Raw genomic sequence first — 72,089 nt, 5'->3', positions numbered from 1 at the left:
TAGATTTGGGCAACAAAATGACTTGGTTAGGGTTAGGAAAATATCATGGTTTTAATTGAAATATAACCCTTTCACAACATCTTTGAAGCTTTTCCCATATTGTCTGGGTTGCCAGGATGATGGGTTCTATCCCATCTGATGTATGATTGGCTGGCTGAAAAGAGACATTAGTTGGAAAGCAATGTAAGAAATGGCAAATCTATGTGGATTAGAAATGTAATTGTGATGTATCACCTGCAGATGTTTCCCTCAAAATGCAACTGAGAAAGCAGTTTAGTTAGCTTAATCTGCATGGATAAATACAGCCCCAAGTATGTGGAAAAAATATTTTTCTGTGATTTGGGTGAACCGGCCCTTTAATAACTGTTCTCACACCAGCTTCAGCGGTGAGAGTTTGTTCAACTGTGTGGTTTGTTTACTCTGAAACTCAATAAGAATACATCCTGCTGTGCAAGTGTAGGATATTTTTGGCAGCAGAGATGGGAAAAGGCCCACAGTGCTTCTTTGATGACTGGCCTTTTGCTATATGCTTTTCTATAATCCGTCAAGCTGTGAATCAGGTGGATCTGGGAGGACAGCGCTCAAAACAAAAACACAAATGAAACCTAAATTCCAAGCATAGCTTCGTCATGTGAGCATGAGTCACCACAATGGGTGCGCAGACACTGAAAGCTACAGTTAAATCCCTGCACGCCATTGTAGGCATCAAAGCTTCCTGCACGACTTGCAGAGAAAAGGAACACGCTGCAGAAATATCAGCCTTTAAGCTGCAGTGTAGGAAGTGTGCTTAATTCGGAATAATGTCTGTGTCATCAGCCTGAATAATGGCACGGGGCTCCAGATGACTGAGGCCTAGTCAGGTACCGTCACTGGCAGGAAATCTTTTCTACACATAGTTTGTGACAAAACTGAGTTAAAATGAACATACAGATACTTTTGCACAATCAAGGTGCACAACTGACTAATATTTTTTGTATTGCAGTTAAACTAAAGTATGAATTCTCCTTATTTTGTGTGTAAAAAACACTCTGTCTCCAAAAAAAACTACATTTTGAGAAACATATTTTCTGCCAGATTCTGTGTTTGTAATGTATCACAAATACATTTCAGTTCAACATATCTTCCCCTTTCATGTTACTGCTTTATTGTTCCTTTTCAGCCACTTAATCACATATATTAGATGGGCCGACACTCGACACCTCGCTAACTCAGAAAAGGAAGAAGCGGCTTGTGAGAAGGCCGTGTTTAAACCCAAACCACAATATTTTCCCAAACCAGACCTCGTAGTGTTGATGCCTAGTTAACACTGTGAAAGAGTCAACAAAAGCGGGATATTATCCTAAACTTAATCACGCAGTTTGGGTGTCTAAATCCAACCAAACAGAGTGAAAACTGAGTAAACGGGATGCAAAGTCTGCTCTCTTAGATGAAAGTCCTGTTGCCGACTTCAAACCGAAAGTCTTTCCTGCATTACAGTTTGGGAGAAAATATGTTTGTCATAACAAAACTGCAATTCAAAAGGTAATCAAGAGTGCATTTTGGTTAAATAGGAACATTGTTTTTGGGAGACTATGCAGAGAACAAGATTAAACTCTATTTGGACATTTTTAGTTGGCCTTGCTGGCTAATATTAGCGCTGATTCCCAAAAGAAAGTGCATTTCAGCGATGGTATTTCAGCACCTGCTGGGCCACTGGCTGCCGTCTCTTTCATGCATCCAGTTGTGGTGAAGGCAAATGAGCAGATTGTCAAACCTCACAGCAACATGTTGCCCTTTAACCTCGGCCCTCCATGTGCTGCCCGCTGATTTGGATCATGACATGAAGGCTTGCAGCAGCTTGTCCTCTCCATCTGGTCAACTGCCATAGTGACTGTAGGAGCTAAAGTCACGTCACAAACTATCTTAATTACAGTAAATCTTTAAACTTTGACAAGCACGACATAAGCAAGCTGAATGTTATTTTAGTTCACGCTTTAGTTTCTGGGTTATTTTGGGAACACAGCTCATTATTGGGCTGCTTTTTGCCAGCTTTTTTTTTTTTTTTTAAATCTTGAGTGTCCTTGAACACACCAACAAGGAGAGTTTTTTTTCTCTTAAAGAGCTGCTGCTTCCAACTTAAAAAAAAAAAAAATAGGACAACAAAAAGTCGACTGTGATGGATTACCTAGTGTGAAGAGAGTTCACGCACTGCAGCTTGATTTTCAAGAACTATTAAACGTATGATGTGGAAATGGTGTGCAGTTTGTGAGTAACTTGTGTCATTTGCTTTCCTGCAGCGTTTCATTCACCTGTGATGTCTTTTGTGAAGCCTTATTGAACAAACCTAGATTCAGTTTTGATATCTTTTGTGGAATTTGTAAAACAAGGAGAGGTTTACCACCTTCTTTGTTTCAAGAAAGAGAAAATCCTCTAGAATTAAGGAAATGACACAGTCTCAACACATAGTTTTTGCAAAATGCTTTACCACTTCCATGTCGACCACAGTCTGAGCGTGTATTTCCTAAGTTTGTATCTACTTCAATTATCTTTCATGACTGAACTTCTGTGAGGCCACTCTGTGTTTACACAGATAGAGGGGAGAGCTACACTCAACCATCCAGACTCATCTGCTCCATTTTCAGCCAACACATTCAGGTCAGGAGAAGTCTGCTCTCCAAACTTGGCCTTCAGATATCAGATCAACCTCGATGCTGCACCTGAGGGACAGATAGGAGAAATTCAGACAGCTCTAATTATAGTATTTTATCTCTGTGTGGAATGTGGATGAACAAACCAGGACATGTGTCACAACGTATACATTTGGTGACCAAGAAAAGGGTGAGGAGGAGAGGCTGAGACGGGAAATGAAGGAGGGACTAAACTTGGCAGAGATTAATGTGGAAAGCCTCCATTTATCTCTGATCCTTTGATTCACGTGTCCACTTGAATACAGAGATGGAGAGAGGAAAGAAGGAGCCAATGATTTGCCTTAGTTTGGGACATGAAAGCAAAAAAAAAAATGTCCAGCTCCATTTTTTTAAAAGCGTTTCTTGTCATCGTGATTTCAATCTGTTTTTGTCAAAATCTTCCACATCTGCAGGTGGTATTTTGCTGCTGGCTTCTCTGCCTGCCATATGCCTATGTTTGTGTCTCCTTGAAATTGTCCTCAACAGAATAAAAAAAAAAAAACAACAGCACCGGAGGTTTGTTCCAGCACTTGAAATGGCCAAATGGCACACAAAGTATGTGACTTTGACACCGAAGACTGCTGCTGGCATCCTGTCTCTCACCAACTGTTACGTGTTGCTGTGCTAATCATGACCTCAAGCATTTTCTGACCTTAACCAAGGAGGTTTTCTTTCACCCTTGATCAGGCTCTGCCTCTGATCCAAATCAAGTCTTGGTAGCTGAAACGAACCTCATCCAAAGATCCCAAACACATTCATATAAATCATTAGCATTATATAGATCGTTGTTGGAGGATATCTTGCATGTCTTCTCGTCTCTCTTTATGTAACATTTCATATGTATGTAAAAGACTGTTGCTGGTCTCATCCATCCTCTATACAAAGTGTGTGTGTTTGTTTTTTGTTTTTTTAATAATACTGTTGATAGTCTTGGTTCTGTATGCATCCAGAGTTCATCTGCAGTGAGTGTAATGCCTAAACAGTCTTATGCCAAGCTTCGACGACAAGACTGTAGCAGTCATTTCCCCGTTCCAGGCAAACTTTTTTGCTCTCTGAGACAAAAATCACAGATTGCGGCCAACACTCGGCTCGTGCCCATCACAGATGCTTGTTAGGTTCGCGCAGCCAAAGACGTGTCTTCAACTGCTCCGGGCGTCGTCCTAGAGTCCCTGATATTTTCTGGCACGATTAAAACCGTCAATACGAAATCCAAGGTGCCCTTCCAGTTCGAGCAGGCAGTGAGTGACAGCTAATGAGGTAACCGGAGGGTGGTGTGTTGTTGGACATCATGACTCTGGTTTTGTTTGTTTCACTTTCTTGCATGTGTTTTCTTGAATTTTCACTTCTTGCGTGAGTAATGATTTATATCTGGGTTGGGGGGAAAAAAACTCTTGTAATGAGTGGATCTAAAATCAAGAGGGGGCATTAAATCCTGGAAGTCAGGTGAAAGTTTGTTTTGGAACAGCAACAGATCGACTTATGACTCTCATCACAGTAAAACAAAGTGATAAGACGACTGCCAGTTTTTACAGGGTAGTCTCTGTGAATGTATTGCTTCACAGGGAGTATGAACAGAAGGCACAATTACAGAAACTCATAAGTCTTTCAACCTAGAAATGTTCATGTAATAATAGCTAGTATTTGCCATGGAGCAGCAGAAACAAGTTTCTGTTGTCATAGGATGATTTATTCCCATTTAAGTTTTTGTGTTGAGCTAGTTTACAGCAGTTATGGAAAAACACTATCATTCTTTTGGAGTGTTTCTGGCCTATTTGTAAATGCAGGTTTTGGTCTTTACCAGCTAGAAGTTCTACTGTTTTGCACTGAGCAGGAAGTGTACAGTGAATTTATACTTCCGATCCACAATGCTGGGGGAGCTGCAGATGGGTGGGCTGTTTAAGGAACCTCCCTTGGAAACCTCAGGGTAGAAACAGGTCCACACTGCTGGGTAGGTACTTCTCAGCGGCCGTGAAAAACCTCTGGACGCGGTTTGATGCTGGTTGCTTAAACTTTGGGAAGACAACATTCTTTTCTGTCCTCTTGATGTTCTACACCTTAAAAAATGCCGTTAACAATGTAGAATGTGGCTCACAAAAAAAAAAAGCAAGGCAGCAACCAGCTCAGTTCCCTCCACTGTTCGGTGAATCTGAATCGACGTCATGATCAAAGCTGAAATCTTTGCATCTTGTGAGTCCAGGTGATCCTACAAAGGCTGAAAGAGTCAAGGGCGGGGCTGAAGAATTAATCAGTTTCAAATCGCAAAGACTGCAACGTGTGACTATTAGATAATAAGACTAATGCTCTATTTCAGTTTCATTTAATTCAAGCAGATTAAAACTTTCAGAAGGTGTTTATGTCCATGAATGGATGTTCACTGCGTGGTTCAGGCTGGACGCTGTGGTTTGACTGCTTTTTTGTCAGTAGCCACAGCTCACACATTTTGCAGCATGTTCAACCCAAAGTTTAAACTCTTGTGTCAATGGTTTTACAAATTCATGCTGTTTTCCTTGTGTAATGTTTGAGCCCTAGTCTAGGGGTAACTTCCTGTAAACCTTGCACCTGCCTGGAGTTTCTGCAGGAGAAAAAACATATTTTGTTATGATAAGAGCAATGATCATAGCTTCTGTAAGACTTGGTGGGGGGAGAAAAAAAAACTATCCTATACTTGGAATGGTTTTTAGTTTCATGAATTTTACATCCTGAACGAAACAGCATCAAATTTTGACAAAGTGTGTCGACTGGAAGCAACAGCTGCAGATATGAAAGAGTGAAAGCTGTGGTATCTTTCTCTATGCACTCGCTTTTTTTTTCACTCCATGTATAGCCCCGCACACAAGCACTAGGCCAATTGTACAGCTCAGCTTGTATATTCATAGTAAGATCTTACAGGGAGCATTATTGTATCTCCTTTCAGCTACCTCTGTGCATTATTAGTATTCAGCCGACGCCTCTCTCTGGGAAGACCAAAGTGAAAGGATTATGTTTGAGCTTATTAGATTGAATCAGACAGGTTGCGTTTCACAGCTGTCTTTGAAGACAAAAAGCATCCTCGAAGATACCCCGGCACAGATAAGGCAGTTTTTACCTTTTAAATTCTCAATAACCTTTCATATCTTATCTCCTTCCAAAACACATGTATGAGTTTCTTTTTTTTTTCTTTTTTTTTTTTTTCCCGAGCAGCTCAGCCTCTGTTCTCTTACCTCTCTCCACATTTCACACTTTTCAAGCGCTTTTCCCACCCACTGCTCTCAGCCAAACTGACTTCCCATCCATAAGAAAGTATTTTTGTTGTGTTCCTCTTCTCTCTGCAGCTCTGTGGGTGTATGGATCTCTTGTGGCAATGGTTTATAGGGCTGCTCTCGTCTCCTAAATGATATGAGGGCTGCCTTCTACAGGAGAGGCAGATAAGAGCTTAATGCATTACCCAGCCGAGCAGCGTCCAGCGCCGGCCTCATAAATCACATCATGGTTGTACTTGAGTGTTGACTTGAGTGTTTGTATGTACTGGAGGTGGTGGTGTTACTGTGTGCGTGTGCGCATGTGTGTGTGTGTGTGTGCTTGTGTGTGTGTGTGCATTGGGGGATGGGGCGAAGGTGTGCTCACAACACACTTGCATTCATATGCTTCATGATATATCACAAACACATGATGCTGAATTGATTTTTCCCGCCACAGCTTCCTTCGTCGCAGTGGTTATATTTGTGTGATTCATTTTTACCAAACAAAGACTGAAAGACAATGTCAGAAAGTGTCTGAGGAATTAAAACCATAAAAGAAAAAAAAAAAACACCTCCAATGTTAATGAGTGCAATTGAAGTCACCATCTTTCATCGCCGGCTGCTACTGAGAAACCATTTGTGTGGCCAACACGAACACAGAATCCATAGGAGACAGAGGCAAACATTGTTGACGGGGCTGGAAGCGTGGCCTGAATGGAAATGAGCTGGCTGGCACAGAGGGACCTGACAAGCATCATCTCTGTCTTTGACTAAAGATTTGTAAAGCAAAATGCCAGCCTGAGTGCAGAATACATAATACAGTAGCAGTTTACAGTACGGTAGGTTCATGTTCAGGCTGATTGTAGCCCAGCTCGAAAACATTCTCTTTTAATATGAAAATGTCAGAAAATAATTGCTGAAAACATGTGAGAAGACTGTGTAGTACCGTTTAACATTTTTCATCATTTCTTTGTTAAGGATTTTCTGAGCAGGTCAGAAATAATAGCGTGATAATGTACTGGAGCCATACTTTACATGACTTCTCCCCCTACCATTATAACATTATAAAAACTAGACCGCATTAGCGTCAGTGGCTTTCCTATGCAATCACAGCTTACAGCTTGTTAGATACCGAGCCCAGTGTCCTCACTGAAATATCTGGAGAACAAGCCACATTGATGGAGAGCTAAGAATCAACACTCTCCTCTTTAGTGACCACTGGTTAGTTTTACAAACTTTTATCACAGACAAGTGGGATTCACAGATAATCCACTGGTGAACTGGACTGACTCTTTCCCTCCCAGTCTTCGTCCTACCATCCCCTCCCACTGACACCTGATGCCTTGGTGGCGGTGCATGCCAACCAATCAGTGTAAGTTTCCTTGTGTGCTCAGTTTATTGTAGCAGGCAGCTCAGTCCACAGCCACAAAGTCATAAAAATATTCCCTATCCACGGTGCATGAATCCTCTGTAATCTTTTTGGTTCTGTTAAAACTAACTCAGGTTCATTCGTGCAGTTAATAAGGTTCATTTGGGAAAGCTGTCAGCAAACATGCCCTCAGTGTTTCAGAACAACTAATACTGCTGTTGTTTTTTCATGTTTTGGAAACCCAATTTTATATATATTGGTCAATTTTCAGTGGAGTGGTTAATCATGCATTTCTTCTGTGGCGTGATGAACTGAGAACATGTTTTTAAACTGCTTTACACAGACTTCTGTGAGGCCAGTCAAAACAAAAGAAAACGCAGCATCCTCTGGCAAGTTGGTGGAACCTCACTTAACTTTTGCTGGCAGCAGCAAATAGCAAATTCCTGTTGGGCTACTTTATAGACTGTATTTTTGCTGTTAACTTCACAATTGCTAATGGAATGAAAAGATAAGTGCTGTTGCTCTGAAATGTATAAATCACCAAACATGTGATCTGTTACTCACGCTGGACTTCTTGGATCAAATTTCATGTCTCACTGGTATTTAAAGTAACACATATCTACTGGTGCAGCCTGTCACCCCTAAAAATGGTCAGCAGTGTTTGGCAGTGACCATGCAACACCTCAGGTTGAAATTCTAATCAAACTAATCCCAGGACTAGTTTGTTACCTTGACATTTGGGCTGCCAGCGTATTTGCTGCTTTAATGGGAGTTTGCTTCCGGGTTAATATGAGTTTGGTCTCTGTGTTGTGTGGGCCGGCTGGTCCAGAATGTGTTGGCTTGGTACAAGGGCCTGAGGAGGAGGGAAGTGATTAGCCTCTATCAGTAGAGGAGAAATGTTATTCCTGGTAAGTGTCAAAGTTGCTTTATTAATATGTTTTGTTAGGACAACAACCCTGATGTTGGGTCTCCTACCTCTTGGGCTGCCTGTTTGTTAAAACTCATTTTTTGTTTGTACTATTACATGTGCCAAACAGAAAAGATGCTTGTGGATGATTGTTGCTTTGATGCACCTTTGATGTAACAAGATAAATAACAAATTACAGTTTTGAAGTAACTTGCCAATCACTAGTGGTTAATAATAGCTTACTTTCTCTGTTTTTAATCCAAAATATACCTTTTATCTTTTGGTCTTTATTGCAAATATATAATTAAAATCACCACTAACTGTCTGTATCAGCTGAAATGAAACACTTTGTCATGGTAAATCTTTTAGCTATGTCCCCAGGCCTAATTACTCACAGTAATTAAAACTGCACCCTTAATGCCTTATTACAAAGTTTGTGTTTCCACACAGTCTGCATGTCTGTTAGAGGTAAATGTCTTTAGCTACATCCCCGCCTGCAAACAGACTCATGTTGTCCAATTTAATGAATGTGTTGTTCCTACTTTGGCCGGCTGCGTCTCCTCCCTCAGTGTTCTGGTCCTGTTTAATGCAGCTGCCTTAAGAACCCTTGTGAAACCTGCTCTAAAGTTGCTGTAATTAACCTTAACAACCCTTAGCACATTTTGGATTTGTGGACGGGAATGCACTGTTGCGGTCCAGGCGTGTAGTTTCTGTATGTAGCCATACAAATCTGACTCACAGCCTTGTGATGGAAGCAAAACAGTGACTCAATTTACTTTCCACATCCTGTCTTGTTGTCTCTGGCGGTTGTTTTGTCGGGTGAGCTAATGATTTGTGGACATGTCTTCCTATCTGTACTGTCCAATAAGAGTCAGCGACCCCGGTGATCCATTGAGGCATTATTGTTGATGATTTTGCTTCGTTGTCTCTGTCAGACGACTCTGTGCTGGAGTCCAGTATGACTGGATCGCCTCACCACTTCATCATGTTGGATTAAGTCAAATGTCTCCACCCTGGCTGCATGCCAAAAGAGGTCAGCCTGGGCGGCCTGCCTATGAAAACACAACAGTCTGTCCTCCTCTCTTGGTTTCTCTAACAAGAAAGAGTGCTGCAGCGAGAGGAGAGTGTGTTTAACTCATGTGTGGAGTTTCCAGAGATAAGTATCTCTGACAGAGGCCCCACTCAATTCAAGTAGTATTGGTTAACCACTTCCATGTATGTGTGCGTAAGCTTGAGTGCATGTGTGCATGCTCGGGTTCATATGTGTGTGAGTGTCTGTGAATTATGACCTACTAGAGTCTGTCCAAATAGCTATAACCATGTCAGTCTGGGTTAAATCCATCTGCAATCCCTATCGCCGGCTCCACCCTGTCTTTAAGGAGTGATCTCACCTTCCAGACAGCTCATTGTTCTTACAGTCCCTTACTCAGTCTCAGTCCAGCCCACAGCCGACGCACAGCACTGTAAATTTAGCAGAAAGTGGATTCCACGTGGTTACAGTCACACTAATAATTTGATGATAAAGATGACAGCAGAGCATTTCAGACAGTAGCCGTGTTTTCATGTAAGTGCCGAGCAAATTTAAAGCCAACTTTTCAAATGTCACATAAAATAATTAAAAAAGAGAGAAAATGCTAATTAGGTTGGTTTCAATTAACTGCTTTGGAGCAAATAAACTGGGCTGCTTAGTGTTTTCAGGAGGTGGTTGTATAAACTACCTCATACAGCAGAAGAAGCTGGAAGCAAAACCTCCAAGAAGAAGAAGGAAAAACTAAAAACTTTGCCGTCTACATGAGAAACGTAGTCTTCAGGAGTTGTTTTCATTTGGGCAAGTTGTAATTATTCTTTCATGTCAGCTGGTATTAGGCATGTTTCCTGCTGTCCTGAGATGAAGACAACATAAGAAGCGGATACAGCTGATCAATCACGTAAATTAAGCGTTCACTACGCCAGAACTTGTTCAAAAGACGCGTTTCCATCTCCCATGAAGTGCATTAACCCTTTTTTTAGTCAGCCAAAAACCACCTCAAGCAAGGATAAAAAAACGTTGGGGATGTTTTCTTTTTTTTTCCCAACGCAGTAGTTTCCATTAATGTTTCTAATGCAACACTTCACATAGATATGGAGGCACAGCTGGCGTTACGTCAGTATCAAGACCTTAATCTGATTATTTTTTCTGTGTTAAACCAAATAACAGATAAATTACTACGTAATCATTTTAATATTTTAAAAGGAGAAACAAATACGCTGTTTTGTTGCAATTAAATTAAAGAATAAAATGGTGAAAGTTTAAAAAATACTTTGTCCTTTTAGTTTGTCACTATTAATGAAATGCTTTCTGTAAGCTGGCACACACAAAGAAATGATGTAAGTTCAAGTTTACTGTGGAAATCAAATTGCAGTGAATCATGCTTTTGTTATCACCCTTAACCTAGAATATTATCCAGCTCTGCCGATCATCTGCCAACAGGAACCGGTTTATGCTTTATCTGCAAGCAAGAATGGCATTCTTCAACTGAAAAGATCTTCATCTTGATCTTTTTATAGCGAAATGAAATCAGCAAACGATGCGAGCATCTGATATCTCATTGTCATCTGCCTGCCTGACTTCGCGCAGTTGCTCGTGAGTCATAAGAAACGCAGCATAAACTCCATTTACCTCCAAAAAGCATTCAGTCTTCACCTTTTTTCACAATGCTTTGTTTCCTCATGCCGCTGCCCCTTTAATGCCAATCAGTGCATGAGGAGGAGGGCAAAGTTTCCTCCACACAACAAACAATCCATTCAAACCTACAAGTGTAAAGTAAACACAGCTTGCAATCTTCAACCCAAGATAAGTTCCTTCCACAGTGGTAAACATGCTGCCGAGGGTGTCATGAATCGGTGTGACGGGTAAACATGCGCACAGTTGCCTGGCTGCTTCACGATAACGTTTGTGTGCAGAAAAAAATAAAACTTCTTATCTGTCCATATTTCCATTACAGGCAGGTGCATCTGAGCACTTTGAGATTGCAGAGAAAGTGAACTTTAAACAAAAAAGTGATATAATGGGAAAAAAAATGAGAATCCATGTTCCAGTGAGGATTCAACGTTGTTTGCACACATGTACAGACACTCCCAACTGTCTGTCACACCTCCGCACACACAGAGCAACGTCTATTATCTTCTGCATCCATTAAGTGGTTTTAAGCTCTGCACGCTTGTCACGCGGTCAATTTCTAATAAATTCTCAGCGTGAGAAATGGAGGCAATAAAGTGGAGAAGAGGACACTGTGCTGTGTGTCTGAGGCGTAATGAAAGCAGGGGTATGTATAATGTCTATTCCCCTGGCCATGACCAAAGTCCTGACTCTGTATCATTTTTATGGCATGATCCTTCTTGGATGCCACCGCTCGGCCGAAGCAGAATTCAGCTCAGCACCACCCGAGCTGAGGGATTACACAGGTTCACTTTCTCTCCCTCTCACCTCAGACTTCCTTTTTTTGCTCTCTGTTTCCATGCACCACTTCTCTCTTTTCACACCATGCCTCCCCTCTCACCTTGTCATCTTCCCCTTTTCTCTTTCTCTCTACTTTGATTCAGCTCATGTAATCCATTCATTTCTGTCGCTCTCTCACAGGGCTTTGACGGAGGGGGCAGGGATGGCGTGGTGAGAATAAATTTCCATTAACCCTCTTAGGAAGCACCATCACATGTGACCAGACACACAACCTTGACAAACAGTAATGTCAGATATGTGCCTCTACACGTTATATTTAACAAACATGTTGATTAAAAGCACCGTAGTCTCTATTCACTCATTCTAATGATCTACTCCAATGAAAATCAAGTTATTTGTCTTGTTAATATGTTCATATGGTGTTTTTGAAGGAAGACATGTGATAAGGGAAATTGACTGTCCTTTTCCGTACCTTTGTCTCAGCTCTTACCCCACATTAAAAGTCTGGGATAAATCACTGCACCACACTATTATTCTGCTATAGAAAACAACACCGTGACGTGTTTATATTTCTATGAACCAATCACAGTTGTCATTTCTGGGCAATGTGAAGGTTGCAGCTTCGTTTTTCCTAAAATATGGAAAATAGTGATACATGAAATTGTTTTTAGTGGAAGGTTTGCAGGACAGGTCGCCAGTCCATCGCAGGGTCACACCCAGAGACAGACAACCAAGCACACTCACATTCACATTCGGACAATTTAGAATCACCAATTAACCTCAACATGTTTTTGGACTTGTGGGAGGAAGCCGGACAACCCGGAGAGAACCCACACTGCACGGGGAGAACATGCAAACTCCACGCAGAAAGATCCTGGTGCCCCCACCAGGACGTGAACCAGCGACCTTCTTGCTGGGAGACAACAGTGCTAACAAACAAACAAAGAAAAAACGAGGAGGGCTGCTTTAGGTCACTGCCTGGTTGTTGTTGTTTCCCGTAATGAGAAGGTGGTAACCTACAGGTAGCTGAAGGAGAGGACAAAGCCACCTGAAACTAACGGCCAATGGCAGGCTTATACCCACAGTCTACATTCCTTGAGTCAGGCTGACTTACTGCTACTGAGCTAATTAAGGCCAGTTCATGCTTTCCACATGTCCACACACATGTCTGTGCGACATAAATTCCATCATCTGGCCAAGTTTGCGAGCGTCTGTGCTTACCCCTTTGCAGTGTCCACATGCAGCACAAAATCTGTGACCACATCCACGGTAGGCACTCAAATGAAAGCAATGGCATCATCCAAACCTTTATAATTCATCACTAAAAGAGCTGTAAGTGAAGCAGTTGCTGCCAGATTTTGGATTTGCTTTGATTTGCACATGCTTTCTATAAATTGTGCCCCAACACAGTGGGAAGTTCTACATCCTCCAGAAGTCCTGTGCTATGCTCAGCCAATGTGACTGGGACGGGAAAGCAACAACCTTTTGCTGCAGGCTACTCCATAGCACTTGCCATGCTTCTAGAATAATAATTGGCATGGTGCTACAATCCAGTGAAGGATTAATGTGAGAAGCTATGCCACCCATCACTACCCTGTAGTATGTATATTGTATGATAATGTATAATTCACGGAGCACGCTCATGTTACCGGGTAAATGTATACTCAACACATGCAGAAATCCAGAGACTAACAAACATACTGTGATTGGTCAACGCTGGTGTGTGGTTTTATAGAACAGTCAGTTAACAAGATATTGGCTTGCTCCTGTTTAATTTCCATCTATTTTATCTAATGCATGATATAGAATTATACCTTCACTTCAAACAATGTGATGGAAAGTAATTTGTTCAGTGAAAGTAATTTCCACAATGATTTTCTTTCACTCTTTGATAATGGAATGAGCATTCCTTGTCCAGCTCAGTCATTATCTCCTCTTTGTCATCTTGCCTCCCGGTAATGCTCATTCTAGATATCTTCCTTTACCATTAAATCCACTGCTCTGAATGTGTTTTATTTTGTACATGGCGACTGAAGTAGTAATCTTCTCCTGCGTGGTTTTTGAATCACATGTTCTTTCTCTTTTTTTCTCTCTCTCTTCATTCACAATCTTGGGATGTGTTAACACCGAGAAATCACACCTCATATTTGAGCTGAGAGCTTTTCTTTTTTTTTTCCTGCTGCCAATAAACACGCTCTGACTGATAATATCTTGTGAAACCTGGACGCGTAGAGATGCACAGTATTGAAAATGGATAGCTCATATCTCATAACTGATGTTGCATTTGCAGTGTTGCATTAATCCCTTGAATTGATATTTAAATTTTTACATAAGACTGATGTCTGGCTGTCAAGGACACAGCATTCTTTTTGAATGAAGTCGCCGCTGATGATATACAGACCCACTTGATGTTAGATTTACCCTTCTCAGCTTTAGTTCAAACTCTGGGGAGCATTGCATAGGGTAATAAAATGTTGATTGCCCTTTAAGCTTTGTCTAGAGAAGAGTCTGAGCGTAAGCCCGTGTGATTTTCTGTCAGGTGGATGTGGTTGATATATGAAGTGTCACCAGTAGGCCTCAGCTCCTCCAATCAATTTCCTAAAGCCCCGAGCACTGCGGAGGCCTACTAAATCACCTGGCTGCTCTGTCCTCCAACAAAAGAATTGAGTGGGCAGTGCATTCACGCCCTATGTCTTCCTGCACAGACAGCAAAATAACCAAAAAGAACCCCATAATCAGTTATTACTCGCATTCATGGCACTTAAAGATCGACTCCTCCAAACTTCAAGAGCTTGTTGCTGGAAGCATAATGAGGAGGGGAACCCCTGGTTCACTGAAGGGATTGAAACTTGGAAAGGGCTGCTCTCATTATGTCAAGCTATACAGTGCTGGAGCGCTGCTGTTTTAGTCACTCTAGGGCCAATTGCAACAAAGAGCTGACCCACATAGCCTTGGAAGTTATATGAATCATGCAGGTTGATCAAACAGTGAGAAACATCTGGACTCCTTGTTCCTGAGAGCAGTTTCACTCTGGGAGGTGAGGCTCATCTGGGTTTTCTTTTTTTTTTAAACATTTAAACCGATCAAAATGAGTCCTATGACACACTCTGTAAACCGCTGTATTTATGTGATCTTTAGCACCAGAACTATATCCTTCTTTTCATCTGACTTGACTTCATTTGCCTGACTGTATCTAGATTTTCTTGATAAAGTGTCAGTGAGCTCATGTTCCACCATTTATCATTCAGCAAAACAAAAACTCAAAGCCTTGGGAAAAAAAATAAAAAATCCAAAAACTGCTTTGAAAAAATATCAAAGCCAGAAATATGATCAAGCTGCGTGGTAGTCAAACACAGTTTTATACGTTTATTCTGAGAACAACTGAGTCACAGCGATGTATGCTTTTCCCTTCATGCCGGTTTATTCACGCATATTTTTTATCTATATTTGGAAAGAAATGTAATTGCTGTATGGATTATGTTCTAGTGAAGAAATGTACCTTCTTTTTTTCCAATCCAAATTCAAGCAAGACATCAGTGGTTGGGTTAGTTAAGACAGTTGGGGTCTGCCAATGTGGCCTGATTTGTGACCCGCAAATTACTTTATTCTTCTTTTACATCACAGCAAAACAAAATATGATTCAAAAATTGCTTAAATGCATGACTTTCCAATTTGTTCTTCCACTGAGAGTTAATATGTTGCCTCACAGATCGCTGTATTTCAGAGACAGGACATGAAACTGGTCAGGCTTCATCTTCTTCAACAATGTTTTGAATCCCATGTCTCATGTTCATACCATGAACTCTACTGTGGCATCTGTTACGTCTTTCTTTTCTCCGTCATCAGTTTATGGGACTGCTGTGTGGTTCTAAGTGTGGTTGGGAGTTAGTCGGTTATTATGCGACTGGGCTACTCTGCCGTCTTTATGCCAATAATTGCTGTAGCCCCACATTGCTCCTTAAGGTTTTTTTTCCCCCCTTATTTATATCCTGAGTGACATGACTAAATGTAAATAACAGATAAAAGCAGCTTCATCATAGCACCATGGAAAACAGGCATGAGCTACGTTTTTAGCTCGAGTAGTTGTTGTGCGCCGTCAAAGAATAGCCTACAAACTGAGAGCATTCAGTGAGTTTTCATGCCTGTGCCACCCTTGTACAACTGGATTTCAAATTGCACATTTGGCACATTGCCTCGGTCTTGTCATCACTCAATTGCAAGTGTTAGCACACAGCAGAGGTCTCCTGCATTTTGTCTTCAACTTAATTGCCAAGGTGAACTTAAGCGTGACGTTTACTGCCAGAGAGAAGGATGTCAGGTGTCCAAGCTGGATGTTTATGTCTCCAAATTTTAACATTCATTCCAAAAGGATAAATTTAGTGCAAGAATGCCCTGACAAAATGTATTTTGCGATTTGCTTTTGTTTGAAGCTAATATCTAATAGAAAATAGAAATACCAAAGTTGAATTGCAATGCTACATATTCAAATAGTTGAATATTAGCCTCTGAATTGCAGATATACTGATACGAGCCGGTACTGTGTGTTTTTTCTATAAGGCATCTTGTACTGCTGCACCAACTTTACCCTCATTATTTATCATTTGCAGTACACTGGGGTTTATTGCTGGAGACTGCAGCCCCTGCATTTCTTCAGCTACTATGTGCTGCTGCTGATTTATCGAGGAACGTGAAGAGTCAGTGACTTCCAGAATCAAATTGCTAGTGCGAAAGTTTAAAATAAACAGTCATTTCATGTTTCGATCCTATTCCAACTGGTCTTTCATGGACAAAGGCCAGACAGGGTTTGATTGGCTTCTGAGGCAAAGATCCACAAGTCTAAAGCAAAAACAACAACATGGAAGACATAGTTTCAAACAAGCTGCCAAGTGTGTGATATATTTCAGAATGAATCTCTCTGCGTGTGCTCAGAGACGTTTGGCTTAAATGATGAAGTATCAATGCTTAATTAGAGTGTGTTATCTCAGATGGGTTTCAAGAAATGAGAGTAAACACAAGTTCAAAGTTAATGGAGCGCCGAGAAGCCAGAATTCTCCCCCTCTCTCTCTCTTTTACACGAACACACAAACATGCGCACATCGAATGAGAAAGGTTATAATTTTGTTGAGTCTTGTAATGTTCCAATCATGTAACACTAATCCAGTGTTTTTCTCTGTTTAACACGTTTTGCCATTTTGTTCCCATTTGTACAGGCCTGTTGGATGTGCGTCAGGAACAAACACGAGGCTGAAGCAAAGTATGAGACTTTTAAAATCTAATAAATGCGGCCTTGTTTCCTTCACCGTAAAATATTTTACTGTAACTCAGGTTGCCTTTTTTCTTAGTTTAATGGGCTTCACAAAATGTTTTCCCTGCGTGGCTTTAATTCTACAGGTGCAAATAATCACACACATTCTTGCTGATCCTACAGAGGACACAACAACACAAAGTAAAAGAAGCACAAAGTTTCTGCAGGGCTTTGACTCCCATTTAAAAAACAGACCAAATGAGCTTACTGACAAAGGTGATTCATCGTTTTAAATGAGACACTTAATAACATTACAGTAATATATATGTGTTAATTCTGGCTGCAGTAGGAGGCAACATAGCTGGAGATGCCTAACGGTCTCATTTTACCTTCAGTGTTGGGGGAGCAGATGCTGACAGAATTGCAACTGCAGCGATTGCGGCGTTATGTTGAATTTGGAAAAAACACCATAATGGTCTCATTTGCAATGATGGATTGCATTTACGGAGGCAGCAATAAGTCTCAGCAAGCTGTTTTGAAGTGTTCTGAAAACAAATGAGCCTTGGACTTCCAGCAGGTACTGTAAGGCTGCAGTAGCTGAGAATTAAATTAGAAACTTTTTTTTAACCATGTGTTGTTTTTGCACCTTTGTGAGCAGTCACGTTGACTCTAACAGCATCTTATACAGTAGATTTTGCTGAAATCTGGGGAGAACAATGTTTAGGTGGCCATATTGTATCGGATAAACCATTCTTTTGCAGGTGAGCATGTCCAAGATGTTGGCTATAATCATGCATCTTAAGTGTGCTCGTTCTATTGAACAAGACAGACATTCTGCAACATTTCAAGTACAGAATGAGTAGCAATCAATATTTGCCTTCATTTTTTAGTAGTGCTGAATAATGAATTATATTTTCATCATCATCATGGTATGAACTTGGACAATAAAAACATTGCAAAAGACTGCCTGAAATGCAACAAATGAGAAGAATTATTTTATTTACAGCTGCCATGCAAACATCTTACATATCAAATGGAGCTTTAAGACTCAATACAATTAAAATTGGTGATTTCTATAAATATTTAGCTCCTGTACACTTGTGATTGTTTCAGAAACTAGCTATAGAGACCACAGGACTGACTCACTTTTACAGCCAACCTCAAGAGGCCATTGGAGGAACTGCAAGTTTTGGCATTTCTGTGTTATTTTTTTTAGCCCCACAGTTGGCCAGTTTGGTTCAGACTTACACCTGTGATTTGACCGAAAGGTTTCAAGTATTATTTGATGGACTGACATGCAGTTGGAACATGTTTTTGTATCTCAGGCAAGAGGAACTAAAGTCATACTGGTGAAGTTTTCATTTTGTGTCACTGTCACATTGTTCTGTACTTCGGTTTATGACATTGTTGACAGTTATGCTTAATGCCAACACACTGAATGCACTGAACTGTTAACTTGTTGATGTCTGGGTTGTTTTTTCTGCCCTGATTGGACTCGATTTTGTTGTTCTCACATCTTATCGGGACGGCCAGTGGAGTGGGTTGTCCACTAAACCTAAGCTTGACAGTTCGATCCCCGGCCTGTCTTTGTGCTGAAGTTTCCTTGGACAAGATACTGAACCCTGAGTTGCTTCTAATGCATGGCAGCTCAGACGCCCTTAGTGTGTGTGCAAGTGTGTGTATGTGTGTGTGTGTGTGTGTGTGAATCAGAAACACAATGGAAAGCAGTTTGTAGAACCTACTTCAGGTTAAAAAGGCACCACATAAGTGTCTACCATTTACCATAATGGCATGAATGATCAGAACTACCAAACTGAGATGCAGGTGGTGGAAAAAGAAATCATTGATGGCGTTGGCTGGGTACGGTTTGGTTTCCTCTTTTGTAGACTGGTTGCTTTGCATACTTTTGCATGAGAAAATAGGTCTCTAGCTCATTGTTATGGTTCCTGGTCCGTGAATGTAGCAGGTGAATCTGCTGAAAATGTATGAAATAAAGGTAGATAGGGAGTGGCCAGGTGGACAACTGCACAGCTAACTTAAGGCCGTGAGAACAAGCTGTTTTTTGTTTCCTGTCCTTGTGTCTGTGTCATGCAAATGCATCTCCTACCTTGTTTATAACGTTGGCTCTTGGCACTCTCATTTGGAGAAGTATGTGACCTCATTCCTGAGCTGACCTGATTAGTTTGACACAGCTTCACTTCGCTCACCTTCAAACGTTCATTTTTGTAGCATGTTACCTTTTCCTCTTTTCTTCAGTTCCCTCTTCAAGTAGGAAATGAGAACATTCATTAAAAACCAATCTATCCATTAATGTATTCTTGTTGAAACCAACACTTTGCAGCCTCATAGCCTGAGGGTAAAGAAAAAAGGTGTGCACAATGACGGTTGTAAATCGTTTCTTGGGTGTGTATGTTTGACTGGCACTATTTGCTTATAAGAAGCCTCAGCTCTGGGATGTATAAATACTCGACAATAAAATATGTATATATGTGAAGAGGTAATGTGACAAAATGCTTTTTACTGTTTAGACTCAATATTTCAAAGCTGACATCAACATGTGATGATTTCACAAAACCTATCCCACCATTTATGAAGAATTGTACGTTTTTCTTTTGGACAGATGTCGTTCGACTGTATTATTATCAGTACCTAGAAATGATTTTCCAGCAGAAGTCCCAGAAAAAGGTTTCCTTCCTGTTTGAACAAATGTTGCGAGGGCACCTTAAGTAGGTTAGAAGACAAGAGCAGCCGTGGGTCATTTCAGAGCACATCAGGGGTTCATGCCAATCAGGACGAAATACAACCCCGATGTCATCTGATCCCACAGACTTTACAGGCCTGTAGTTAGACCGCAGGTCTAACAGCTTACACAGAGCCTAAGAGGAAAATAATCCCTGTTCAGCAAAGTGCTCGCTGCGATCATGATGTTGGAGCAACTGAAGATCATGTAAATGCATATTTTGCGCAGAGATTATCCCCCATCGGTTGTACATTTCCTTTAAGGCTGCTTTCCAATGTTTATGTGCTCAGTTTCACCGTGGAAACATTAAAGTTTTATGCTGTGTATTATCTGTTGTTCTTCTTTCATTGTTTCCATTTGTAAGCTGAAAGCTCGGCCCCAGTGACAGATAAACCCGTATAGGTGAAAGGAAAGGCTTACAATAAATAATTCATGATTTATCTGTAGGATGAGTCCGTTAAGGATTGACTGCTTTGGCAGGCTGCTAAAGTGAAAGAAAATGCGAGAAAAACTTCCCTGACCCGAGACGTCCTGGATGAGTCTCTGTCTCTTTCTTTCCGTCTCCCACATTAGTTTGATGAATAACACTGACACACACAAACATCAGGGGTCATCCATCAGCTCTGTAGCAGCTCACAGATAGAAAGGAGGACATCAAATATTAACGCCCACAACTCCTCCCTGCACACAACACAACTTTGACACATGCAATGCAGTGAATTATTGAAACTTCTCAGCAGCTAAACATTTAAAACCAGTGACGCACACCCAGAGTGGTGGAAGGAAAGATGAGGTGATCAGAGCTGCAGTGGATCTCCTGAGAATCCATCTTCTGTGATAGTTCCATCAAACTGGTTTCACTGGTTTACAACACAAGTATTTTTGTCTATTAGTCCTGACTATCAACCACACTGTCCTCACTTAGTTCGTTGTTAAGATCTGGGAAAGCACCAACATCTCTCAAAAGATGTTTTAAGGCAAAGAAACTTGAGCAGTCAGATGAAGTTGTGTGTGAGCTAAATTCTTTACCAGATCAACTATTTGGAGGCAAAACCAGCAACTGAAAGTACAGGAAATGTTGGTAATAATTACTGTTTAGGCTAGAAAAACTCTGTGCACTCTGCTGGTGAATCAAAAAGTCAGCTTTAAAATTCCTACCATGACACGAGCTGGGCTGTAAGGTGACCCTTAGGAGTATTGGCCACAGTCAGTAGTGAGGGTCACGCAGGCCGATAAACACTTTTTCCTATTAACTATCATTATCTAAAAACTTTAAGGTTGTGAGTTATTAGTCAATTAAAGAATGAAATATGGCTACCCTCGCAATTTGGCACCAGAAATGCCACTAACATCTTGTAAATCTAAAGCAGTTTGGTAGCATCTTGATCTAGAAAATGAAAACAGCCACATTAAGGACAGCCGTGTGGACGTTAACCTGTGAGGTGTTTAAGTTATTTGTTAGCTTTCATTCACTGAGTTGTTGTCATTAATGTGCAGCATTCATATGCACAGTGCAAAGTGTCACACATCGCAGAACTATTTAAAATACAATTTGATCATTAGTTAATGTGTTAAACAACTTCAAATGGCTCTTAAACAGGGACAGTGTTTGCTCAATTTTGACTGTATTCTGTTTGTTTTCTTACTTTACGACCAGTTTAAATCTAATTAATGTTTACTAAAAAAGAAAATTGGTCTTTAGGAACACCCCTACTTTAAAACGATAACTACACCTTTTCCACAACACTTCTGTAGCAAGAAATGGAGGGACAACTTTCACTGGAACGAATGGAGCCAACCGTGCAACATGTGTTATCCAAATGTATTTTGAAAGGAAAACAAAGAGAGACAACAAAATTAGAAACCAAAACTGTCCATGACAGTTCACAGCACACAATGACCACCTGGTTCCTTTTTAAACTTTAATCATTTCTGTAATTGTACAGCTCACAATTTTTCAAGTCACTGTTTGTTAAGATGAAAAAAAATATGAACAAAGGCACTTGTCTAATCACCTGACTGCCGAAATTATGAAGTTTAGGCCAAAATTATAAGAACCTGGAATTGTCCTTTAACTAAAAGTCTGAAGTAAAAGGCTCTGTGGGTTGCAGTGAGGTCTCTTAGGGCCAATTCATGGTTTCCAAATGACTGATGCGGGTTTTCAAAGCAGAGTGCAGATGTGCACATGGTTCTGTTCATACTACAATAGATTCAAGTCAAGCTGCTCCACAGACGCTTGCATCACCGATCATATTAAACACAGAAAAACACACGAGGGGTCCTGTGGATGTTTCTGAAAGGCTTTGACTTTGCCCTTTTTACAGATATAGCACCTGGTTACAGATTAAACTGTAGCACTGTGTCAGTGTGATCGATCCCACCGTGTGCCAAGTTCAGTGGGCCGACATAACACAGAATTTCTGGAAAAAATTAAGACTTCCTGCTGTGTTTGGGCACCATCAATGGAAAGCATGTGCACATCACAGGATCTCAGAGGTCCAGCAGCGGCGACTTACAACTCTTTTAATGATGAATTATAAAGATGCGGATGACTGAGAATCTCCTGATGCAGTGTAAAAAGCATTTCTTTTTTTGCACCATTTGTTTTTCTAGTCCATTTGCTGTATGGACGGTCTACACAGTCACAAATTTTTGGCTGCACGCAGAGATCCACACTCGCAGACTTGGGTGGATGATGAAATTTATGTCACATTTACATTGTCAGTGACTCAGAAGTAAAGCCAACTAACTTTACTGTGGCTTTTCATCTACTTCCACCAGCAGTTCAGCATCTGTGGTTTTTAACTTATGTCTAATACTAATTATAAGATGCTTGTTCGCATGCTAACAATCCAAACAATCAGACATTTGCATTTAGCTCCAGGCACCACAGACAGCCTCACAGAGCCTTGCATACCGGTAGACTCTTAACCTTGTTTGATTGGCTGGACATGGTGGGATTTTTGATAGCAGAAGCTAGTGAGTACATATAAACTTTCTATTTAGGGGGTGCAAAATTTTCCACATCGGTGTGGACATGGTGTTAAACTTGCTTGGCAGGTTTCCTTCAGTGCATCTTTTTCATTTGCAAGATTAACATAGACAATAAAGAACAAAGGCCTGTATGTGGGTAACAAGCCTCCACCACATTCCACCCCAGTACAGACACAGAGATCAAAGGGGTTAAATAGATGTGGTCTAGGAGCACAAAGTGTACGCTTCACACCCTGAGCAGCACTCACCTACCCATTTCCAGGGTCGTCTAAATGAGTAAAAGCTACTCCAGCATACCATCCCCCCTTTTTTTTCTCTTCCCTCCAGGCCTCCAAATGGGCACCCGGTGGGGAGCTAACAAGTAGATGACAGTCTGTCCCAGCGGGTGTCACCAGCAGCAACAAAGCCAAAGGGGTGAAGAGGTTCGGAGGAGGGGTGTATCAGTGAGAGGAGAGGTGAGAGAACACTGGGGTCTCAGCACGGCGAACAAAACGGCCAGCCTCTTCCAATTAAGTGGCAGCAGGTGCCAGAAGCTCTCACGCTGGTTGTCTCATCCAAAGACGACGTCAGCAGTTTTAATAGTTCCTCATTATTTAGTGCATCACATTAGAAAATTTTAAATCATATTCCTTCTCCCTGTACAACAGCACACACGCAATCCCTGTGAGAAATCAGCACGTATGTGTCTGCGTGTTAATGTCTATGAATGAGACACACGTTTGCGGGGGTCTGTTTGCTCAGTCTGGGCCAATCTGAAGTGTCATGGCAGCGTGTGTGCGAAGCATCACGCAGAGTGTCTGCTCTATGGGGGATTAATCAGGAGAGGTTAGGTATGTTTGGGTACCTTTAGAGGACAGCCCCAGGCCCTTTCCCAAAACATATGTGACTGATTTTGACAGATGGGGTCCTGGACGGGGTTTGGAGGAGGCTGATGTAGTGCTGTGAAGTCAGCTTTTAGAGGGGCTGCTTCAAATGTGACTCTTAATGTTTTGTAACTGATGTATTGGTGTGACTAATTCAGCTCTGGGAGTCTGGTTCTTTGATAATATATCAGCTCTTACAGTATATTTCTTTCTGGCCGCCCCCATGTAATCCTTTCCCTTTTGACTCAGTGCTTTATAGGCGTGTGTGCAAGAGACTGATGCTGGAAAAAGTGTGTTTTTTCAGTGATATATCAGTCTCTTGCACTGTTTTTCCAGTGATATAGCTGCGAGGAACCACAATCCCACTGAAATACTGACTGTATTGTTAATGATCAGATTGTTATCTGATATGTTTTTCTCCATCCTCTTTGACTATCTGGGCAAAATATCACATCAGAAACTGGCCCATTGTGATTCAGTGTGCTCATTGTATCCCATATCAGCTACTTTGAAAGGAATAGTTGGACAGTTAGGAAAATACATTTATTTGCATTTTACCAACAGTGAGAGATGAGAAAAAACTGTCACTCCACACTAAATATAAACACGGAGCCCCTAAATAACTAGCTTAGCTTAGCATAAAGTGGCGACACCTGTAAAGTTCACTAACTGACATGTTACAGAATTTGTTCTCCAGGTTTTAAAGGAGCTATAATAGGTTGTTACCTTTGGCCAGGCTCAGGTGAGCTGGTTAAGCTAAGCTAACAGCTTCTAGGTAGTTAGCTTAGCATAAATACTTATTTTATTATTTATTTAAATCTTCATCAAATAGGGCCTGTATTTCAAAATACCTTTTCTCACTTTGTATGTATGTGTGTATTCTCTGCAAAACAATGATTTTTCTTCATATGTTGTCCACCAAAATGGTCCTATGTTGTTCCTTTAAGTATAATAATATTTGCTTTTGTTATTGAAGATTTATTAAACCTACAGAATTTTTTAACTTTCCAAGGTTTTAGGCATTGGGTGTACAACAGTAAGTATAATCAGTCGTCCACATACGGCAAATGCAATGACTCTGCTAACCTTTTTGACAGATATGTATTCATTTTGGGAAACAAAAATCTATGTTATGCTTGGGTGAACTAAACCTCAGTTCACAAAACCAGTTAAATAATCAAAATGCTATTTTTACCCTCAGTTCTTATCATTTTTGTTCTAAGGATTTTCCTGCTGACTGAAATATCTTTGGGGGGGTCGCCAAAAGTTCCTGTATGCAAGAAAAACTCCTTTTTTCCTACAGGCAAATAAATTCATGGGGTTCATTTTTTTACCGACATAATGATGGGCTTGTACATGTCTGGATAACGTCTACATTTGAATGTTCAACTCTGAGCTATTTGGCTAAAAAATAAATAAAAACATTGGGGAAAATGTGAAAATCCTAATATTCTGGTCTGACTTGTGTCACGACACAGCAGTCTTTTCATAAACAGGATGAATATTGATTTCTCCTCCAACTCAGATACTGATTATGTGCATACATAATGTCAACTCAGGGCTCTCATTTTGCAGCAATACTGATTTTTTATTTGTCTTATCATGCAGACCTTCAACCCAGCAGCAGCATCTTCCCTTCTGCAGTCAGTTTGATAAATAGCTAAATGCTGCACCGGGTTGATATTAGCAGGTATATTTGCACAGTTTTCAGAATAATTCCAATTAGTTTGTGCTAATACCGATCCTGGCACTAAAATCCATCCAATATGCCTTTGAAAACAGATTATTGATTCGTCACATTTATATAATATTCTGTTTAATTGTGAGCAGTAATTAGTAAGAGTTTCAAGACCCAGCGAGGCATATAAACAACAAATGACAATAAGCTGTCCTGCCCACAGTGCTGCAGAGTGAGTCATTTTATCCCATCATTTCTTCTAAGCAGAACACTAGCAGTAATGAGAAAACAAGCCATTATGTTACTATTCCGTTTTTTTTTTTTCTCAAAGGCTTCAGACCCAGGCGCAGCAGAATGATGCAAAACCAACTGTACTTATTGTTATTCACCGTAAAGTTTTTATTTCTGGGGAATTGCAGCAGTTTCTCTGTATTCAAATGTGGTGAGAATGGTTTCAAAGCTTGGGGAAATGCAGTGGAAATCTCATTACAGTGTACACATGCTGGAAAAAATGTTGGCTCCGGGGCAAATTAAACGCCTTCTCCTGAATCGCAATAGGCTTGTTAGGATTTTAGTGTGGAAATGTAGCTCTGGGGGGAAGGAGAAATAGGCTGACTAACAATTCTGCCACTACCTGACTGCTTTAACAAGCGGGGTTAAACTGTAACCTGTGGTCCGCTGTGACCCTCTCAGCAGCACATACACAAGCTGATTTGCATCGGATGTGACTGCTGGAATTTCCATCAGTGGACCCGCCAGTAGCCCGAAGCGCATTGGCAGGTGTCTGTGTGTACGTTCTGCTCGACGGATAAATACCCATTTAGAATTGGGTCAGTTCACATTCCAGTGTCATGTACCATCATTCCTGCGAGTTGCCCACCATGTCCAGGCAAACACGCCGAATGCGACGCATGTTAAACGTTTCGCTCGATGGTTCGTACGTTACGTTGAACGTCAACGTGAACAGCAAAAGGGACTGCGTTAGAAGTGTGGTCGTCTGGAAAAGTCACACCGCTCTAAGCTTCTTATAAATACCGTCTGAGAGCCTGGATAATAGCAGTGACACCTTATACTATAATCAGCAAACACAAGCGCAAATTGCAGCAACAAAAATTACCATAAAATTAAGTCAGCTCCTCTATGAGAAACTCAAAAGTAGAGTCGAGAAAAATCACTGGTAGTGAGACTTCTTGTGGTTTTCAAAGCAACAACTGTTGACAAACTAAAAACTTCATAACTGTTGCTGTTTTTCATCCATTTGCAATTTGCCAAAAGATTATTTGCTGTTCTGTTGTTTATGGCTGACAGAGCCGTTAAAGACACATCTGCTGCTATTTTATATTTTTCCTATTCCCTACAAATCACACAAAACGATGTTACTAACAGATATTTTCTGTGTATCCAAAACCTGATATAGTTAAATACTAATGTTCTTTCTTTACAATGACTGTGGGCATTGGAGTCCCTCATACACCATCAGGCTGCTGTAAATACGTATGAGAGCTTCACATCTGTATTAACAGGCACCTGGAAATGATGTACAACAAATACAGTTTATTCCAATATGAGTGATGTTTGCTAAAAAAAACTACAGTCCACAGTTTTTTTCAAACAGTAATAATAATAATACATTTATTTTATATAGTGCTTCTCTAGAGAGTCAAAGTCGCTTTACAGGGTACAAGATAAAAACAGAAACAAGCAAGTGGAATAAAAACTAGATAAAAAAGCAAGGTGTAGAAAGCAGGTATAAAATGTAAAACAGTTAAACTTGAATAGGTAATTTAAAATGAAATGATATATTTTAAAGATCTTTAACTTTAGGGAGAAGTTCTAAGGCTGCCACAAAATACTTCTTTTCTATTGATTAGTAGACAGATTAATAATCTTAATGATTATTTTTCTTCCAAAAAACTCTCATTGACCAGTTTGGTGAGTAGCAGCTAGAAGGACGAAAAATATGAAAAGTCTCTTTGTGCTATTGAACAGACAACCTTCATGGTGATTTTGACTCCTCTGACGTGTGTTTTCCCTTCAGGTGCTCTGTGTGGTGCAGTTGTGGTCTGACATTGAACAGTGTACAAACCACCTCCATACTCTTGTAGCCCTGGGTAGAGCTGAGTGCAGCTGATCAAACACTTGAGCCAAAAACAAGACGTCATCTGTCGATTTACCGATTATGACGGCCTTATCCTTAAATCGACTGAAATTTCAGTCGTTACTGATGCAGCATTTTGGCTAAAACATAAGCACTGAAGTGTTCACAATTTGTTTGTGGCCAAAATGATGAATTGCACCATTTGTGAAAGTTGCAGTTATTTGTATTTCTGTTTTGTTTGTATTCTTTGTCTTTTCATTTAGAGTTTTAGTTTGGCTGTTTGTGCTCTAACAACGGGGGGAAATAGGTGAGTGCATGACTAGCATATTTATGTCAGAATATCTCTCAACAGACAAACACTGATTTCTAGACCAATTGACATTCTGGTGTCATTTAACGGAAAGGGACCGGGAGCCCCAGTGGCATTCTGGGATAACAGATGCTCACAGCACACTGCCATACTGTATCAAACTGACTTCACAACCTGGAGATAAAAACCCACAAGAATTTCAGCCTACAGGCGTTGGCTCCAGGACGTTTAATGACACGAAAAAAATAAAAAGGAATTCTGCTCTCTCTGTGTTCGGTCACAGAAAACGAAAAAACATCACAGTACACGACCTGCCCGAGGACACAGAAATGGGAGTATTGAACGGTGACCTTGAGCAATCTGCAAGATAGTGAACCTGCTCCATCGCAAATGGACGAAAGCCAGAGCCGGAGAGGCCGGAGTGGGCTCATTCGGACTGGACTCGAGCCAAAGTGGTGACTTAGTCAGCAGGTCAGCGTTACTTAGAGCTGGCTAATGGAGGGCAGAGGAGAGGAGGAATAAAATTACATTATGAAAGATTTAAGTATCAGTGAATAACATTCGATCTTTTGAAATGTTTAAATATATACAGAGGAGAGAAAAATATGTAAACAAGAAAAAAAACATCTATTAAAGATGTGTGATTTTCAACAACTATTCATTTCGGCAGATTAACCTTGTTTGTTTTTTTTTTTCTGCAATTATGAATTAATTCACATTTGTTTTTTCAAATAATACGCCAAAATCCAAAGATATCTATTATCCATCCATCCAGTATCTATACACCACTTAATCCTCACTAGGGTCGCAGGGGGCTGGAGTCTATCCCAGCTGACTTAGGGCGAAGGCAGGGGACACCCTGGACAGGTCACCAGTCTATCACAGGGCTGATGTCTATTATAATAATCATAATTTTTGCATAGTTTCACTCTATAAATGGCATAAATTATTGTTCAAAATTCTTGATTGTAACCAATTGATTACTCACATAGTTGTTTCATCATTAATGACATACTGTAATTGTATTGATTTAGTTAAATTTGGACATGTGAGTCGTACAGTTGCAGATGGTAATAGGTGAAGTCAATAGTTCTCCCTCCGACGGTGGTGTGCACTGTTTTGGGAAGGAGAACTGTTCCAGCTGATTAGTCATGAGGGAGGAGAGGGCTTGTGTTTGCTCCCTGCATGTGATCTGATGGATGGAGAGTTGCCTCTGCTGCTGCTGCTGCTGCTCTCACACAAAAGTCAAGAAGAGTTGAAAGTTGAAAAGTGGGTCAGTGTCTCTTGGGATGTGAATGCAGACAGAGGGAGACACAGAGGGACAACGTGTGAATCTGAGACGGATGGGCTAAAATGAAGATATTCGCTCGTTATGTTGCATTCAGTTGTTGCTGAGCAGTGAGGTGGGGTAAAATGGAAAACTAACTACAAACTGACAGGGTGGTGATTTGCAAATGAGCATAAAGGGATTTTCACATATGGTATACAAATTCCACAGCCTCCCAGCCATGCGTCGTTTGATATAAGATGCTCGAGTTTCGAACTGCTGGGGATTAATGTGTGTGAAGCTTATGAACTGCAGGGTGAGGTGTTATATGGGGGGATTTCTTCAGACTGCAGCCACCTGCAAAAATACTTAAAATACTTAAAGCATATTCTCCTAATTCCCTCTGCGACTGCGACACACGAGGCTGTGAAGACAATGTAGTTTCTCACCAGAGGGAATTCACGCCACATCACAGAGCGCATGAAATTTTTCAAGCAGTACTTTTACATTTTGGAAAACACAGTTAATCCCAATATTATCCATGCTCATGCCAAGGTTTGATTTATAGGGAATTTTTATTCGTCCAGTAGGTTTCTTCTTGCTGGAAATGACATAAATAAATGTCACAAGACAGTAAAACATTGTTTGTGTGTGAATCTGAGCAGTTCTGGTACCAACGTCTCAATCAGAGCCTCCAGCCGAACAAGGCTGGTCTCCACGGACACCAATCAAGGAAGACTCCACATCCCCAAGACAGACACACTAAAGCTCAGCTAGTCTTTGCAAAAGCTCACCAGGACAAAGAAGGAAACTTCTGGTCATCAATTCTGTTGGTGGATGACATGATAATGGAGTTATTTGGACACAGAGAAGGGGAAGAGTTTTTTTTCCCCCCCATGGTCAAGCATGGCGGTGAGAATGTAAAGCTTTGGGGTTGTTTTTCAGACATTTGTTGAGGCAGCCTTGTTAGAATACACATCATCATGTGAAAACAAGACGACGTTAACATTCTGTAGGGAACATCAGGAAGTCTGCATTAACGCTTGGCCTTGGGCAGCATCGGACCTTCCAACAAGACAATTAACTGAGCCAAAGTGGCCAAGAAATGGTTAAGAGAAAACACAATTAGCATTTTGCCTTGCTGGAGTTCAGACCTGAATCCCATCGAGAATCTGTGGAGGGAGCTGAAGACCGGAGCAATTTCAAAGAAGCCGTCTTTGGAGTGGTCCAAAATCCCAGTGGAGAGACTTTGTTGGCAAATTTTTTAAAAATTAAAAATGTTTGCTGGTGGCAAAAAAGACTTTTGTAAAAAAAAAAAAAAAAAAAAGCAAAAAAAGAAAAATCCAGCCAGAGAAAATCTATTGGTCAAATAAAAATTGAGGGTGGGGGGGAGCTTAGTACCATTTTCATATCTGTAAACTAAATCTGGGTCCTTTTTTCCGTTTTTTTATTTTTGCTTCTTTTGGTTTTTCTTTTATATTTATTTCTTTTAGCACTCTTATTAAACAAACCAGCTCCACGACGTGAATTATTCAGTGTATATGTGCTGGTAGGCAGATTTGCTGCATACAGACTGATCCAGGCTAGCAGTTTTCCCCATTTCCAGCTTTTATGCTAAGCCAAGCTGATTATCTGCTGACTGCAGCTTCACAGTGTACAGATATGAGAGTGGTATTGATAATACAAATTAAGAGTAGTGTAGAGAATTAGCCTCCGACCAGGGCCTGTTGAACAGAAGAGACACTCATTCCACGACCTTCAGCAGGCTTACATAAATCTTACACTGGAAAAATACCAAAGTTGAGAGATAGGTGGTTGGGAGGACAGTGAGAAATGAGAGGCAGGGAGGTGGAGAGGGCTCCGGAGAAGAGACATTTGTGGGAAACAAGCAAAATAAGCAAGATAAAAAGACATTTTTTTCAAGCACATTAACCCCGTTAGGCTCTAGTATATCATGCTAAATCCCCTTCTGCTCTCCTGCCTATTAGCCATTAGCACAGAGGGCCATGTGTGTTATCACCCTCCAACACACTCTGACCAAGGTTATATGGCTGCATGTTTATGGCGTTGCACTTTCCAGCAATTTAAACACGCAAGATTAGGCAGAGTCCACTTTTCTCCTTGGAGCCATATGACAGTAGTCACAAGTTAACACCTGAAGGTGCTGTGCTGAGATAACAGAAATAAAAAACTCTTATCAATTAGCGCCTGCCCTATGGCTGCTGATTCAGCCTGTGTGTGCTCGCTCGCAGATAGACAGCGCTATTGACCGTTCAGAGTTTGTGTTTGGTTTGCTGGCTGGAATATGAAGTGTAAGAATTAATGCATGTTTAGTTTCAGAATTGACACACGTGTGACATAACCTGCAGAATTAATGAGACAACTTAGTGATATAATATAACAAAGCTCTCAAGTGTTCATGGTAAATATGAAGCCACTGCCGGCAGCCAGGTCGCTCAGAGCTTATACTGGAGATAGAAGGAAACAGCAACCCTGCTTCAGTCTAAATGTAACTCTTCCTCCCAAATACCAGCACCTGTAAAGCTTACTGATTAACATTTACTATATGTCTTGTTCGTTTAATACACACACAAAGTGGTGATAACCTCAGAATAGCTGACATAAAAACACTAACTGGTGGGTGACATATGAAAGGAAAAGCCGACATAAATCAGAATCAACTTTACAGGCCAAGTATGCGTACACATGCGAGGAATTTGATTTACACAGAAATTCATACCTGCAGTTAAGCAAGGGCAACGGGTCAAACAAAAGAAAACAGATGTTTAACTACTATGTGAAGCCAGTTACATGTACAGGAGGATGTTTTTAGTGCAAATTGTGCAGACTCTGGTGATACAGCAATAACTACAATAATAAATGAAGGTTCACTGACGCTTTATATAGATTGGGATAATCGTGCAATGGAACAGAGAGCAACCCTGCTGGAATGAAAATATTAACAGGTATGTAATGTACAGGGGTTCAGTGTTAGGATTTGGAGTTGCAGTTAATTGTTAATTATAGCTAGTGGGAAGAAACTCTCTTTGTGTCTGATTGTTTTGTCTGTTAAGTCACCACGTGCCACCAGAACAGTTTCATTGCACCTTGGTATTACTTCTCCAAGTCCCTGGACTTGAGTCCCTTACAAACACCATTCTGGCTGAAGATACTAGACGATGCAGTGGTGGAAAGCATTGTCTAACACAGCCGTTCATGTCCCATAGATACTCCAATGGGTTGAGATTTGGAGACTGTGAAGGCCATAACATATGTTCATATTCAGACCTTTCATTCACCTCCCGTGCCCAATGGATGGAGGCACTGTCTTCTGGTAAGAAACCACTTAGACCAGGATTGAAATGTTTCATGTAGGATAAAGGTGATCACTCCATGTATTGATTTGCAGTGACCACGCCTTCCCTCTAAGGAGACAAGTGGACCCAAACCATGCCGACAGAATGCCCCCTACACCATAACAGAGCCTCCAGAGTTCTTTAAGGGAAGCCTCACCACTCAGCAGTCATCTTGGTAACACCACTGTTATTTCTGGGTAACTAGACAAGGTTCCTGTCTAAATGAATGGAGAGAGAAACATTAGTGCAGTTTTGATTGTCACTGGAACGTATAAACTGCATGAAAAGTTGCTCAAAAACAAGGTTCGAAAATGTTTTTCTCATACTTCCACCATGTGTTTGCACAGTGCCACCACACTTGCATCAGGACAGCAATATGATTGGCTGGATGTTTCCTGGTTCGGTTGACAATTGGCTTTTGGGATATGTGTCATACAATCCCCATCCTTAGCTTCTTGGAGTCCTAACATAGATTTCTACTCAGGGAGTGTGAAGTCTCCTCTATATCTCTAGATCCACCTGATCCCCTCGCTGTAGGGGTCAAGGGTTCAGATCTGTCATCCATCTGTCATTTCTGACTTCCGATTGATGTTGCTGGCACCAGTTTCATTTACTTCTTTTGTTTCTGAGAGACCTTTGCTCATGAGTTTGCCAGACTGGTCAAAATACATCAACTGCTCCTGAGAGAAAGTCGGTCAAAGGTGGGTATCCAAGTGGTCGTAAATTCAAAACGCTTCACTGGTAGATTAATGAATGACAACAGCACTATAATTGCACTGTGATGTTTACCTTCCAACAGCCAGTGATGTGTTTCCTCCTGTTATTCACTCAGGGAGCCGCTGTCAGCTCTCCCTACAAAAGGTTTTATGGAGAGAGGCTTGTCCCATTGATGTTTTATCACAGAAACATATTTTCTAACACAGAGGTAAATCTTTTGCTGATTCATAGCTGACTCTGACTCACATGATGTACACAACAGTACGTTACCATTTGCCACATTTTAGTCTTCTCTGGATTTCTCGGTTGTCATTGAGAAATTAAAAAATAAGTCCATGCTTTTGTAAGCTTGCGATTAGAATCTGGTAAATCCTGCCTTGACCACGGAGCTGCGGCTCATCTGCAAATGCTTCATAATGCTGCAGCCCATCTTCTAACAAGGACAAAACACAGAGAGAACACTATAGTGCTGACCTCCCTTCATTGGCTGCCAGTAGAATTTAGAATTGAAATTAGTTTTTGCACTTTCTTGTTAAATCTCTTGACTAAACAGCATCTACTGAATGTGCGGAGAGCTCAGAAAAAGATAAAGGGACACCAAGATATAGCCTCAACTCTGTAACAGTCTCCTCCTCGTTGTTCTTGTTTCCCCTGCTTTTTTAACCTAATACTTCGCTATACGCTATACTAAAAAATACTTCACACTTTTGTGCTGTTAGTATGACGCCCTTTGTAACCTTGACATACTTCCTTGCTGCTCCTTTGACATCTGTGACTGCCCAGGTGAACTGGTCTTTAAACTGAACTGCATTATTAATTACAATTTCAGGGAAACGTTTTGTTTTTGTTTTTTTGTTGCCAGATTACATTTGTTTCTGCTGTATCATAAACTGTGCACTTCAAATCAACATAACTTTGAGATTTCTTTAATTGCCTTCCTGCTAACCAAAATAAATTCGATGGGGTAGGAATCATCTTCCTGGTGATCCAGAAAATAGATCAGACACTTCAAATGTGTTGAGAAAGGGTTTTATTTTAACTCAAGCTGGGCTATTTTCCTAAACTTAACTGAGCCTCTAGCATGTAGTTCGTTCATTCATTGAACCTTTATTTAAACTCAGGAGTGCACTGAGGTAGGGAGGCCTCATTTACAGCAAAGCAGAGTAAGAAAATATAACATGTAGGCACACAAATAAGAAACTTCAATGACAATAACAACAAAATATTAAAAGACAAAGTTAGCACAAATAGTAAAAAACAATAATAACACAATTTCGGATTTAAAAAAACAAATGAATTAACCAAGACAAGCACAGGTGGAATGAAAAACTTAAATTGCCCAAATGATGAAACCAAGTGAAGCTTTAGATCAGTGCTCAGCTTAATTCAGGGTTCAGGTGCACAATGAGTACAACTAGATCTTCCAAACCGAGTAAAAACACCTGTAGCATATACAGAATATAATATGTTTAACTTTAAAAGGCTCACATTGATGTGAAAGTGTAAACCAGAGCGTGATATTTTTGTAAACCCAACTAAGTAGTTTTGGTGGTGCCTAAAGCTAATAATAAGAATAATGAAAAAAGAAATAGAATAATCATCCCAAACAGGAGCCTCGGTCTCCTGAGGGAAGGTCCTGTTGTCTCTCCTTCAAACCAGAAGTCTTACCTACTACATCACAGTCTTACCTTACAGGGAAAAAAATACATTTGCTTCAAAAAAACGGAGAATGTATTGTATAGGAATGTGACAGATTTGGTCTCTCCTTCTGTAATATTGTCACAAACGATTCTCACCTCTCCATGCCGACTGCTTTACATTCAGTATTATTCTTCTGCTCGTGATCTGACCCATTTCCGTCACCGCCTCGGGAATCCACCGCAAGAATATTGCCTCTCACTTTGTCATAGGGCAAACTCATTTCGGCTCCATAATTGAAATTGTCTGTCATTTCACTCCATCATGTTTAAGTTGTTTTTTCCCCAACAGAGGCAAAAGAAAGGAGATGAAGAACAAAGAAAGGAAGAGTCTCAGCAGTCCCCCAAATAGACTTTTTTTTTTTTCCTCTACATTGAGCATAAACAGATTTGCGGGCTTATGTAGAGTACACAAAGTCGTGCCCACAGAGAGCGCTGCCAGCACCCATCGCTGTCTGCCTCCCTGCAGACTCTGCAGCTAAATCCTCCCACTAATCTCCAATTAAAATGGCGATAATAGGTGTTTGCCCAACTCAGTGCCCACCACTGCACCCCTGCTCCGTCCTCCCTCCATGCAGCCTCCCATCAAATCTGTCACAGGGGCACACACACACACACACACACACATAACCACACAACCCCATCACACTCTTTCCAAAGTGCCCAAAGGATTGACCTAGATTGAGCCCACTTCACAAACTAATTTCTGCAAACACAAAGGAGGATTAGCAGAGATTAAGATGACAAGGTCTGAGGATTGAGAAGTAGCTGGCATAGGCCAATTATAATTACTGCTCTAACAAAAAGTGGACTGTGGCTAATCCCTGTGAGGGCTTGTGTTTGAATCTGCTCTGCTCACAAATTGTTATTTAGCTAATACTTTTGCCACCGACTGTACCTTTAAAGGCAACACATGACACAGTAGCATGCATGCGGTACTGTGCATGTGCCTTTGCTGACCACCCAAATCTTCGTATTTGATTCAGAGCAGGCAGCAAAGGCACATTATTCAAAAATCCCTGTGAAATTCATGGATCCTGAGTGGACAGAGATTCCACTTTGGATTACATTCCCTCGTTTAAATTTTCAGTGAAGCTCTGTTAGCTTATGAAGTTCTACATTTCATCTTGTTTTCCTCTCCGTGGTTCTGTCTTGCATTGTTGTGGTTTTCCTTCCAGACTGTACACAGGTTGCTTGAGAAGAGAAGCTTACACTGCGAAGCCAGTAATTTCTCCAAACATATTCCATATGGGAATGTTCTTTGATGAAATACACATCTGCTCCAGCGGAGTGATTCATCCAGATCATTCACAAATGTATTTTAGGGTATTTCCAGGATGCACATTTAAAAGTGAAATTAGGGAATGAAAAAGTGAAATTTGGTCCTCTCATGATCACTCGCATGGTTTCAGTTTCTGTTATGTGTCATTAGAGAGACTTGGCAGCTTCATGTTGCCTCTGCTTTGCTTTGAAAAGACGAATTTTTCATGTTGGCCCTCTTTTCACCGGTGCTCCGTCTGCTTTACTTGGTCCAAATGATGCAAAATGTTAGAGAGGGAAACATCTTTAAAGAGCCCACCCGAAGCAAAGCTTGATGTGGCCATTAAAGCCATCAGTAAATCCGCACGATAAAGCTCCTCTGAAATGCCAGCCACTTTTCATCATTTCTGACGCAGGGCTTTGGGTGTTTTGAAAAGTTTTCACAGCACATTGGGGACTTGGTGTCTGAGTGACTGTGGCTAACTGAGTGTGTCTGTGGGTGTTTGGAAGTGTGTTGGAGCGCATGTGTGGTTGCAGTGTTTATGCATGTGCGTGTGTGTGTGGTCCGGTGCAGAACAAAAGCGGACACTCATCAGCAGCGCTGGCGTGTGCAGAGCAGGAAAGAGAGGCAGCCTTTCATCTTCGCCCATGCTTGCTGAGACCCCAATGGGGACCACATGCCCGAGTCATGCAAGGCATCCTTTTGTGTGATTAATACTAAAAGTTTAGGGGTCCCCCGCTGTCGGGCCCTGAGATAAAGCTTCAGAGCCCCCATCAGGGGGTCAGTGGAAGCCAATGAAATCTCTCTAAGGCACAGATAACAACCTGCCACGGGGGAAGGCGAGCAGCGGATAAAACAGTCAAAATCCTAACCAGCTGTCAGACGTCGTGCATTACTCCGCTAATTACAAACTCAGTGGGTTTCCTGATTCTCCCCCCCTACCCTCCTCCCAGGCCTCTGCTGTCCCAGCCTCACCTCTGCTCCATCTGTAAGCCTGGCGTTTAATTAAGGAGACTCTCCTAATTGATGAAAGAGAGTGAGAAATGCAGCTTCAAACCGCAGTCTGACTTCAAGTGCTTATAAAAATGCCTGAGAAATTGGAGTTTTGCTCAGCCCTCGCACTCATTCATTAGCTGCGGCTAAGCTACCTTACATCAGCACACATTCATTTATCAAGCCCATTGTGAGTGTGCTTTGCTAAACATCGGCTTTCCATTCCTTCAGCTATGTTTTTTTTTTTTGTATTGTTTTCTTGATTTTTTTTTGTTTGCAAGGTTATTTTGGTTTGCAGATTAAGGTCTTAGCCTGGAGTTGTTTGTACAGACATGCCTGTCAGAGGGAAAGCACAGCTGACCTTTAACTGACAGGTAGTTTTAAGCAGATCAGCGAGGGTCAGTCTCCGGAGCATGATGGGTAATGAAGAGTTTGGATCATCTTTCTCCTTAAAGATTGCAGGAATCCAATTGCTCTGTTCATTAAAAATTCCAAAGGTCAAAATGCATTATGTTCAGTGGTGGAATATAAACGATCTTGATTAACTTTTTCCATTTTATTCGACTCTTTAATCATATTCCATTTTATATTTAGAGGGAAGTACAAAATACACACAATTAGAAAAGTGGTTTCCAACCTTTTTGGATTGTGACCCCGTACTAAACAGTTCTTTTCCAAACTTACACACACACAGTGATGTTTCCACCACTTCAGAGGATATTACATAGACTTCCTGGAGACTTACTCTAATCTTAACCTAAACCTAACCTTACCATAACCTTAAACCCAGTCTTCATACCAACATTTTATTTATTTATGGGGAGTTGCCTTCTGTCACCCATAATATGACTGCGTAAACAAATGTATGTCCTCACAATATTATTAATACAAGTACATGAACACATATTTATTTTGTGACCCTTTGGAAGGAGTCCAGTGTTAATGCTGGACCCCTTCAAAGACCATTTTCACTCACAAGTAACATTTTTCTACATAAAAAGTACTTTTTCTTTTGACATTTTGCTGAAAATACTTCTATTCCACTTTCTGATGATATTTAATCCTAGAAGTTTATGGAGTCTAATGGAGTATCATGTGATTGTTATGTTATTGCTTTTACTAGAAAGGTGATCTATTTTGCTTTGCTTTATTGTGTTATTTTGTTACATACATTGAATGTTCATATTAAAAGAGGCTAACGTTTCAGATAATGAGGGAAATGTACATGTAACTAATCCCTTTAAACTGCTCTGAGCACTAACAAGCTATCCATTTAGTTAGTTAGTAATGCCACCTTGTCACAGATTTCTTTCTATGATCGTCTGCTCCAGGTAAACAGCACACCCTCAAAGTCAAAGTCCAGTCTCTTTGGTGAATTTATGTACACTTTCTTGCAAAACAGTCCACTTGAGAAGTATTACAGGCATTAATGTACTCCAGTGCACAAATAACCAACAGTGCTGCAGTTGTTTGGCTGCAGCAAGATAAAATTTCACTAGCTGTGTTGGTATTTCCTAACAGCAGACAGTTTCCACTTTAGCTGGCACCGTAGCAAATTTCCCACACGTCCCACATATCAACAGGGACATATATAGAAATGTTTGAATGTACGGCTTATACGTGAAAGACTAAATCCACCGTTAAGTCTCACAGTAAGAAGGTAATGAGTGCAATATTTACCAAACAGAGATGTCCTGCTATAATCTATGTTACTGTGGATGTTTGTGCCTGAACATGTATGGATGGATCTGAGAAGTTCCCATTTCCAATAGAGAATGAGAAATAACGTGACTCGAGATGTTTACAGTATTGTTACAGTTTGCTTTTGGCATGGACACACTGGCAAAAAAAATTGAGGTGGTGCTTACGAGCAAAGGCTTCCGCAAAGTCAGCCAATCAGAAGAAAGTGGGCCTTTAGGGAGGGAGGCCTTAAAGAGGGCAATATTGTCTATTTCAGGGAAAGACTCGACTTAGGGACTGCAACAGGCTGTAGGAAACAAATTAGGATTTGTTTTAACTATAAATTGTGCAAAGTTACTCTAAAGATTAAAAATATAGAGCTGGAAATGAGAATAATAGGGTCCTCAAATGTTATGAATGCTTCCACAACAATTATTATTTATGTTTTTATTAGCAGGGATAGTGAGAGGAAAGATAATGGTGCATGAAAAGCAACAAAGATCTGGCTGGCAGGGAGTCAGACTACGTTTCTGTGGTATGGAGCCACCAAACGCCTCCACAACTGATTATTTTGAAGGATTTCTAAAAGCATACACCTTGTCAGCCTGATATAGGTCAACACTGACATACTATCATACCAGTTCCTTCTGTTGTCTGCTTGAAAAGGGCAGCTGACGAAGAATGGAAGAAGATAACAGTGCGAGCTTCCACCCACCACCTGTGAATTCCCTTCCTTAATTAGAAGGCAGAAGTTAATTGATTGTTTTGGCTTCACATTCACGTCAAGAGAGAATAATGTTTACTACTTACAGACTTCACTCGAGCTATGCTGCTTTAAAGTGAAGTGAGTTTACCCCATCAACCCACCTAAACCGCCGAGTCCTCCCCCATCTCCTCCCTTCCTCTCCCAACCTCAAACCACACCCGAGTGAAAATCCATATAACAGCAGAAATTGCAGGGCAAATGCCTTTGAGCCACACTGATTAAAAGACCCACCAACCCCATTTCAAAGGGAACGTAAACAATGTTATGAGCACGCTGCCTGCAGTGACTCACCCCAAACTGTTATTACATCTTATGAAGCCGTGCAGCATTTCATCTTTCTGTGGTTTTCAGCAATGAGATAAGCCTGAGATAGCTGAGGTAAGCTAAGTGGCCTTAAAAGCATCCCTAAGCGGTTAATAAGTATGTACTAATGACTCCCAAACACATCTTATCAACATGGAAAAAGCCTGATAAAGCTCCAGCATATCCGAAGGGTGAAGTGGTGTTTTTATTCACATACTCATAAATCTGCAGCTGTCAGGGAAAAAAAAAAAAGAAAAAAAAAGAGAGAGTAGGTTTTTAGGACAGTTGCACCATGCAGGTATTGAGACAGCTGTTTAACGAAACACATCAGTCTTCTTATCTCCGGTCTTACCTAAGCACTGCTTCATCTCTCGATCACACCCTTTCTAAAACCATTAAACTCTATTTTAAGAAGCTCCTGTTTTCTCTGTCTATGTTGCCAAAATTGGCTTTGTCTCACGTTCAGTCTCTGGCTTTGGAAGCAGCATGACATGTCCAGGATCCAGCAGAGGGGGATTAAGAAGAATCCCTGATGCTTCTGTCAAGAGATAAGGTGTTTCAGCTCGGGCTCAGATAAGATTCAGATAGATTGGTGGCACAAGCTCCATCCTGTTTACTCCTTCCTCTTCTAGTCAAGCCTTCACAAATGCTGCATGACTACAGTTCATGTTCTTCACATGATGCACACTGGTCCAAAAAGCATTTTTCCCATGCACAATTACTGGAAATGGAGCCGCTGTAAAATGGTGAAAACATATTTCTGAGCATAACAAAGCTTTCAAAAGGACTCTGTTATTAGAATATGATCCTTTCAATACAATAACATTTTGGAAAGCCTAGAAAAGCTGTATGATTATTTTTCATGCAAAGTCAGCGGGTGGAAGTCTCAGATTGAGAAAATGTGGGAAACATTTTCCGCCTCAAGAAACAGCGAGCAACATTCACACTGGCTTTGATTATGTGACGTTTTTAGCCATACTAGTGGCATGGCTCTATAGATGGAGACTATGCTGGTGAAGAATGGGGCTGTTATACAAACATACCAAAAACTGCAGTTCCATAACTGGCCACTTGAGGCTCTCTCCAAAAGTAAGTCAATCCCCATAGACCCCCATGTTAAAAGGTCCAACTTTATAGCAGAANCCACTTAGACCAGGATTGAAATGTTTCATGTAGGATAAAGGTGATCACTCCATGTATTGATTTGCAGTGACCACGCCTTCCCTCTAAGGAGACAAGTGGACCCAAACCATGCCGACAGAATGCCCCCTACACCATAACAGAGCCTCCAGAGTTCTTTAAGGGAAGCCTCACCACTCAGCAGTCATCTTGGTAATACCACTGCAGTTATTTCTGGGTAACTAGACAAGGTTCCTGTCTAAATGAATGGAGAGAGAAACATTAGTGCAGTTTTGATTGTCACTGGAACGTATAAACTGCATGAAAAGTTGCTCAAAAACAAGGTTCGAAAATGTTTTTCTCATACTTCCACCATGTGTTTGCACAGTGCCACCACACTTGCATCAGGACAGCAATATGATTGGCTGGATGTTTCCTGGTTCGGTTGACAATTGGCTTTTGGGATATGTGTCATACAATCCCCATCCTTAGCTTCTTGGAGTCCTAACATAGATTTCTACTCAGGGAGTGTGAAGTCTCCTCTATATCTCTAGATCCACCTGATCCCCTCGCTGTAGGGGTCAAGGGTTCAGATCTGTCATCCATCTGTCATTTCTGACTTCCGATTGATGTTGCTGGCACCAGTTTCATTTACTTCTTTTGTTTCTGAGAGACCTTTGCTCATGAGTTTGCCAGACTGGTCAAAATACATCAACTGCTCCTGAGAGAAAGTCGGTCAAAGGTGGGTATCCAAGTGGTCGTAAATTCAAAACGCTTCACTGGTAGATTAATGAATGACAACAGCACTATAATTGCACTGTGATGTTTACCTTCCAACAGCCAGTGATGTGTTTCCTCCTGTTATTCACTCAGGGAGCCGCTGTCAGCTCTCCCTACAAAAGGTTTTATGGAGAGAGGCTTGTCCCATTGATGTTTTATCACAGAAACATATTTTCTAACACAGAGGTAAATCTTTTGCTGATTCATAGCTGACTCTGACTCACATGATGTACACAACAGTACGTTACCATTTGCCACATTTTAGTCTTCTCTGGATTTCTCGGTTGTCATTGAGAAATTAAAAAATAAGTCCATGCTTTTGTAAGCTTATGATTAGAATCTGGTAAATCCTGCCTTGACCACGGAGCTGCGGCTCATCTGCAAATGCTTCATAATGCTGCAGCCCATCTTCTAACAAGGACAAAACACAGAGAGAACACTATAGTGCTGACCTCCCTTCATTGGCTGCCAGTAGAATTTAGAATTGAAATTAGTTTTTGCACTTTCTTGTTAAATCTCTTGACTAAACAGCATCTACTGAATGTGCGGAGAGCTCAGAAAAAGATAAAGGGACACCAAGATATAGCCTCAACTCTGTAACAGTCTCCTCCTCGTTGTTCTTGTTTCCCCTGCTTTTTTAACCTAATACTTCGCTATACGCTATACTAAAAAATACTTCACACTTTTGTGCTGTTAGTATGACGCCCTTTGTAACCTTGACATACTTCCTTGCTGCTCCTTTGACATCTGTGACTGCCCAGGTGAACTGGTCTTTAAACTGAACTGCATTATTAATTACATTTTCAGGGAAACGTTTTGTTTTTGTTTTTTTGTTGCCAGATTACATTTGTTTCTGCTGTATCATAAACTGTGCACTTCAAATCAACATAACTTTGAGATTTCTTTAATTGCCTTCCTGCTAACCAAAATAAATTATATGGGGTAGGACTCATCTTCCTGGTGATCCAGAAAATAGATCAGACACTTCAAATGTGTTGAGAAAGGGTTTTATTTTAACTCAAGCCGGGCTATTTTCCTAAACTTAACTGAGCCTCTAGCATGTAGTTCGTTCATTCATTGAACCTTTATTTAAACTCAGGAGTGCACTGAGGTAGGGAGGCCTCATTTACAGCAAAGCAGAGTAAGAAAATATAACATGTAGGCACACAAATAAGAAACTTCAATGACAATAACAACAAAATATTAAAAGACAAAGTTAGCACAAATAGTAAAAAACAATAATAACACAATTTCGGATTTAAAAAAACAAATGAATTAACCAAGACAAGCACAGGTGGAATGAAAAACTTAAATTGCCCAAATGATGAAACCAAGTGAAGCTTTAGATCAGTGCTCAGCTTAATTCAGGGTTCAGGTGCACAATGAGTACAACTAGATCTTCCAAACCGAGTAAAAACACCTGTAGCATATACAGAATATAATATGTTTAACTTTAAAAGGCTCACATTGATGTGAAAGTGTAAACCAGAGCGTGATATTTTTGTAAACCCAACTAAGTAGTTTTGGTGGTGCCTAAAGCTAATAATAAGAATAATGAAAAAAGAAATAGAATAATCATCCCAAACAGGAGCCTCGGTCTCCTGAGGGAAGGTCCTGTTGTCTCTCCTTCAAACCAGAAGTCTTACCTACTACATCACAGTCTTACCTTACAGGGAAAAAAATACATTTGCTTCAAAAAAACGGAGAATGTATTGTATAGGAATGTGACAGATTTGGTCTCTCCTTCTGTAATATTGTCACAAACGATTCTCACCTCTCCATGCCGACTGCTTTACATTCAGTATTATTCTTCTGCTCGTGATCTGACCCATTTCCGTCACCGCCTCGGGAATCCACCGCAAGAATATTGCCTCTCACTTTGTCATAGGGCAAACTCATTTCGGCTCCATAATTGAAATTGTCTGTCATTTCACTCCATCATGTTTAAGTTGTTTTTTCCCCAACAGAGGCAAAAGAAAGGAGATGAAGAACAAAGAAAGGAAGAGTCTCAGCAGTCCCCCAAATAGACTTTTTTTTTTTTCCTCTACATTGAGCATAAACAGATTTGCGGGCTTATGTAGAGTACACAAAGTCGTGCCCACAGAGAGCGCTGCCAGCACCCATCGCTGTCTGCCTCCCTGCAGACTCTGCAGCTAAATCCTCCCACTAATCTCCAATTAAAATGGCGATAATAGGTGTTTGCCCAACTCAGTGCCCACCACTGCACCCCTGCTCCGTCCTCCCTCCATGCAGCCTCCCATCAAATCTGTCACAGGGGCACACACACACACACACACACACATAACCACACAACCCCATCACACTCTTTCCAAAGTGCCCAAAGGATTGACCTAGATTGAGCCCACTTCACAAACTAATTTCTGCAAACACAAAGGAGGATTAGCAGAGATTAAGATGACAAGGTCTGAGGATTGAGAAGTAGCTGGCATAGGCCAATTATAATTACTGCTCTAACAAAAAGTGGACTGTGGCTAATCCCTGTGAGGGCTTGTGTTTGAATCTGCTCTGCTCACAAATTGTTATTTAGCTAATACTTTTGCCACCGACTGTACCTTTAAAGGCAACACATGACACAGTAGCATGCATGCGGTACTGTGCATGTGCCTTTGCTGACCACCCAAATCTTCGTATTTGATTCAGAGCAGGCAGCAAAGGCACATTATTCAAAAATCCCTGTGAAATTCATGGATCCTGAGTGGACAGAGATTCCACTTTGGATTACATTCCCTCGTTTAAATTTTCAGTGAAGCTCTGTTAGCTTATGAAGTTCTACATTTCATCTTGTTTTCCTCTCCGTGGTTCTGTCTTGCATTGTTGTGGTTTTCCTTCCAGACTGTACACAGGTTGCTTGAGAAGAGAAGCTTACACTGCGAAGCCAGTAATTTCTCCAAACATATTCCATATGGGAATGTTCTTTGATGAAATACACATCTGCTCCAGCGGAGTGATTCATCCAGATCATTCACAAATGTATTTTAGGGTATTTCCAGGATGCACATTTAAAAGTGAAATTAGGGAATGAAAAAGTGAAATTTGGTCCTCTCATGATCACTCGCATGGTTTCAGTTTCTGTTATGTGTCATTAGAGAGACTTGGCAGCTTCATGTTGCCTCTGCTTTGCTTTGAAAAGACGAATTTTTCATGTTGGCCCTCTTTTCACCGGTGCTCCGTCTGCTTTACTTGGTCCAAATGATGCAAAATGTTAGAGAGGGAAACATCTTTAAAGAGCCCACCCGAAGCAAAGCTTGATGTGGCCATTAAAGCCATCAGTAAATCCGCACGATAAAGCTCCTCTGAAATGCCAGCCACTTTTCATCATTTCTGACGCAGGGCTTTGGGTGTTTTGAAAAGTTTTCACAGCACATTGGGGACTTGGTGTCTGAGTGACTGTGGCTAACTGAGTGTGTCTGTGGGTGTTTGGAAGTGTGTTGGAGCGCATGTGTGGTTGCAGTGTTTATGCATGTGCGTGTGTGTGTGGTCCGGTGCAGAACAAAAGCGGACACTCATCAGCAGCGCTGGCGTGTGCAGAGCAGGAAAGAGAGGCAGCCTTTCATCTTCGCCCATGCTTGCTGAGACCCCAATGGGGACCACATGCCCGAGTCATGCAAGGCATCCTTTTGTGTGATTAATACTAAAAGTTTAGGGGTCCCCCGCTGTCGGGCCCTGAGATAAAGCTTCAGAGCCCCCATCAGGGGGTCAGTGGAAGCCAATGAAATCTCTCTAAGGCACAGATAACAACCTGCCACGGGGGAAGGCGAGCAGCGGATAAAACAGTCAAAATCCTAACCAGCTGTCAGACGTCGTGCATTACTCCGCTAATTACAAACTCAGTGGGTTTCCTGATTCTCCCCCCCTACCCTCCTCCCAGGCCTCTGCTGTCCCAGCCTCACCTCTGCTCCATCTGTAAGCCTGGCGTTTAATTAAGGAGACTCTCCTAATTGATGAAAGAGAGTGAGAAATGCAGCTTCAAACCGCAGTCTGACTTCAAGTGCTTATAAAAATGCCTGAGAAATTGGAGTTTTGCTCAGCCCTCGCACTCATTCATTAGCTGCGGCTAAGCTACCTTACATCAGCACACATTCATTTATCAAGCCCATTGTGAGTGTGCTTTGCTAAACATCGGCTTTCCATTCCTTCAGCTATGTTTTTTTTTTTTGTATTGTTTTCTTGATTTTTTTTTGTTTGCAAGGTTATTTTGGTTTGCAGATTAAGGTCTTAGCCTGGAGTTGTTTGTACAGACATGCCTGTCAGAGGGAAAGCACAGCTGACCTTTAACTGACAGGTAGTTTTAAGCAGATCAGCGAGGGTCAGTCTCCGGAGCATGATGGGTAATGAAGAGTTTGGATCATCTTTCTCCTTAAAGATTGCAGGAATCCAATTGCTCTGTTCATTAAAAATTCCAAAGGTCAAAATGCATTATGTTCAGTGGTGGAATATAAACGATCTTGATTAACTTTTTCCATTTTATTCGACTCTTTAATCATATTCCATTTTATATTTAGAGGGAAGTACAAAATACACACAATTAGAAAAGTGGTTTCCAACCTTTTTGGATTGTGACCCCGTACTAAACAGTTCTTTTCCAAACTTACACACACACAGTGATGTTTCCACCACTTCAGAGGATATTACATAGACTTCCTGGAGACTTACTCTAATCTTAACCTAAACCTAACCTTACCATAACCTTAAACCCAGTCTTCATACCAACATTTTATTTATTTATGGGGAGTTGCCTTCTGTCACCCATAATATGACTGCGTAAACAAATGTATGTCCTCACAATATTATTAATACAAGTACATGAACACATATTTATTTTGTGACCCTTTGGAAGGAGTCCAGTGTTAATGCTGGACCCCTTCAAAGACCATTTTCACTCACAAGTAACATTTTTCTACATAAAAAGTACTTTTTCTTTTGACATTTTGCTGAAAATACTTCTATTCCACTTTCTGATGATATTTAATCCTAGAAGTTTATGGAGTCTAATGGAGTATCATGTGATTGTTATGTTATTGCTTTTACTAGAAAGGTGATCTATTTTGCTTTGCTTTATTGTGTTATTTTGTTACATACATTGAATGTTCATATTAAAAGAGGCTAACGTTTCAGATAATGAGGGAAATGTACATGTAACTAATCCCTTTAAACTGCTCTGAGCACTAACAAGCTATCCATTTAGTTAGTTAGTAATGCCACCTTGTCACAGATTTCTTTCTATGATCGTCTGCTCCAGGTAAACAGCACACCCTCAAAGTCAAAGTCCAGTCTCTTTGGTGAATTTATGTACACTTTCTTGCAAAACAGTCCACTTGAGAAGTATTACAGGCATTAATGTACTCCAGTGCACAAATAACCAACAGTGCTGCAGTTGTTTGGCTGCAGCAAGATAAAATTTCACTAGCTGTGTTGGTATTTCCTAACAGCAGACAGTTTCCACTTTAGCTGGCACCGTAGCAAATTTCCCACACGTCCCACATATCAACAGGGACATATATAGAAATGTTTGAATGTACGGCTTATACGTGAAAGACTAAATCCACCGTTAAGTCTCACAGTAAGAAGGTAATGAGTGCAATATTTACCAAACAGAGATGTCCTGCTATAATCTATGTTACTGTGGATGTTTGTGCCTGAACATGTATGGATGGATCTGAGAAGTTCCCATTTCCAATAGAGAATGAGAAATAACGTGACTCGAGATGTTTACAGTATTGTTACAGTTTGCTTTTGGCATGGACACACTGGCAAAAAAAATTGAGGTGGTGCTTACGAGCAAAGGCTTCCGCAAAGTCAGCCAATCAGAAGAAAGTGGGCCTTTAGGGAGGGAGGCCTTAAAGAGGGTAATATTGTCTATTTCAGGGAAAGACTCGACTTAGGGACTGCAACAGGCTGTATGAAACAAATTAGGATTTGTTTTAACTATAAATTGTGCAAAGTTACTCTAAAGATTAAACATATAGAGCTGGAAATGAGAATAATAGGGTCCTCAAATGTTATGAATGTTTCCACAACAATTATTATTTATGTTTTTATTAGCAGGGACAGTGAGAGGAAAGATAATGGTGCATGAAAAGCAACAAAGATCTGGCTGGCAGGGAGTCAGACTACGTTTCTGTGGTATGGAGCCACCAAACGCCTCCACAACTGATTATTTTGAAGGATTTCTAAAAGCATACACCTTGTCAGCCTGATATAGGTCAACACTGACATACTATCATACCAGTTCCTTCTGTTGTCTGCTTGAAAAGGGCAGCTGACGAAGAATGGAAGAAGATAACAGTGCGAGCTTCCACCCACCACCTGTGAATTCCCTTCCTTAATTAGAAGGCAGAAGTTAATTGATTGTTTTGGCTTCACATTCACGTCAAGAGAGAATAATGTTTACTACTTACAGACTTCACTCGAGCTATGCTGCTTTAAAGTGAAGTGAGTTTACCCCATCAACCCACCTAAACCGCCGAGTCCTCCCCCATCTCCTCCCTTCCTCTCCCAACCTCAAACCACACCCGAGTGAAAATCCATATAACAGCAGAAATTGCAGGGCAAATGCCTTTGAGCCACACTGATTAAAAGACCCACCAACCCCATTTCAAAGGGAACGTAAACAATGTTATGAGCACGCTGCCTGCAGTGACTCACCCCAAACTGTTATTACATCTTATGAAGCCGTGCAGCATTTCATCTTTCTGTGGTTTTCAGCAATGAGATAAGCCTGAGATAGCTGAGGTAAGCTAAGTGGCCTTAAAAGCATCCCTAAGCGGTTAATAAGTATGTACTAATGACTCCCAAACACATCTTATCAACATGGAAAAAGCCTGATAAAGCTCCAGCATATCCGAAGGGTGAAGTGGTGTTTTTATTCACATACTCATAAATCTGCAGCTGTCAGGGAAAAAAAAAAAAGAAAAAAAAAGAGAGAGTAGGTTTTTAGGACAGTTGCACCATGCAGGTATTGAGACAGCTGTTTAACGAAACACATCAGTCTTCTTATCTCCGGTCTTACCTAAGCACTGCTTCATCTCTCGATCACACCCTTTCTAAAACCATTAAACTCTATTTTAAGAAGCTCCTGTTTTCTCTGTCTATGTTGCCAAAATTGGCTTTGTCTCACGTTCAGTCTCTGGCTTTGGAAGCAGCATGACATGTCCAGGATCCAGCAGAGGGGGATTAAGAAGAATCCCTGATGCTTCTGTCAAGAGATAAGGTGTTTCAGCTCGGGCTCAGATAAGATTCAGATAGATTGGTGGCACAAGCTCCATCCTGTTTACTCCTTCCTCTTCTAGTCAAGCCTTCACAAATGCTGCATGACTACAGTTCATGTTCTTCACATGATGCACACTGGTCCAAACAGCATTTTTCCCATGCACAATTACTGGAAATGGAGCCGCTGTAAAATGGCGAAAACATATTTCTGAGCATAACAAAGCTTTCAAAAGGACTCTGTTATTAGAATATGATCCTTTCAATACAATAACATTTTGGAAAGCCTAGAAAAGCTGTATGATTATTTTTCATGCAAAGTCAGCGGGTGGAAGTCTAAGATTGAGAAAATGTGGGAAACATTTTCCGCCTCAAGAAACAGCGAGCAACATTCACACTGGCTTTGATTATGTGACGTTTTTAGCCATACTAGTGGCATGGCTCTATAGATGGAGACTATGCTGGTGAAGAATGGGGCTGTTATACAAACATACCAAAAACTGCAGTTCCATAACTGGCCACTTGAGGCTCTCTCCAAAAGTAAGTCAATCCCCATAGACCCCCATGTTAAAAGGTCCAACTTTATAGCAGAAGTACACATGTTTACAGCCTGGTACACAAAACAGTATTGGTCTCTATCACTAACTTTCCTGTTTATGACAACTGTGGTGGGGATTTCTATGTAACTCATTTGTTTAAATTTAATTGAGGCTGAAAGTTGTGCATTACTAAGAGTCATGTTGAAAATTGGTTGTATATAAATGTAGGATTGTTAATGCAGAGTTAGATAAAGACAAATGATGCCACTCTTATGTTTGTATGGTCAATATGAAGCTACAGCAAGCAGCCAGTTAGCTTAGCTTAGCATCGCACAGAGACTGGAAACGAGGGGAAACCGCTAGCCTGGGTCTGTCTAACAATAAAAAACACTTCTAAGGCTTACTAATTAACACAATTAGTGGTAGCTTCATGTTTGCCATACAAACATAAGTATTGTGAATCTTTTTTTTTTTTTTTTTTTCAAGTCAAAATATCAAGCTTTTCCTTTCAGTGTGTTGCCTGTGAAGCCTGTGGAGTTTTTCTTACAGCAGTTGAGAGACAAGTAGTCAAGGTCAGTAACGTATTTGTTGCTCCCCTGTGTTCTGTTAATTACAGCACTTTTCTAAATGTCCTCATCTGATCGAACATCACTTCAGGAGACGTTCAAGCAGTAAATTGGCTTGTGGCTGCAACGCACCCAAATCAGCAGGGTATCTTTCCTGGTATGGACGTGGTTTTTTAAGGACGGAGTCAGCGGGATTATCTGGGTAGGAGGTCACAGTAATGACACAAGTGAGAGACAAAGGCACAGGGAAGAAATGAAAAGGAGAAAGAAGAGCAGAGCCATTGTGCATCTGGGCAGACCTCCTCAGACTTAATTACCTCTCATCCATTTTCATTCAGCCTTCTCACGATAACGCAGGGGGAAGGGGGCCATGCTGTGGAGGATAAACAGGACTAACGAGGCTCTGTTAGTCATAGACCAAATGAACTGTAGAAGAAAAAACATTAAGACGTACAAGAGAAATCTGAGTTACTGGAGACAAACAACAGTGAGGTAGTCACCTGGCAAACATCTCTGCAGTCGCCTCTCTGTGCTCTACTGCAGGTTAAATCAAGCTCTGATAAGGGATAAGGAAAGGTTTTGAAAATGTTGTGTGATCTGAGGTTTGCATGGTCCTTTCTTTAGCAACCCAACAGATGCTATTTTTTTTTTCTCCCGTATGTTATCTCCCGAGTCTGACTTGTGGTCCAGATAAGCCGATTCTGCTGAAGGGCTTTTGAAAGTACATCAAACTTTCTTTGCCTGCACAGCAACAAAAGCAGAGTTTGTAATAAATGTAAAATATTTTACAATTGCTGTTAAATATTCAAACATTCAGAAATTGTAATGTAAATTATATAAAGAAACACCAGTGTTCACTTTCTATTTTGAAAACTTTGTAAATAGTTCATTTCAGCTTTGCAATTTCAAGTATAATATTTAGTTTACCACAAGAAAATCTTAAGTATAAAGTCCATTTCAGGACATCTGACAGCAACACACTGGCCCCTGACACAGTCCCCTTGCCTGAGGCTGATTGGTCTTCGGCTGCCTGCCTGAATGCTGATGTAACTCAGAGGTCAGAGCGAGCACAGCCCAGTGGATGGTTCTGTCATTTTGAAAACATCCCTGACATGATCACAGTGTCTGTGTGTGTCTGGAAGGGTTTAAACTAACTCCACCCTGCGTGGTATGAATATTTCTTGAAGGTCTGCGAGAGAATAGGAGCTCCTCAGGCTTCTACAGCTTTGCGTTCACCTATCTTTTCTCCACTGTGCTGATGAAATCCTCAGAAATCCTCAGGGACAGAGTGAGACTTTGGATCTGAATGACCTGTGTGATATTTTGTTAGTCGGCCTGCACAGTCAACACCAGTAACTGAACGGTTTCAGCAGCTTGAGCACATGTAGCTTGAATTGAATTTGAACTGTGTATCGTGTGTAAGTTAAGATAACCGTATATTATGCAGGTTTTTGTAGATCTGCAGTGTTCTACACCAGTGAGTCTCGTTTATTAACGCTGATGCTGGTAATTTTCCCTCATTGATGAGTGGAGCGAAATGGACATAATAGATGTGCACATTTTAGAGGGTTAGGGTTAGGTAAGTTTAAGTAAGAAAGGGTTTATTTTGGGTGGAACCTTTGAAATACCTAATATTGTTATATAGAGATGAGTTTTTTGGGGTTTAATCATTTACTTTAGACTAATCTCATGACTACCATATACTGTACTGTACATGTAACAGTTCCTGTTTTTTATTCACTTGTACTCTTCTACAGGTACCTGACATTGTTCATATGACTTTAATTCCAAAATCATAATTTTTTCCAAACTGTGGCTGTGATATTCTATATTTGTATCAAAAGCCTGATATGACTGATTCCTCTACCTGTGCCAGTAAGCTGTGTTGTTTCCAAAGACTATTGAACACCTCACACATATAAAGTTATGTAAGGTTGGATGAACCCTTCAACAGGTTTCCAGAAGAACAGTTTTAAAGCCCAGTGTTGTAGCTTCAGCCGTTACCTTTCTATATACAACAAGAAGCTTGAGCGTGAGTGGAGCTGACGTGGACCAAGGCCTTAATTATGCATGATTTTAAGCTTTAATACAAGTTAAATTGGTTAGTTTTGGAAATATTCACTCCCATGCACTTGTCGAGAATGGGGCAAATTAGTGTACCAAGCTGTAAATAAATATATTTCTGCTGCAAAGCTGCAGCTTTTCACATGGGGCTCTATGGGGATTGACTGGCCTTTGAAATCAGCCCCACGTGGCCATTCAAGGAACAGCAGCTTATTACACTTAGCTGTTAGCTTCCTTTTTTAGCCCCAGAGGTTGCCACATGTTAAAAACACACTGGTTAGTCACCTTCATGCCCAGTGTGACCTTAATTACCAATAACACGTGCTAGTTTATTTTGACTCAATCCCACATACACAGAAATATTAACAAGTACGTCCAACGTGTACTAATCATTCACGGATAATTTGTCAATTTACTACTCCTGTTTGAGTAGCGTTTGCAAAAAACTATAGTGCCTAAATGTTGTGGGAAATTACTAAACCCCCAAATAATACAAGGAAATTATATGTTTGTTATCTGTGTGTTAAAGACTTGTATCTTCATTTTGAACTAAGGAACAAACAGACTTTCACCATTCTACTGTTCAACCGGGTTCAACAAGATCGCTCAACAACAAGAATTGCCAGAATCAAGGAGTATTTTCAGAGTACTTTAAGAAGTATTTTATTTTTAGTGTACTCACCTTCTTCAGATTTTAGGCATACATGTGAAATGGGAATACATCCATTATAATATGCTTAGTTTTCAAATGTCTATTACACTTAGCAATGGCATACTGTCACTAGGCAACAAAAACAAACTGTCTGCTGATGTGTTTCTCTTTTATTGTGATCTGATCCACTGAACCCAGTTAAATAGTAGCTGCCTCAAGGGACACTGGAAAATATGTAAATGACCTAATTATCTAGCAAGGCAACTGGAATCTAGCATACTACGAGCATACTACCTACTATAGGTAGTTATCCATCCATCCATTATCTATACACCGCTTGATCCTCACTAGGGTTGCGGGGGGCTGGAGTCTATCTCAGCCGACTTAGGGTGAAGGCAGGGGACACCCTGGACAGGTCACCAGACTATCACAGGGCAACACTTAGAGACAGACAACCAAGCACACTCACATTCATACCTATGGACAATTTAGAATTATAGGTAGTTATGGTAAAAAAATAAAATAAAATATGGACGCTACTATATTGACTGGTCTATGCATTAACTCTGCTAGTCCTATTAGAATACAAGTGAAGGACACATAATAAGGAGGGCAGGAGGTGATGAACCCAGCTACACAGTTAACTTCCATAAGGGATGCAGGAAGAAGTAAAGCAACACACCTGCAAGAAGAAAGCGCCAATCTCATTGGTCAACGTCACAGCTTGCTTTCTGATTGGTTGGTACCTTTTGGCAGGCCCACCATCTTATTTCTCAATTTGTACATCCTCGATTCCTTTCCTTGACTCTTTTCCTTGCTTCTTAGTCCCTCCCACTAGAGATGCAAGCAGAGGAGGTGAGAGAGATAAACAAGGTTACGACATTTTTGTTTTAAAGCAGTCATTTTAAAGCAATGACATGTAGCACAGCTGTATCATCTGTCCACTGTTTTGTTAGCACAGCTGTATTTTATATCTGTCAGATGTATTCATGATAACTTTCAATAGGTTTTATATTTGCTGTGAATTCAAACACAACATGGCCTTATATGAAGAGAATGTAGGGAACTCATAGTTAGCGCTATTTTTATTTAACCCACACATGCTGTGAAGTATAGAAGAGACCTGTCACACAGAAGAATACAAACAATAAAGTGATATTTATCATCCACCCACATTTGTCAGTCCTGCTCCTGACATGGTTTGTATATTCCAGCTGTGTGTCACGGATGCAGAAGAGACTTCATGGATGGATATACCTGTGCATCCTCGCTCTTTCTTCCTCCAGCAAGCCTCCTAAAAAATCCTCTCTCTTCGAGATGCTTTTTAGGAATTGGAACATGCTCAGTAGTAGTGCAACAAGATTGATTTCCGGGTCAGGGGCAGATAGAGGACGGAGGAGATAAGGGGACTGAAATTAGTGAAAGGAGATGAGCCTGGGGTTGTGTAACAAAGATCTGAGTGAGAGCAATAGTCAGAGATGAAATTTTGTCAACCTACACAGGTAGTGTGAGCGCAAGTAGACACACTCAAACTGAAGCACACGATGTTTGTGCAGAGGAACTGAACAGATATGCCTAAGCAGCGGCTGTTGGAGAGAGAGGGAAACCATTACAAGATCGAAACATAAAATGAAGAAATGATGTAAAACCGAAAGATCATGATCTAGATTAGGGAAAGTTAGAGTTAGGATTAGCTGAAGTACCTCCATACGATCTACATGTGTTAGATAACCATTACAACAGCTAGTGTAGGGACATGTACAACTAATATGCATTTCTAAATTTTTTTTGAAACGTCTGGAAAGCTGTGTGTGTGTGTGTTTTTGTGTGTGTGCACTTGATTGACTGACTCATGGCTAATGCCGGCGTTGCCAGGCGACGGTGACATGTAGGTACATTGTTTTTATCACACTCGGCCACACATACACACTGCCCACACAGGATGCTAGACTTTTAGTCTGTTCAGCCAAGCTCTGCATAAGCTAACAGCACCCAAAGGATTCACAGTGTTGAAGGGTTGAGCCATCCGCGGTATGTTCTGGGAGGCAGCGGGGAGATGGGGGATAAGACCGACGTCCTGGCGGACAGGAAGTCCGACTTCCTGCCTTGATTAATGGGGGGACTGTTAGATTACACAGAGGCACAGAGGGGGCCTCCCACACACAGAGCCCCCACATTTCACCTTCAATGTCAACCTTTTTCCTTCCCCGGTTCTCAGAGCGCTCCAGAAAAATATTCTAAAATGGTTGCAGATAAGATTTTAACAGCTTCTCTCAACATCTAGGCTCATATTGTGACAGTCAGAGGAATTCTTGTTTATCTCTCGAGCTCCCCTTTCCCCCAGTATATTTTGTTTATGCATGAGGGTCAGAATCCTGTAGAACTGGTGTTTCTCAACCACGTCAGCGGTCAGGAGTCGTGTCAGGGCGAAGAATGTAAACAGTGAACAGAGCTGGACTCTTCAGAGCGGGAGGAATGTGACGAGTGGCGGTGAGCTCTGCAGTCACTCACTAATGGGATGTTAGACCTGTTACAAACCAGAGAACGTCAAAGGCAGAAAGGTTCCACCACTGGCGAGTTGCTTTGCTATGCAGAGAGAGAGTGGGGGTGGGGGGTGGAGTGAGAGGGGAGGCAGGCCAGGGAGGGAGGGGGGAGGAGAATAGAGAGAGGTGCTTTTTAAGATTTCATGTTGTCCTCCAGCCCCCACAGTTTGCAGATAAAGGTTGCCGTTGCCAAGGTGACTTGACAGAGAAAGGGAAAGTATCTGGCTGTGTTTTGCCTGTTCTTGTGCAGGAAGCTTAGAAGCCAGAGGCACAGATAAGATGATTTCAGTCCCTCCTCCACAGAACAAAAGCTGTACGCATGATATACTGCCTTAAATACCTCAGGACACTTTGGCTGCTGAATTCACTCCAAAGCTGCCTAAATATGCGAAACATGCAGTAATGAGAAAGCACCCTACGCTGTGCTGAACCTGCTTTTTCCCTTTTAAATCTGCACGATTACATTAATACATGTAGACAGACGATTTATCTCCATACTGGAGGGAAAAGAAGAAAAAAAAAACGAGGCGATGCTTTACAGTCAAGAGGAAAAAACTCTTATGTTTATTAGCCATGAATTTCACATTGTGAAAAAAATCACATGTACAAAATAATGCCATAAAAAATAGAAATTAAACTCTTACATGACGAAAAGAACTGATGCACACTGACAGTGTTTTCTGTCTAATTTACATCATTAGGTGAAGCGAGATACTGAGCTCTGAATCTGAGCCAGCTGGATTTCCAGATAAAACAGAGGATAAGAGGAGGGCAAGAGTAGAAATGGGAAATGCCACTCAGCAATTAGGTGCAAATTGAAGGGGCATTCATTACTCACTGTTGCCAGGGAAACTTGTGTTCTATGGGAAAGAAATGCTCTTATCTGATTGGTGGGGCCAGAGGCTCTGTGCTCAGCGGTTGGATGAGGTCAACATCACGGAGCCACAATGGTCTCCGGAGAAGTCTTGAAATTGCCAATAAAAGGAACTTTTGGGTGGCTTAAGGAGCTGAAGTGGAATTTACGGGTCTGTTTACCACTTGATCCCCGAAGATTTGATTTGATTCTCGAGTCCACAAGGAAGAACATTTTGAAAAAAATATGTACATATTCCACCAAAACATCACCCTTTACATTGAAATTCAATGATAGCATTAATATTCAATTGTAAAATGTCAATGTTCAGGACACCGAGACAGACACACAAGACAAAAAACACTGATTAGAGTTACCAAGTTATGCAAGTGTTTAAGACATTCACTGTTTTTTGGTCTTCAGGAACTTGCAATGTTTTGTTTTTTTTAGATTTTTTGTTTTTATGTGCATCAGTGACACTATGGTGAAAAGCACTGCGGTGTCTGCCCTTAACAATGCACAGCTTGCTGGATTGAACTCTTTCTCAAACTTAACGGTAAAGAAGACTCTGGGTTAATGCCCCGAGGTGCCAAGTTAGCACATGTGACAGTCCTCCAGCTGTCCTTGGGGCAGCTGCAAAGACTGTCGCATTCTCAACCGAGTCAGGGACGTTCCTGGTAGTTAATGGGTCACATACTGCGCCAGCAGTCTTTGTAGTTCATCTTGTTTTGTTTTTCTGGTACAGTTTGGGCCTCGATTAGGTTAATTTAAGGCAAGTTTGGACCCAGGTTAGCACTAACATGTGTCCGAAGTAAAATGATGATTATTCCAATGCCATTCTTATTTGGTTAGGGACCCTATGACCTTACAAACGACTGCTTCACACCATCAGTAATGTGAGCCATTCTTCCTCATCCATCCATACTCTGAAATAACTGAAAACCCCGGAGAGATGCACCTCTGTGTCTTTTAAAAGAACAAGTTCCTCCTGGGAAAAAGACTGAACTGTGCAAAATGCAGCCCCACTGAGATCAAACAAAACACAACACCTGGCCATGCATGACACAACCCAAACATACATTCACATATGAATGCAGGCAGAGAAGAAATAAATAGGATTAAACATATTAACATAACAGAGTATTCATATGCCATATAAATTAAGACTACATTGCAGCAAGAGGAAACTGATAAATTCTCAGTTTATGTTAAGGTGACAAGATTTCTGTGACCACAGAGGAGAGTTCATGCCAGTTTTACTGAATCACTATGAGTGGACATGCTCTAAAAAGGGTTCAGCTATGACTCAGCAAGCGAGCCGCTGCTTTTATCAGAATAACAGAAAGCACAGCCGGTCTTTTACAGCATTAAGTATACAGCTCAGTGTGACAGATTTCCTTCCGAAGCGCTGAATCCAAACACTGAATGTGCCTCTGTGTACAACGGCTTGGTTAACAGCGGGCGTTAATGCGTAACTGCAAAACAGCAAACATGTAAGGTCGCGACCTGGAGGCACCTCGACCCACCCGGGCCGCGCACAGATCCCCTCCATCCTCCTCAACCTCAGCTGGCGTTGGTCATCAACACCTCATGACTCCAAGTGACAGCAAACTGCCAAAGCCTTCATGGGAGGAATGCGCAAAGGTTTGTTTCTGTGTCGGAGCTTTGTCAGAGAAGTTTGAAGTAAGTAAAAGAAGATAGAAACAGAAGAGCTTATTAGAGGATAGAAGGGGGGAGATTTGCTCCTTCATTGTGCCGTTTAAAAATTCAGTCAAACTGAGTTGCTTTTGTTACGTAGCACACCAATCATTGCATCCCCCTCCCTCAACCTAAACAGAACATCCATCATGCTATACAGTTTTTTTTTTCTTTTTCATTTTCTTTTTTTATCATAGAGAAAAAACATCAATGCACATCCTCACAAGCCTGTCATGACTAAATGGGAGCACTCCTATGGCAGCATGAAAGCACAAGTCTGAAACGCCACGCGAGGTGTCCACAAGGTCGGAGTTTGTGCCTCATGAAACAAGCAGCAGTTTGTTTGGTTTGTTTGCGTGAACTGCGGTACTGTATGTCTCAACTTCCTTCTCCGAAACTAGAGAGATGACATCATTCCAGCAAAGTGTCCGAGTCTCTGGTTCTGCATCTTTGCAACATGGAGATGAACGCGGGTGTCTGTACATCACTGCTCAGTGTCTCTTTTAGAGGAAGAGAATGTGTGCTTCTTCACAGTCGGGAGACCAGTAGATGATGCAAAACGGGGAAATCTGAGGAGAAGAAGAGAATGACTGGTTAAACGGGCTAATAAGATGTGTGAAGACGCCTGAAAGCAAACAGATTTAAAGGTGACTTTTCAATTATTCAAAAGACGAAAGTACAAAGAAGCAGAAAATAACACAAATCTGGGGAAACAAGGATCACGCATAATGCTCCTGGATCACCTCAAAACCCTCGTGAAATGTTAGTTTCTGCAGTCTTTTATAAAGAGTCAGGATGGATTAAATAGAATTAACACCTGTACAGTGTTATACACGCCAGTGCAACAGCTCTGTAACTCTACCCATGCTGTTGATCCAGCTCTTCAGAGACCTGTATTTGTGTCGACATATGTAGTATTGGATTGCATTTTATTCGTGATATAATACAAAACCAGCACAACTACAACCTTAATAATCACAGCAGGAATGAATCAACACCTCACACGCAGTCCAAACAACTATTTGAGCCTATAAACATCACATAAGGGGTGTTTTATTGCAGAGATAGTATATTCCATTTCACTGCACAGGTCTTGCCAGTGTGTCCACTCCGTATCTCCTGCTAGACTAATAGATTTGGTAAATCCTCCTCCTCTTGTTTCCTCAGTACAGTCTGGCCTTGGTCCAGCTTCTTATCTCCCCCGCAGCTCACTACACTTTCCACATCTGCATTTTACTCTTAGAGTTTCACTCTGACCTTACCATTTTTAAAGCTTTTACTTAATGTGTACTTATCTGTGCAGCACAGATGGTTACAAGCTTGGCAGCCCTCTATGTGTCTAATGTGAATCATCAGCAATCTCTGTTTGGAGGTGGGCCTTTCCCATGCTGTTTCTGCCGGAGGACATGTGTGTGATGAGTGAAGATCTAAACCCCGAAGACCAATTTTTAGCCTGCCTAGAGGTGGCAATGATCATGAACTTCCAGATCCAGAAAACTAACTACTAAGTAAGTAAACTAAGTGGATTATGCTTAGGTTCATGATTTGCATTTAGAGGGGAAAAAAGCATTTTCTGAGGGTATTTATTAATTAAAAGCAAAAGTAGCCTGAACTCCACAATGAGCTAATTTATCTTTGTATTTGCAGAGATTAACTCAAATTCACTGCCACCTGTTTGTTTAGAGCATTTGGACTTTTGAAGATTTAGATCACACTTATAACTATACACTAAATTCCAAGCTAGAAGCAGGAGATTATCTTAGCTTAGCACATGACTGGAAAAAAGGGGAATCAGCCAGTCTGGCTTCATCTAAGACTCACAAAATCCATCTACCAGGACCTCTAAAGCTCACTAATTGGCAAATTTGTTTAATTCATACAAACACTGAGGTATAAAAATGAAAAGTTGTACTTTGACAGGGAGTTGTGTGCCAGACTATTTGTTGGCCTGGAATTGAAGCTAAGCCTATTGACTGCTGGATGTAGCTTCATATTTAGAGGAGTCTGTGGCTATAGCCGACAGAATGGGGCAGAGTTAACAATAGTCTTGCAACAGGAGTCCATGTTGTGGATGGAAACAAAGCTGTAAAAATGACTGGAGCTCAATGGAAGACGAGTAGGCCATTTTCCACTGCAAGACCTTGCAGGTCATAATAGGTCGGCACCATCCTTTGTGCATGTTCCAACCCCAAGAACCATCCGTGTACAGCCTCTTTCTGCTCTGCATGTCTCAACTGACTGGTGAAACTTAGAGAAGACAAGCACAGTTTTTCTGCCCTTTCGATGTCCTCACTGAGCACCAGACTTCTCCTCACGCCGCCATCAACAACGTAAAATTTGGCATTGCCATAGTTTTATTTCTAGTGACTAGTGCTTGTTTTTGTGCACTCAAAGCTAACGTCGTGGTTGAAGTTGTGGGATCTCAAGCTGCAATGGAAAACAAAACACGTTTGCCCTGAGTTCCTGCAGTGAAAGGCCTTCTATAGTTAGTCAGGTCATGTGTACCTCTAGGTCTTTTTAATTTTATAAACTTCTGTTGTTTAACCTCACCCAGAAACTAAGTCTAAATCAATGAAACGGACATTTAATCCCACCTGAACTCAACATTTAGACCAATCAAATCACGATGGCTGTGACTAAAAATTTGACTTTGAACTCCTCTCCGCTCTGCAGCCTGCAGCCGGGGACACTTGCATATTCATTAGAATAAAATCAATAGTTCATTAAGCGAATTTGCATATTTCCCAAAATGTCAAGCTATTCCCTCAACACTATGCACATGACACCACTGAAACTGTTTAAACACCGTCACAGGGATTGGAAACCAGATGAAGCTCATGTGGGTATGTTTGTTTTAAATCTATGCAAAAGCATTTGGTTGCCTTCTCTGATCATTTAGAGCTCGTAGATGGTACAGATGGGACAATGTGACCTGTTCCTGGTCTGAAAGTTGTGTTTAGTCATTCATTGGTCTACTCTGGTGCTGAAATCACCAGTCATCCTCAAAGTACGGCCACATCATCAACATCAAGAACATTGGTCTACATTGTCAAGCTATTTGATTCTGTGAGTGCCATTTACCCCCACTAAAAGCCTCCCAAGAAAAAAAAAAAGTGAAAAGCAGGAATCTCAGACAAGTTAGAATTGTTCCCCTGGGAAAAACTGAGAGAGAACTTCTTTTTTCTCTCACAGCTACAATCTCCTTCTGTGAGGTCTAACATACTTCCTTCCCCTTTCATTCCTAAACAGTCAGCCTTCTTTTCCATTCCTCCACATTTCGTCTTTTCACCACGTTCAGTGAGTAGACTGTCAGTTGCCATGACAGGCAGGCGCACAAAAAACAAATTCTGTATTAAATTAGTGGCAGGATTATTCACTTCACCGAGCACTGTGTTGCACTGGCTTAGAGATAGTTCAAACCTTCACTGTAGTCTCTCCCTTTCAGAGATGAGTCACTGAAAAGAAAGGGAATAATAAGTCTTAAAAAATATTTCATCCTGTAAAGAGAAGGAACATCACAGCGTTGCAGTGAAGCTGCTCTGAGCTGTTTCCTGGCATTATCGAATGGGAGACTGTGAGAGCTGGACAGCTGGGGAGTCACTCTACTTCGCTCCTTTGCATTCTCAGGAGCTGAGGGCTGCCAGCCATCTCAAAAAAAAAATAAATAAAAATACAGGCAAATGAAAAGGACTGCCTGCATGGCTTTGTGTGGGAGCGTCGGTCAAGGGATCGTGCGATTGTGATGGTGACCCTGCAGCCTGAAGAAAGATCAGGTTTGCCAGCTGACTACTTGTGCTCCACATGCATCTGGGCCGTTTATCGTCAGAGCAGGAGAGCGGGGGCTAGAATATGGCCTGGAGGACGTAGATGGGAGCAGAGAAGACTATCGAGTTCAACAGTAAATTTTTTAGAGCGAGACCGCTGCTATCAAGGATGATGTGTGTCTGACTGGGCCGGGAGGGCGGCCGCTGTCTCGCTCCACAACTCTCCCTCTTCGCTTCCCGTGCTGCCACTTCTCTCAGTCACCTCCACCGATGATGAATGGTTTCCGACACTGCGTGAGTCGCAGGCTGCCTCCCTCTCGCCCAGCGTAAAGACCATAACCTCATCAAAGGAAGGCGACTGAGAGTGGATTAGCCTCGCCAGGGTGTTGTAGCCTGCTGGTGTGGGGCTTTTCTAATTGGCAGACCCCCTTTTCCCTCTTAGAGAGATTTCCCCCACAGGAGCAATAAAAGTATCCTATTCTCTTTCAATTACCCTCTCTGTCCTTCGGCCCATCCCCACAGCCACATAACTCACTTAACTAACGCACACAAGTCCCTATCAATTCCCCCCGCTGGCCCAGCCTCCCTCCTCTAGATCTTCCTCCCCTCTCCTGCAGAGACGATCCATCTATCTCCCTTTTATCTCTGTTATTCTAAAAAATGTAACCCAACAACTGCACGTCAGAACTGGAACAATACTGGATATAACACTGTGAGAATATACTGTGAGGTGGCAAAATTACAAATATAAATTACAGTACATTGTGTTTTATGGGTTTAATTTTTCTACAATATAAAGTTCACTTATTTAACTAATTATTTTCTGTAACTATAAAGTTTATTACTTAAAAAGTGCTGCATTAATACGTAGCTTTGCAAAAAGTGATTTATCTCAAGAATAAAGAATTAATTTTAGCCACCATGTTGCGATCTGTTCTTTAAATCTCTAGAACATTCATATTTTTCTTGACAATCAATTCAAATAGAAACAAAAAATACATTATTGAACATTAATAATTCAACTGATTACCACGTGTTTATGGAAAACAAACTGCAAAATCCTTTAAGCTCTGGTGATTTAGTATTGCGCTCATACAACTTTGTCAGACTCGTGATGGAGAGTTAAGAAAAAGAATCAAAATCGATGCTGCAGAACCAGCGATATCATATATTTCCCTTGTCAAAAAGCGGTGCTTACACTATCCACAATGCAACACGACTGCTGACAGTTCAGTCAGAAACTCGGGTGTGTTATGGCAGTAGTGGATAATATAGCCTCGAGCTCCTAATCTAAAGCAGAGATGAGGAGTGGGCTGCAGAGGACTTGCAAGCTCACTTCTTTCTCCTGATTCTTTTTTATTTTCAAATTTCAAGCCACTTGAGGCAATTCATCAAATTTCACGTAGCTCCCTGTGAAACCAAACTACAACTTGTCTCACATATTCCACAGCACCCCCACAAGACCACAGTACATATAAAATCCAAGACCATGTCAAATCAGTGACACGAGACACATGAAAGGTTGAGCTTACCTCATGGAGAGGGAGCAGGTAGAAGGTTTGGGATTCAGGCAGGAAGATGTTTCCAGGTGCTGACGAAAGCAGTGGGAATGAGTGAGTATGGCACGGTAGTGATGCTGTTCCATGCATCCAGTGTGGGGTCATAGCAGTCCAGAGTTTTACACCGCTGCGTGCCAAAGTACCCGCCCACCACATACAGTTTGTTTCCTGACGCCACAGCCTGGCAGCTCATTCGCTTGGCCGTCACGTCGCCCACTTTAGTCCACTGGTAGCTCTCGCTGCTGAACTTGTAAGCGGAGCATGCTGAGAATTCTGTATCCCCGCCCATGACAAAGATCTGGTTTCCCAGCACGGCAGCAGCTGTGTAGCGCCATGGTTGCGGGCAGGATGCGGGCACAGTCCATCGGTTCTCCTGTGGATCGTAGCACTGCACTTTGGGCAGCTTGTCGTGGGTGACACTTGTCCCTCCGAAGGCAAATAGTTTGAGCTTGACGCTGACGACTGCTGCGTTGCTCACGCCCTCTCTGAGAGGAGCCACCATGGTCCACTTGTTCGCCACCGGGTCAAACTGCTCCACCTGTTTGAGCGACACTGATGGAGAAGCCGGGAGGCAACCGGTCGCTGCAGTGTGGCCTCCTACGACGTAGAGGCAGTGTTTCAGCTCTGCAGAGCCGTGGCCGAACCTGGCAATGAGCATGGGCGCCGCCTTTGACCATTCTTCGTGCACAGTGTCATAGACCCACACATCTTTGGACACGCCATTCTCTGAGCCCCTCCCACCAGTAATGTACACCTTGCAGCCAATGGCACAGGCGCTAAACTCCTTCCTGGGACTGGGGATGTCAGCCTTCGGGATGATCTCTTTGGCCTTCTGGTCCACCAGGTACAACTTGTCGCACATGAAAGTCTGCCCACCCAGAAGAAAGAGGGCATGGCTGGTTTTTCTTGGACGAGCACAGGGGCTGTTCACAACACCGTCATTCTGCAGGATCTTCAGCTTGCAGCGGATAGCTTCATCCACCAGCTCCTTGCTCTTTGGCTGAGCATTGATCAGCTCCTCTGTCGAGACGTTCTCCATTAAAAAGATGGCAGGCAGCAGGGCAAGGCGGACGGTTCTCAGGAGCTCTGGGAGATGGCAGTGCCTCCTTTCCAGGTCGTAGTTGATCCAGTTGAGGGCAGCTTCATAAACCAGTCTCTCATCTTCGGTCTCTAGCTCTTCATGTGACAAAAGCTGCACCACCATGTCTTTGGGAAGTTGGAGGAAGTCCTCTGTCTTGCAAATAGCAGGGAAGTTGCTGAGACACATGCCCCAAGAGAGCTCTGACAGCTTGGTGCACTGGTGGGCGTCAGACAGCAACAGCATGCCAAGACAGTTGGACGGGTGAAGGTTTCTCTCTAGGAATTCGGCACAAGCATCCCGAATGTCCTGAAACTCCAGCATGTCCCCGGCCTCCAGTAGGGACTCTGCATTCTCCTCATTGATGACCACACGTGACGAGTATGCGTAATCCAGCAGGAGCTCTAAAACCTCCGGGTGGATGGAGTCACGGAAGTCGACTTCGCTGGCCTGGCTCTCCCTCAGCCCGCCGCTGAACATGGCCTCAAAGTAGCGGCTGCAGGCAGCTAGCACGGCGCGATGGCAGGGGAAGGAGCGGCTGCCGGCATGAAGCAGGACATCTGTGAAGAGCCTTTGCTGCCGCAGTGAGTTGAGGTGCATGAGGACACTGTCGGCATAGGAGGACTTGTGAAAAAGGTAGATGTTCATAGAGCCAGTGCTGGCTCGTGATTTCCGGTTCTCATGGACGCACACGGACATTTTCATTGAATCCTGAAACGGAAAAGAAAGGAAAAATCTCTCTTTAGTGGATTTTATATTTTATAGTCAAGGATACAGAGTTGCTTTTCTTCCCTGATCACGTCCCCTCTGACAGCTTCAAACAGCAAATAGCATGCCTTTTAACATATATACTAATTATGCAAAAGCAGCCAGTTACTGTTGCTAAGGCAAAATAATGTTAGTTATCTCTGAGACTAGATTGTTTGTCTTCACAATTAGTCACAAAAAGCATACTTGGTTAGTAAGTAAAGTAGGCCTAAAGTGCTTCCCCAACAGTGAATGCTGCACATACACACACTGTGATGTTGATGCAGAAATGTTTCACCCTTCAGCCCTAATATCCATAATACGACAAAGACTGTACACGTCTGGAGAAAGAACAACCATACCCGAGAGAAAGACATTAAGAAAGAGATCAAGTGATTGCAAATTACAAAACAGCACACATCTGGGAGTTATGAAGGTCAAGCAGATAACAATTGTCTTCTCGCAGAGACTATAAGGAAGGCTTTTCCACTTTAAGCTCTGAGAAGTGCTAATCCCCCTCTTTCAGAGATGCCATGATTTACAAGTAAATGTCCCTTTGCAGAGCACTCTTTAAGAAAAGAGGAAAGAAAGAGACAGCAGGACTCTTTTAAGCCTCTGAGAAATGCACTGAATTTACTCCACTCCCCTCCCAGAACACACAGCTCCCATCTTCACTGTCCTCGCCCTGTCCTCACTTTCATTCCACCCAATTTTTAGACACGTCAAGTGCCTCCTGCACTCTATTTACAGAGGCGCCCAGTCCCTGCCTGGCTTAGCAAATCCACAGCCGACAGATTCCTTGAACAGACAGTTCCCAGACTGCTCCAGAACCTATAGGTCTCTGCAAATAATGTGAAAGAATTTGATAGACGATTGCGTAATCTTAAGCCCGCTCCACCCAAAATGTTGCCCTTTTTAGCTTCGAAAGAGGCGTGAGGTAGTTGTAGCATATTTGTAGTTTTCTTACTGACAGCAAACAGCTGCAAGTGTGGTCAGCTTTCAACCTGCCAGTTACCATGAATTCCAATGATTCCAAAGTTTTGAAGGCATAAGAAGTCTGCAAACATCCATAAAACCTTTTCAAAGCTGCAGCCTGATCTGTTCCTCTGTTCTCCGTTTATATGCACAGGATACCACAGACACGGTTAATAAACCCTGACGTGGAGCTGCAGAGTTCTGAGGAGGGTCCTCACATTAAAAAAACTGTGATCATTTTGAACCTTTCTGCCTTTAACAGCTTCTCACAAATCCAATTCATTGTGAAAGAAGTCGAGCTTTGTCAGGGAGCAAACATTTTACAAACCTACAGGTGGTGGGTGTTTGACATTCAAAAAGATAGATTTTCACTTCAAGACTGATAGAGTTCAAAAGTTCCTGGGTTGTCGTAAATGATCCGTCTACAACGAGCCGCAGACAGCAGAGGACAGTTTCCATTTTCCATAAGTTGCATCATCTGCTTCACATTCCTCAGAATGCAGTCTCATGAATAGCCAATCAAGCGGTAACCCTGCAGGTACAAATGCAAGTCCAGTGGGGATTTCTAGTGAGCAGTGTCACTCATACCTTTAGCTTTATATCTCAATGAATATTGAATGAATTGCTATGAAATTTGGCACAGATGTTCATGATGCCCAGAGGATGACTCTGACTCGCCCCTGGCTTTTCCTCTAGCAATGCGGTGAAACTGACAGCTCTGATTTTGAGTGAAACGTCTCAACAACTTTTGGATGGAATCTCAATTTATCCTGAAATTTTAAGGCCAAATACTTGCAGAACTAATAATTACACCATGTTTAACAAAATACTGTTGTCACTTTGAACATATTTGCATATTGGTGTCAGCATTTAGCCTCACACAGCTGTAAACTTGTCTTCTTGTTCTGTTCTCAGTGACTTTTAAAGAAAATTCTGGTTTAATGTTGAATCAGAATGACTCATATAAATGTGATCAAACAGTAAACGCCCTGGGAAACATCTTTTGTGAACAACGAAAGCACAATTTAATGTCGCTCTGGAGTTCTCACGGATTTCAGATGCTCTCCAGTCTTAAAAAGCAATCTGTTCATTTCGAACATGTCTTTCAAACATACAATGGCCATACTTAAGTATATAGTTTAGTCATTTCACAAGAGGAGATAAAAGGAAGAATATTATTTCCCACGACTTAATGCAGCACATGACTAGCTGCAGCCTTGGTTCAACAGGACTGATTGCATTCCACAAGTGACAACAGCGGCAACCCGTCATCCCTTGGCCTCTGGCTCAGCTATAATGAGAATATCCTCGCCTAGTCGCCTACCTGCACACGCTGCCTCCAACGCAAGCACACTGCAGTTCAGGGTTTCTAATGGGGAGTCTTAAGCAGCTTGATCTGAATCAGTGTTTCTCATAAGTCAGGCAGTACACTGGAGAGCTTTTGCATATGCCGGTAATTGTTGTTAATGAATGTAACATTCAGTAGTCCAGGTCTGAGGCCAGTAGCTGATAGGCAGATAAACACTTGAATTAGTCCAATAGGAAGTAAGTAAAAAAAATAAGAACAGGAGTGATTATTTTAAATAATACAGCACGGTAATTCTCTGCCCACAGGTGGGAGAGTGATAACACATTAATTAAAAGGAGGATGACACTTAACTAAAGCTGTGATAACAGGTAAATGTCACTGCTGTAGCCCTTTTATCAAAAATCTTTTGTGTCATTGCTGGCGTTCCAACTTCCAAAGTATAATCATTTCCTCTCTGTAATGACCTTGTCATTCCTTCCTATTATCTCGCTGTGATAATGGCAAGCCATGACACGGCCTTGTTCTCAGGAATGCCGACATTTTTGTGTCTTGTCCGGATAACAGTTTAGGTCAGGAATTTGAAAACGTCTAAAAGAGTATCATTGCCTCAGACGTTTAGTCTTTCTATAATGACATTTAATTTATTCTTCCGCCAAGGTTGAAGCATGTTTGTGTGTCAGCAAGACTATGCAAAAACTTTACAGCTGAATGCCATGAATGTTAGTGGAGAGGTGGAGTACGGCTAAAGGAAGGACACATCACATTTCCTTGTTGATCCACTTAAGAGCTGCAGGGCTTTGGTGGAGGACTGTGCTCTTCTAGTGCACTTCTAGTTTACTTTATTTGTTGCCTCGGTGCCTAAATAAAGCTAATCAGAAAAGCTGCAGTGTTAGTGTATTCTCCTACCACCATCCATTTAGATGGCATACTGCTGCATACAATTATTGGAGGTGATCTGCTTGTATAATCTAAGTTTTGCATTTTATCAAACGAATGTGTTCACTCATACAGTGAGTGCAGGAAGAGTGAACAAAGAGAAGAGCAGCAAGCCGGAGAGTTAAACCATTTGCATATTAAAGGATAAAGCCTGGATTACCAACTGGGGCTGGGTAATTCAAATAGAAATTTCAGCTTTGTTACAAATGTGCTTGTGTTTAACACTTATCTCCTGAGGTTGTTTATTGTTGTTGTTTGCCAAACCTGTAGAATGGAATTAGAGCCTGATCACTGTAATAGTTGGCTGATATCATCCGGTAGATAAACTTTTTCTTTTTCCGAGCACAGTGCAGAGGAAGATGTACGGAGTAATTCAGAAATGTTGTCATCACATAGTTTGTCAGACTTCACTGTTTACAATAATATCAGCAGCGTCTGCAGCACATGCAGCAGAGTACACGTCACTATGAAGCAGGTGGTGGTGCGGAGTTAAGCGGTGTTTTCATTGTAAGCTGCTGATTAGTTTTTGTAATGCAAAGCTGGAATCTTAAAAAACAATGACCCCATCATTTCCCTTTTAATATAACTCGAACATACTGAGTATACACACTATATATATATTAATTAATCTGTTTATTTATTTATTTATTACAAGCACCTAAAATATCAGTACAGACATCGGCTCCAAAAATCCAGTATAAGTCAGGCTCTCATTGTAATACCAAAGACTTATTCTGAAGTACATGGATTTTTGTGTATGCTATATTTAAGTATATGCACAAACTAAGACAAATCTGCTTGCAGTTTACATCTATTTCTCCTTTTATGCCTTCAACTAAACCATCTAAGCTCAGCTTATTGGGGAAATCACATTTACTTTACTTTACTTGCATCACTGTAATCTGTCTGCGCCCAGTCAACAGCTACAGCGTTCGTTCAAACATCCTGAGTGTGACAAGTTTCTGTGACGGCCGTCTGGCAGACATTAACGCTTCGTGTTTCCAAACTTTCTTTCCTTGAAAGAATACTGAAGATTACAGGGAAGTTTAGGATTAGTTTGACAACTTTCTCAACTGACTGACTTTCAGTGGCAGTCTGTCTTTTTTTTTCTGCACTAAATGAGAACAAACAAAAAGGATTTTTCAGCCACATCCTCGCTACAAGTCTGTAATCTTGCCAAAGCAGCATTTGGGCCATTTCACATCAGTTTACAGAAGTAATGCAAACATTTCCAAAGAAAAAGAAAAATCAAGATAACATTTATATGACAGGGATGAAGAAATACAATTAGCAAAAACTTCAAAGTCCACTTTCATGACTCAGCTCACACTTTTTAGACCTGAATTCAACGTAAACCTGTCGTGCTCATTGTGTGGTTGATTTGATTTTGGCTTCCTCTTGGTATTTTTTTTCTTTCCTTTTAATAACTTTATGTATTTGTAGCTTGGTGTCATAGTTAAGAGATGCCTTGGTTTTATAGGTTTTATAGCACCATAGCAATTGTGAATGTAGTTTCACTGAAAACACCAAATAACTACAGAAAAAAGTCTTTGAAATATAGACAGAAAATCTCATATTTTGATCATCTAGGGATCATTCCCGATACTTTGCAAGCAAAAATGCTGAAAGTAATGTTACATATGTTTGTCAAACGTGAGAATTTACTGCTTGTGTCTGTCGGACGTGACAGTAACCTGCCGTCCTGAAGGGTTTCCACTGTCTCTCAAACACAACAAGCACTTTGAAGACATCAGTGTGTACTGGGCAGTTGTAACAGGCGAGGTTTCACTATTTCCTGATTAACATTTAATTGAACAGACACCATCCTAATCATTAGTTGCAGCCCTAAAATGGAGCATTTTTAATCCCCAAAATCAGTATGCATGGTTTTCTAAGTTGTTCTGATCCGTTTGGCTTCCCAGGCTATCTTCTGTTAGAGCCGCTACCATCGGCCAAAGTGCCCCGAGAGCAAGAAGAGATGCCAGCAGTGTGTGTGTGTGTGTGTGTGTGTGTGTGTGGTTGGCTGGAAGAGTTGTCATCCTCATCCCCTCACAGAAACCAGATCCACAGGCGCACCACCAGAAAAGCTCATACTACATGCCACACTCAGAAAGCACACAGTAAAAAAAAAAAAAAAAAAGAGGCATGCACATGCAGCCTCTGGACTGGATCTGAGGCCTGGCTGGCTGCAGTCTGCTCAAAATCATTGCCAGGTGTTCACAGTCAACCATGGACTCAGGAAGAGGGATGGGAGGGAGGCACTTCAAAAGTAAACAGCAGGCTTATATGGAACTAGTTCTGTACATCTGCCACTTGGTGGAGGGAAGAAAAAAAATGAAACAAGATGCAAAACAAAGAGGGAAGAGCAGCAGCAGCTACTGATGAGCATCAGTCTCCAAACTGAATCTAATCCATAGCCTCCAACCAGCTGTCCACACACACACACATCCAGGTAACCCACAAAATACCACATTATGGCAGCGAGGAGGGCAAGTCACACCTGATGTCGCCTTGAAAACATGCAAAACATCCCGAGCATGCAGTCCGGAGCGCCGAGGACAGGAAGAGCGCGCACAGGACTGAAACTACACCAGCTCTGGCACAATAATACACCGTGTAGCTGATCGCAGTGATATGATACTGATGTAAATGGTGTAAATCAACATTTTTTCTCTCTCTCTGTTTTCTGTTGCGCTTTCCTCGCTCCAGCCTGGAGTTTCCCATCATCATGAGATCAGAAGAGGACCGCTGGTACAGTATTACAATCTAATGAGAAGCTATAGCCGCCTGTAGAAGGTGATTTTATTTATTTTTACCTCTTTGGGTGAAAGCAGGAGTTCAACTGTGCCCGCGGTATCCCTCGAACATGCCACTTCTGAAAGAGCCACGATGCAGCCGTGCGCTCGGGGGAGAGGAACTCCTTGGTTATTCCCGAAATGCTGGCGGAGACTCGCTGAGGCCGTTTTTCTCTCTCGATCTCTCTCGATCTCACGCTGAGCTGTCGGCAAAATCCTCGAAGGTTGTGCGAACGAAGAAGAGGAGTCGGACTGATGGTGCAGGGGTGAAGCTGAGGTGTCTCCTCCAGCTGCTCTGCTCCGGTGTGACGGTCCTCCTCTGCGCTCCCACTCCTCTCTCCTCAGCGATGGGTGTGTTTACGGCGAGGAGGGGAGGATCGGCACCTCGTGCAAGGCAGCGGAGAGACAAAGAGGAGCAGGGTATGCATGTCCCAAGGCAGAAAGCACCCCGCCCCCAGAAACAAAGTAACTGGTGGTATTTTTCACTGGTGCACAAAGTGCTCTGATCGTTTATTTAAGTAAAAGAAAACCACAGACTATTAATGTAATAACAGGTTCTCCATTACGGGTCACAGTCCTGCACTCATGGTGAACTTTCTGACTGATGCAAAAGGCATTTTACAGATATACTAAGTCATGGCTGCATGTTTGAATGTTTCTCATTTAGAGCTTCTGTCTCTTCCACTGGGTCACAAGATGAACCTTTTGTTGCCCAAAAACGGAATAATGTTGCTCCTTTATGTATTGAACAGTTGAGTAATCATCTGGAAAATGTTAAGTCCCTGATTTATAAAATCTCATCTCTGTGCATCAAAGCTACATATTTATATTGAGGTTTTTTTTTTCATGGAAATAATCTCTTCTTGCCTTTAAATGGCTTAGATGTAAAGCCCAGATTATTCTCTCTTGTGGACAACACAAGCATACTTGTTGCTATGCTGTTGGAAAATCAAAAATCTGGTGGCAGCAGATATCTGTAATGATGGATTTAAATCATTTTACAGTCACTTATTGTAAAAGAACAACTTAATATTTGTGAAATGCACATTTCTGATGTGGACATTCTGTACAGTTTTGGCCTGTTTGGTTTTTTTTTTTTACAGTCAACATGTAAATTAATACTTTTTGGGGGGATTTCACTTCATATTTTACTGTCATCTAACAGCCCAGGAAAGAGCTGTACAATAAGTTTGGGAAAAAAATGATTTACATTTTTTTAACCCTTCACATACAGGTTGGTTTTTGTTTTATTTTGTTCAAATAATGACAAATATCTGTAAAGGGCAGATATTTTTTTGATGACTTAAATACAAAAAAA

At 41.5% G+C, this 72,089-nt stretch overlaps 1 protein-coding gene across 1 annotated transcript; it reads right to left on the bottom strand.

The window, feature by feature from the left end:
• Positions 1 to 55,591: 55,591 nt before the first annotated feature.
• On the bottom strand, positions 55,592 to 71,097 carry enc1 (ectodermal-neural cortex 1). The gene is made up of 3 exons (XM_008295492.1): positions 70,793 to 71,097; positions 62,905 to 64,720; positions 55,592 to 58,177 (listed from the first exon to the last, which is right to left on the bottom strand). The coding sequence occupies exon 2, from the start codon at positions 64,712 to 64,714 to the stop codon at positions 62,939 to 62,941; it is 1,776 nt and encodes a 591-aa protein (XP_008293714.1). The 5' UTR covers positions 64,715 to 64,720; positions 70,793 to 71,097; the 3' UTR covers positions 55,592 to 58,177; positions 62,905 to 62,938.
• Between the last annotated feature and the right edge of the window lie 992 nt (positions 71,098 to 72,089).

Source organism: Stegastes partitus, unplaced genomic scaffold, assembly GCF_000690725.1.
Source record: "Stegastes partitus isolate 25-593 unplaced genomic scaffold, Stegastes_partitus-1.0.2 Scaffold1052, whole genome shotgun sequence".
Taxonomy (NCBI): Eukaryota; Metazoa; Chordata; class Actinopteri; family Pomacentridae; genus Stegastes; species Stegastes partitus.
The sequence above is the reverse complement of the archived record's forward strand: the minus strand, read 5'-3'. Positions and strand labels throughout refer to the sequence as shown.

Coding starts and splice junctions, on each gene's coding strand:
- enc1 (XM_008295492.1), bottom strand. CDS start 64,714: ATGAAAATGTCCGTGTGCGTCCATGAGAACCGGAAATCACGAGCCAGC.